This window comes from Dendropsophus ebraccatus, unplaced genomic scaffold (assembly GCF_027789765.1).
Source record: "Dendropsophus ebraccatus isolate aDenEbr1 unplaced genomic scaffold, aDenEbr1.pat pat_scaffold_551_ctg1, whole genome shotgun sequence".
NCBI lineage: Eukaryota > Metazoa > Chordata > Amphibia > Anura > Hylidae > Dendropsophus > Dendropsophus ebraccatus.
Window position 1 is genome coordinate 10,946 of NW_027210152.1, and position 72,089 is coordinate 83,034.

A 72,089-nucleotide genomic window follows, 5' to 3' on the forward strand; every position below is an offset into this window, starting at 1 on the left:
CAGCCTGCTGCTGCCATAGCACACACACAGCCTGCTGCAGCCATAGCACACACACACACAGCCTGCTGCAGCCATAGTACACACACACACACAGCCTGCTGCAGCCATATCACACACACAGCCTGCTGCAGCCATAGCACACACACCCAGCCTGCTGCAGCCATAACACACAAACACACAGCCTGCTGCAGCCATAGCACACACACAGCCTTATGCAGCCATAACATACACACACACAGCCTGCTGCAGCCATAGCACACACACAACCTGCTGCAGCCATAGCACACACACAGCCTGCTGCAGCCATTGCACACACACACAGCCTGCTGCAGCCATTGCACGCACACACAAACACACACACACACAGCCTGCTGCAGCCATAGCACACACACACACACACACAGCCTGCTGCAGCCATAGCAGACACACACACACACACCCTGCTGCAGCTATGGCAAACACACAGCCTGCTGCAGCCATAGCACACACACAGCCTGCTGCAGCCATAGCACACACACTGCCTGCTGCAGCCATAGCACACACACACACAGCCTGCTGCAGCCATAGCACACACACAGCCTGCTGCAGCCATAACATACACACACAGACACACACACACAGCCTGCTGCAGCCATAGCACACACACACACAGCCTGCTGCAGCCATAGCACACACAGCCTGCTGCAGCTATAGCACACACACAGCCTTCTGCAGCCATAGCGCACACACACACACACACACACACAGCTGCAGCCATAGCACACACACAGCCTGCTGCAGCCATAGCACACACACAGCCTGCTGCAGCCATAGCACACACACACACACACACAGCCTGCTGGAGCCATGGCACACACACAGCCTGCTGCAGCCATAGCACACACACAGCCTGCTGCAGCCATAGCACACACACAGCCTGCTGCAGCCATAACATACACACACAGCCTGCTGCAGCCAAAACATACACACACACAGCCTGCTGCAACCATAGCACACACACACACAGCCTGCTGCAGCCATTGCACACACACACACACAGCCTGCTGCAGCCATAGCACACACACACACACACACACACACAGCCTGCTGCAGCCATGGCAAACACACAGCCTGCTGCAGCCACAGTAACAAACTGCCAAATAGTGACCGCCAATTTTTCCCCGACCAACCTTATCTAATAGGGCTAGTGCTTTATTACTGATATATGGTGGAAATGCTTTACCGTTTCTAACTAAATGTATATGAGAAAGTGTTTTTAGGATTTTAATAAACAATGGCCTTAGAGTAATAGAACATAAAATATATTGATGACTCACATTTATATTTTGTCAGGTCAATAGGCCCCTATGGCTACATTCAGTACAGGGAGCTTTCCTGGCATATACTGTACACCGGGGATGGGGAATCTATGGCCCTCCAGCTGTTGCAAAACTACAATTCCCATCATGCCTTTACAGTCAAAGCTTTGGCTGTCCAGGCATAATGGGAATTATAGTTTTGCAACAGCTGGAGAGCCATAGATTCCCCATCCCTGGTGTACACAGACATGTTCTCTCCAAACTCAAGAGAATTGATCAATGCTTTCACAAGAAAACTAGCGCCAAAATGCAACGCTCTCAACTTTTTAGCAAAATACAGGAAATTTTGCTCACAAACCTGCAAAAAAATTTTTTTTTAACCAAAACCTTAAGACACCATTGATAACTTCCACCACCACCACCAGCATGGACAAAGCTTATGTTCCATCAATTTTCGAACAGATACTGATAAACCCTAATGGAAACCATTAGCTTTAATGGTGTCTGTTTAGGGTGTCCTGTATTTTTCGCTGCAAAACTGCATTTTAGGAAAACGTGAACTGACTTTCTTTATCTTAACAAATAGATGTATAAGATTCCAGAGTGTATCAGACATGGTAGCTCAAGATCTAGCATAGCCGATTCCCAGTGCACACTATATGTAGTATGAACACGTTCACACATCGCTGGAGAACACAGATAATAAAACCTCACAGTCTGTTATGGACTGCAGCCCCTTTACTGAGACTGTATCTGTATCTTGAAGGACCCTTCAGTTTGGTCACTGGAACCTGCCATAATAGAAGATAACCATGTGGCAGCACTAATCCATGATCCCTTCCATTTCATGACTTCTACACCATTCTGAAGAATTCGCGGTTCACATACGTATTATCTCCTCTATTATTTCCTTCTTATAATTCAATTTAGGCTGAAAGACACAATTCTTGCACAAGCAGAGCTGAAAATTATATTTCCTGGAAAAGAAGCTCAGTAATAACATTACTCCATGACCTCCATTCAGATGTGCACATGCGGTAACACGGCATAGAGATGCTGCAGATTGGGCCTATTCACATTGGGATTTCTGATTGTAAATGTCAAATGGGAATTAGACAACAGAAACTTAAAAAGATGAAATATTATGAAGATTATACTGGGGTGGGGCTTTATTTCATCCAACTTCTCCAGACACCGGTATTTAAATGCTGAATGATCGGTTAAAGGGAACCAATCACCCCGAAAATCAATGTAAAGACAAGGATATGTGCTGATAGATCACCCAGCACACTTCCCAAATATGCCCCTGTAACCTCTGTGCCCCCCTCAATGAGACAGTAATCTTACTTTCTTCTTGTCACGCGCTGTATGTAAATTTTTGCTAACTAGTCCGGGTGGGCGTATGTAGTCCTGGTGGGCGTATGTAGTCACGGTCCGTGGGCGTATCTACTCACGGTCCGGGGGCGTATGTAGTCGCGGTCTTCGGCTGTAATCACGCCCAGAGGGGCGTGATTCGGCGGCTTGCGGTCCAGTGACGTCATCCGGCGGCTTGCGTTCCGCGTCGCGGCCGCGCCGACGTGTTCGGGAACCCGCGCATGCGCAGTACGGCGGGAGACGACGCTGACGTACTGCGCATGCGCGGGTTCCCGAACACGTCGGCGCGGCCGCGACGCGGAACGCAAGCCGCCGGATGACGTCACTGGACCGCAAGCCGCCGAATCACGCCCCTCTGGGCGTGATTACAGCCGAAGACCGCGACTACATACGCCCCCGGACCGTGAGTAGATACGCCCACGGACCGTGACTACATACGCCCACCAGGACTACATACGCCCACCCGGACTAGTTAGCAAAAATTTACATACAGCGCGTGACAAGAAGAAAGTAAGATTACTGTCTCATTGAGGGGGGCACAGAGGTTACAGGGGCATATTTGGGAAGTGTGCTGGGTGATCTATCAGCACATATCCTTGTCTTTACATTGATTTTCGGGGTGATTGGTTCCCTTTAATGCTCGAGTTGCGGTCATCTCTACTAAGGACTGAAGGGGGACGAAAAACTATGAGAATGTAACTGGAGACCTGTGTGTGTGAGAGTTCATAGCGTGTAACTATGGTTGTAATTCATGTGGTTGGAATTGCTTTAATGTTCAATCATTATGGTATATGGTATTATTGTAATTCTTTCTGTCTGCTTCCTTTATCTCTTCATACACTTATATTATACGATTTTTCTGCACTCACTTTTATATTTCATTTATATGCCTAACCTCGACTCTAGACCCAGTAAGAGGGAAGTATATACATATATTATGTATATTCTAATATTCTAGGTATTTATATATATACACATGATACGTTCTACACTGATCGGTAACCAGCTACAAACTTCAAGATGTCTGACAACTTACGTAGCTTCCTGCTCTGAAGCTTCCACACAAACCTATCATGTATAAAGAGCAAAGCAACAAGAGGGAGGTTAAATAATGGCAATAAAAAGGCCAAATCTAACGAGTCCGTCTGCAAAAAAAAGTTCTGTTTGATACAGTAAACATCAAGCCCCTCCTCTCTGTAGGAAATGCCTGCTGAGCCAATCACTAGCCACATTTACTGCACAAACATCACCTGAAGAAGCAGGGAACAGTGAGGACCAGTCCAGGCAGGGGATCAGGGCAGGGGAGTATGGCTTCTTTATTATTTTTAGCCATTAAAAGAACAAAAAATTATGTCTGGGAAATCCTTTTAGTTGGTTAAAAAAATGCTTAAAGGGGTACTCCAGCGGTAAAAAAAAAAAAAAGAAAAAAGAAGACATTTTCAAATCAACTAGCATCAGAAAGTGCCAAAGATTTGTAATTTACTTCCATTAGAAAAATATCTCCTGTCTTACAGTACTTACCAGCTGCTGTATATCCTGCAGGAAGTGGTGTAATCTTTCCAGTCTGACACAGTGCTCTCTGCTGCCACCTCTGTCCATGACAGGAACTGTCCAGAGCAGCAGCAAACCCTCATAGAAAATCTCTCCTGCCCTCCAGACTAGACAGGATACACCACTTCCTGCAGGACATCCAGCAGCTGGTAAGTACTGGAAGACTGGAGATTTTTCAATAGAAGTAAATTACGAATCTCTGGCACCAGTTGATTTGAATTTTTTTTTTTTTTTGCTGGCGTACCCCTTTAAAACCATGCATCTTTTTTTTTTTTTTTTTACTTTTACTCTGACATGACAAGTTGCAATTTTCTTATTATAAGTCATATGCTTCTTTAATCACGTGATTCAAGCATTTGTACTGGTAAATGCGAGGAAAACAGTAGTAAAAAATGTATATTATTGTAGACAGGACTAAATCTGCAGCATATAAGCTACACGTGAACATACCCTAAGGCCTCCCACATCTCTGTGCTGCACCTTTAAGATCTGTTCAGTGTCAGCTCAGGCGTCACATTCGCTTGCAACCAAATGACTCTGTGTGCGTAGTGTACGCCTGAATGTAACAAATCTGTAATATATACCCAGAGCTCCCCTCCTCCTCTGGACAGCGGCCAACAACACCACAGTACCAGCAACACGCTGCCAGGATCCCTCCCCAGAGATGGCGGGATGAATGCATGTGACAAGCACCAGAGCGCAGCATGAAAGACGGCTTGTAAATACACAACAGTCCCCGTCTGTAACCGGACTCACATGCCACATACTGTACATATGTGACATACAGGCAGCTCTGTGTCATGGGAAGCGACATTGTATCCCTCCTGCACTGTACTCCCTCCTATGGAAGCTGATGGAAGGAGCTTAGCTAGCAGAATACAGAGCAGGATCACATCCACACTCATCCCCGAACTTTATATTACAGAGAACATTAGTAAGATTAAAAAAAATGTAAAAGATAAAGTCGCAACTAGAGATAGAGATTGCAAATGCCATAAAAACATTCCAGACAAAATAGCGCTGTTTTATCTGGTAAGATACTGGGCACCATGAGACATCCGACAGACCGCATTAAAATCAATAGATTCTGTTTCACATCATTGGTGTCTAACATGTAATGTAATGCAACCTGCGGCTCTCCAGCTGTTGCATAACTACAACTCCCAGCATGCTCAGAGGTTGGGGAACAGGCAATAACATTATCTTTGAAACTTGTGGCACCCTTTTTTGGCTTGGATGATCTCTACCAAGGAGTCCAAGCCAACACTATGGTGGTGCCCCGGAAGCAAAATGTTGAGAAGCCCTGTGCATTAGAGATTGATAGAACCACAGAGGTACCACAATATGTAATATCCAGCCCAAGCGGAAACCACAGGCTGGATCTATTCAACTGTTATATGACAATGTATGCATCCAAGATGGTGGCAACAATGAATGTAAAGTATTTTATGGATGAATACAGAAACAGCACCACTCTTGTCCTCAGTTTGGGTGCAGTATTGCAGCTCAGTTCCATTGGAGTATATGAAGCAAATTTGTAATACCTCACAGTTTAAGCATATACATACGTCGCTGTTTTTGGACAAAGCTATGTTCTTGTAATCCTGGATAGCTCCTTTAAGGTTATATTTACATGCAACAGATGGGTTACAGAAACTTCTTTGCCAGTCCTGTTTACCTGGGGTTAGGAGAAACGCATGCACATGCTGCAGGAACCAGCCTGTTCAGCCTATGGACCTGTAAGTTATAGAAACTTCTGCAACAAATCTGACGAGTGTATATATACCTTAAGGCTGGGTTCACACACAGTATATTTCAGGCAGTATTTGGTCCTCATGTCAGGTCCTCATAGCAACCAAAACCCAGGAGGCTGGGTTCACACTACGTATATTTCAGTCAGTATTGTGGTCCTCATATTGCAACCAAAACCAGGAGTGGATTAAAAACACAGAAAGGATCTGTTCACACAATGATGAAATTGAGTGGATGGCCGCCATATAACAGTAAATAACGGCCATTATTCCAATATAACAGCCGTTGTTCTAAAATAGCAGCAAATATTTGCCATTAAATGGCGGCCATCCACTCAATTTCTACATTGTGTGAACAGAGCCTTTCTGTGTTTTCAATTCCCTCCTGGTTTTGGTTGCTATGAGGACCACAATACTGACTGAAATATACAAAGTGTGAACATAGCCTAATGGTGCGTTCACACCTACAGGATCTGCAGCTGATTTTCTGCTGCAGATCTGCAGCAGATTTCATTTAAATAACTGAACGCAACATCAAATCTGCACCATCAAATGCTATGGATCTGCTGCAGATCTGATGCGGATCCTGTAGGTGTGAACGCACCCTTAGGGTACAAACACACACATCGTATACGCAGCAGATCTGCAGCAGATTTGATGCTGTGTTCAGTTATTTAGATCTAATCTGCTGCGTATCTACTGCGTATCACAGCAGAAAATACGCTGCGTATACCGTGTGTGTGAAGCTACAAACACACACACCGTATACGCAGCAGATACCAGCAGATTAGATCTAAATACCTGAACACAGCATCAAATCTGCACCATCAAATCTGCTGCAGATCTGTTGCGTATACGGTGTGTGTGTTTGTACCCTAAAGGAGAAGTCTAACCTGAGCTGTGCCATGTGACCAGCTCCTGGACCCCCACCGGAAAGGCATTTTCCGCTGAGTTCTGATGATGTCACGTCTCGGGGGAGAATGCCTGTCCAGACTGATGGACTTGCCGCTCAGCCAATCAGTGACTGGATAGGCATCCTGCCCCAGTCACTGACTGGCTGAGCAGCCAGTCCATCAGTCACTCTGTGACATCTGCTCTGGTAGAAATCAAGAAAACCGGGGAGCAAATTATACAAAAAGAATGCAATTCCTTAGATGTAACAGGTGCAGATCAGGAGCCTGTAAGGGTCCATTTACACAGAAAGATTATCTGCCAAAGATTTGAAGCCAAAGCCAGGAATGGATTTGAAAATAGGAGAAATCTCAGGTTTTCCTTTATGACCTGATCTTTGTTTAAAGTCTGTTTTTGGCTTTGGCTTCAAATCTTTGGCAGATAATCTTTCTGTGTAAATGGACCCTTATGGTGCGTTTACACAGAGAGATTTATTTGACAGATTTTTGAAGCCAAAGTCAGGAATGGACTTGAAAAGACAGGGAATCTCAGTCTTTCCTTTATGACCTGCACCCTGTTTATAGTCTGTTCCTGGCTTTGGCTTCAAAAATCTGTCAGATAAATCTCTCTGTGTAAACGCACCATTAGGTGACCTATAACATCAGACGTCATGAAGTCTAGGCCTAAAACCATACCATAATACGAACCAAAAATGCGTCTGTACTAGTGTTAAAGAGGCCTAAAGGGTCCTGTACATGTGCTGACTGTTGGCCGTATTCACACATTCAGGCTTTTAATTCCAATTATTAAATACCTGAATGTGTGAGCACACCCTAAGAACCCAGGAGCCATTTACTACACTACAAGAGCTAAGGTGAATTTTCTAGCCAATTATAGAAGCATGGGCTACTTCTCTCCTGGCATTTACCATGCCCAGTCATGTAAGTATATGCCCATCAAGAACCAACTGGACAAGGGCACTTATAGGCAGCGGCATTATCTGTGAAATAACTGTCATATAATACTCCATTCCTTCAATAATGACAGAAGCAGGATGGATATGTCATGTGGGCACCTTCCCAATTTCTATCAGACTGCAGGTGAGGGGCTGTTGATGCCTTACAACTGCTGGTGGATCGGTGGAGACATGTCAGTGATGCTTTATACTGACGGCATGTTGCTTTACCACCTGTGCCTACACACCGATGAGTGTCCAGTGCCCCCACCAACCAACCTGTTCTACACCGATGTGTGCCCAGTGCCACCACCAACCAACCTGCCCTACACACAAATGAGTGCCCAATGCCCCCACCAACCAACCTGTTCTACACCGATGTGTGCCCAGTGCCACCACCAACCAACCTGTCCTACACACCGATGAGTGTCCAGTGCCCCCACCAACCAACCTGTTCTACACCGATGTGTGCCCAGTGGCACCACCAACCAACCTGCCCTACACACAAATGAGTGCCCAATGCCACCAACAACCAATCTGTCCTATACAGATGAGTGCCTAGTGCCATCACCAACCAATCTGTCCTACACAGATGAGTGCCCAATGCCACCACCAATCAACCTGTCCTACACACAAATGAGTGCCCAATGCCACCACCAACCCATGTGTCCCACACAGAGGAGTGCCCAGTGCCACCAACAACCAATCTGTCCTACACAGATGAGTGCCCAGTGCCACCACCAACCAACCTGTCCAACACACAAATGAGTGCCCAATGCCACCACCAACCCATGTGTCCTACACAGATGAGTGCCCAGTGGCACCACCAACCAACCTGCCCTACACACAAATAAGTGCCCAATGCCACCACCAACCCACCTGTCCTACACAGATGAATACCCAGTGCCACCACCAACCCACCTACACAGATGAATACCCAGTGCCACCACCAACCCACCTGTCCTACACAGATGATTGCCCAGTGCCACCACCAAACCACCTGTCCTACACAGATAAGTGCCCAATGCCACCACCAACCCACCTGTCCTACACAGATGAGTGCCCAGTGCCATCACCAACAAATCTGTCCTACACAGATGAGTGCCCAGTGCCACCACCAACCCACCTGTCCTACACAGATGAGTGCCCAGTGCCATCACCAACAAATCTGTCCTACACAGATGAGTGCCCAGTGCCACCACCAACAAATCTGTCCTACACAGATGAGTGCCCAGTGCCACCACCAATCCACCTGTCCTACACAGATGAGTGTGCAGTGCCATCACCCACCTGTCCTACACAGATGAGTGCCCAGTGCCATCACCCACCCAACTGTCCTACACAGATGAGTGCCCAGTGCCATCACCCACCTGTCCTACACAGATGAGTGCCCAGTGCCACCACCAACCCACCTGTCCTACACAGATGAGTGCCCAGTGCCACCACCAACCCACCTGTCCTACACAGATGAGTGCCCAGTGCCACCACCCACCTGTCCTACACAGATGAGTGCCCAGTGCCATCACCCACCTGTCCTACACAGATGGATACCCAGTGCCACCACCAACCCACCTGTCCTACACAGATGAGTGCCCAGTGCCATCACCAACCCACCTGTGACTCTCACTCTAAGAATTGCCCATAAGTGAGAGAATTGCCCATAAGGGACTACAACTCCCATGATGCCTCCTGCCAGTCACAGTGTCAGAGTGGATGGCAGGGCATGTGCCCGGTCAGTGGGTGCACAGCTCAGGTGCCCATAAACTTCCACTTGATGAAAGTGACTGGTGGGAGCCTCTGCTGGCACTGACAGCTCCTGCCCCCCATGGCACTGGCACTGACAGCTCCTGCCCCCCATGGCACTGGCACTGACAGCTCCTGCCCCCCATGGCACTGGCAGCTCCTGCCCCCCATGGAACTGGCACTGACAGCTCCTGCCCCCCATGGCACTGGCACTGACAGCTCCTGCCCCCCATGGCACTGGCACTGACAGCTCCTGCCCCCATGGCACTGGCACTGACAGCTCCTGCCCCCCATGGCACTGGCACTGACAGCTCCTGCCCCCCATGGCACTGGCAGCTCCTGCCCCCCATGGCACTGGCACTGACAGCTCCTGCCCCCCATGGCACTGGCACTGACAGCTCTTGCCCCCCATGGCACTGCCTATCCCAGCATCCATACAGCACCTCCCGCCTGCAGCCCGCACCATCCTCAGCCTGAGGCTCCTCCGCTCCGCGGGTACTCACCTGTGCCAGCAGCAGCGGCTCCGGATGGCAGGCGGCCGGCGATGCCCAGCGGGCAGACGGATGGATGCCGGAGTCAGCCTCTGCTAGGTGCTGGGGGGGCGGGTCACTTAGAGGAGCTCTCCACTGGGCTCCCCGGAGTGTGGGTGGAGAGAGAGGGCGGCTGTGATCTCTCCTGCCCACAATCCACAGCGTTACTATCAAACTGGGAGACTCCGTGATGACAGCAAGAGCAGAGCCCAGCGCAGATATTCCTGCCTGGAAAAGTCTGGCGACACCTAGCGGCCAGAGGCTTCACCTGCAGCAGAGCGGCGACATCCTGCCGGCAAGTCTGACGCCACCTAGCGGCAATGTCCTGGAAGTACAGTTACAATGATGGGAGGAGAAGAGCAGAGAAGAGAGCGGCACATCTGATCCTAGAGAAGGCAGAGACGCTGCATGTGTGTACAGAGGCAGGAGGGAAGGCCTTCCTGTGCTCATCAGCCCTGCTGCATAATACATAACTGGCTCATAGACCTTGTATTCATAATGGATGCAGCCTTGTGATGGAATGACATTGCTCGAGTGCCTCCTGTAAATCATAAATGGCCTGTGCTATATGTAATACCCGCCTAGTCTTATAGTCATCTCACAGTACCAGTGTCATCAATCTCTTCCACATGCTGCTAAATGTCACTTTTATACAGTCTGATGGGAATATAGGAGAAATACAGTGGCTAAATAATTGTACTAAGTATCTATATCACAGTTCTTCAGCCTGCTGCCTTCCAGCTGTTGCAGAACTACAATTCCCATCATGCAGTAACTACCTGCAGTGGGTGCAGAAAATCTGCAGTGGATTCCCATGTAATTGTGCAGATTTGCTCTTGAATACTCAGATTTGGGCCACATTTATATGATGGGTGACATCGCTTCAGCGGGTCCCTTTGTGGAGCAAGTCATGTGGCATCATTACTAGGGGGTCTCAGCAGAGACGGGGGTGGGGAGGAAGACATAACGAGCATCTGCTGAGAACCTGTGATAGTAGACTACGGGCCCTTTTACACAGAAAGATTATCTGACAGATTATCTGCCAAAGATTTGAAGCCAAAGCCAGGAATGGATTTGAAAAGAGGAGAAATCTCAGGCTTTCATGTATGACCTGATCTCTGTTTATAGTCTGTTTCTGGTTTTGGCTTCAAATCTTTGGCAGATAATCTGTCAGATAATCTTTCTGTGTAAAAGGGCCCTACTGCATGCTACTCAGTTTCTTTATTTGTTTGTTTTTTTTACTTTACAGGATAGAATAAACTATTAGATGGCTTCCACTACTAAGCCAAAAATAAGTAAGAGAAAAAATACAACTTAAAAAAAAAAGATCTGTATTGAAATAAAACACCCCAGAAAACCTTTTATCGTATAAAAAAAGTAATAATCTTCTTTCCGAAGTAGTCCGGTCTTCTTTATTTTACCCTGTAAAGTAAAAAAAATAAAGAAATAAAAATAAAGACACTGTCACTGAGTAGCATGCGGCACTGGTAGTAGTCTCAGCAGAGGCAGACCCCCTAATAATGACAGTAGCCGCCCCTGATTCTACTTATTAGGGAAAAAGCTATAGAGAGGATACTACCTACAGGGGGTCTGCCTACTACATGGGTGCACTGGGGGCCATGTGGGGGAGAACAGGGGCCTCATACTATATGGGGGCACAGAAGGGGCCTTACTATTATATTGTGGCATAGAGAGTATGTAAATACTTTATGTGGGCTCAGAGGGGCCTTTCTACAGTATGGATGCACAGAGAAGGCCTTAGTACTATATGGGAGCACAGAAGGGACCTAACTACTATATTGATTAACAGAGACCTAACTACTATATGGAAGCACTGGGGGGGTGCTAACTACTATATGGGGGAAGAGTGTACAGAGAATAATCTTGGCCCAGGCTGGTTGGAAAAAAAAGAGAAGACATCGCCTGTGAGTCACTGGATATAAGTGCACTGTGATCATTTCCATGGCCTACAAAGCTTGTGCGCAGTGTCGGACTGGCCCACCAGAGGATCGGAGGATCCTCCGGTAGGCCCTCAGCTTTAGAACCTGCACTAACACTGACTGACATGTCTTTTCTCACTCGTTCTTCATTGGTGGGCCTCCAGAACCATTTCCTCTGGTGGGCCCCCAGATACCCCAGTCGGACACTGCCTGTACGGAGCTGCTATCTACCACTATATGGTCACTATATATGGGGATAGTGGTTTTAGCATAGTATAAGACCACAAAAGTGTTTTTCACAGTACAGAATAGATAATGTTGTATTTAGAATTACATCCAAAAATTATATACAGACATTTAGAGACGATTATATACAGAAATGACAGGCCAATTATATACAGACGTATATACAGACACATGGGGAGAATGATGGGATTGATCCCTGTACTTTCTATTATAGTGATGAAGTAGTAGTTAGTCCACTGGAAAAGTTTGTGTGGATATGGCTGATGATGATAGAAGCCCGGTAAGTATACAGAACATACAACTGAATTCACAGTGCAGGAGCCCAGGGGGTCACATGCTTTTTAATCTCTGCCTCACTGAGTTTACACATGACACAGAACAATCTCAATGTATAATACCCTATACACTGATTCCATGATCATCCTATCTTATCTATTTGTCACTTTTCTTTACACAAAGACAAGTGGGCGTGGTTACCAGAGGTTTGGAGGAGGTGTCTGGAGAGAAACATGTCAGTAATAGTTTACCTGATACCACTACCATTAGAGGGAGCTCACTGCACAGGGATTTATAAGCTTGCTGGTCACTGCTTATCTCCTACTATAATAACGCCTGACCTCCATTCTCCGGCTGGCCACAAGTAGAGGAGTTATCAGTGCGCAAGTAGTGAAACTACTCCTTGTCTTCTGCTCTTTAATCCTTTTTCTGTTGCAGCATGTAAGTGAAGTTTGTGTCACTTACACACTACAGTACATAGGGGGTTAAGCAGAAGGACACTACCAGGCCGCCCACCCTGCTTCTGCACCAAAGTATTTAGCCATGAGCTCCTAATGGGCCCTTATTGTTAAATACAGCAGACTGACAGAGCAAGCAGCCATTGGCTCTTTGTTCTGCCAGTCACTCTTGTGGCCGCTATCTTCTTCAGCTTCCAGGGGCCTTGGCAGTGCTTAAAGGAAGAGGAGAAGTTGAAGGACTGTCCAGAAGCACAGATTTTTCCTTCATATTGTTTTGCCATATCGTCCAGTCCAGTGCCCCCACCCCGGTTCTCAGTATTTTGTGTTGCATGAGGGGAAGGGGCTGGGGGGCGTAGTTTTTTGCTATGGGACCTCATGAATCCTAGCTACGATCCTGCTGGAAAACCAGTATTTGCAATAATGCCAGTATACAAAAATTATTTTATCTTGCACCCCCGGTCAACAGCCGATTGCCCACAGAGAGGCTGGTTTGCATATAAAAACCGTAGATCCCCTGTTATTGGAGTCACGGAATGTGGTGCGGGTCAGCTGTGTCTTCTACTTCTACTGTATATACAAATAATAATACTACTGCACCATGACCTCCGCCATTACCAACACACTGTTACTGAATAAAATCTTATAGTATACTAAGACAGCTATCCCCCTATACAATGAACATATATTAGTAGATAAGAGCTGTACACTGTACTAATAATGGCAGTGACTTATATCCAGTGGCTCACAAGTGAGGTCTTCTCTAATCGGAGTCGCTCACTTTTTCTTTTCCTTCTGGCCCGGTCCGTGACTCTTATGAAAATCTGCCAGAGAAACATGTCAGTTTCCTTGCTCAAGCACATATAGCATTAGGCCTCCTCTGTGCCCCCATAGAGTAGCTAGGTCCCCTCTGTGCACCCATATAGTAATTTGGCCCAATCTATGTATCTATATTTAAGGTAGGCCCCCTCTGTCCCTCCATATAGTAGTACCAGTCAGGACAAACTTCTAATCTGAAACTTTGTGTATCTTTGCTAACATACCACGGCTGAAAATGCATGTGACCTCCAATGAATCAAATGTGGTGAGTTTCCAGGGATACATGGACTTCCAGATAAGGAGTGGATGTTTCTGCTAGTCCGCCAGCGTCTGTGCTAAAAGGTACTCTTTAAATATTGTGCCCAATACCCACCAACAGGTTATGTTTTGAGGATTACACAGGTGATATAATGATAGTCAGTGCTCCAGTAACTGCCACAGCTGTTCGTTGTATGGGATATCCGCAAAACATGACCTGTTGGGGGGTCTTGAGGACTGGAGTTGAGAAACACTGCCCTATATGAAAGTCAGGTCCACTTGATGTCCCAATGGAGTAGTTAGGTCCCCTCTATGCCCCAAAAGACTAATAAGGCCTCCATCTGTACATCCACAATAGTAGTTAGGTCCATCTCTGCCCCCAAATAGTATTTAGGCCCCCTCTGTGCATCCACAGAGTGGCAAGGCCCCCAATGTTTCCCATATAGCAGCTAGCCCCCTCTGCGTCCATATAACATAAAAGGGCTCTCTGTCTCCCCATATTGTATAAGGCCCCTCTGTTTACCCATATGGTAGTTAGGCCCCCAGTAGGCAGTATCCCCACTGCAGCTAACCCCCCTCCCCCCTTTTCTCCAGTATTTAGAAACCTCCACATATCCCTCTGTAGGTAGTCCCCCAGTAAATGTTATGCCCCTGTAGGAAGTTCCCATGTAAGTCTTATGCCTCTGTACAGTCCCCCTGTAAATGTTATGCCTCTGTAGGTACTGTAGTTGCCACCAATTCTGCTGAGCCTGCTTCCAAGGTGCCTGAATGCAATACTGAATACGGCCTATTTAGACTGGAGGAATTTTTCACTGATGGTCTGACCCTAGACAAACGGGACATACATGATGGATTTCAAGTTTTGAGCTATAAACACCCTGTATAGATAGTGGTAGCTGGTGTTTGTTACCCAGCCTTCTGGGGGTCCTAAAAGGCCTGGTGCAAGAGAGATTTAGCTAGGTAGATTTAATGTAAGCTGTCTCTATTATACTAGTGTATAGTATACACACTGTAAACACTCCGGCCGGGATTCCATGCTGCCGCACAAAAAAACTGACATGTCAGTTTTGTCCGGCCGCTTTTCACTGAATAGCTGCCGCACAGAACGGACAGTGCAGACAATGTAAACTTTACATTATCGGCTATGGGTAATTGGGAGTGTGGGCACACCCGAATGCGCACGCATTTTATTTAAGAAGAAATAAAGTTCATACGGCTGGTACTGCAGTACCTGCTGGGATGTACTCCACAGGCAGCGGCCGTTGTGTGACATACAGCGTTCTGTCATACAGCATTTGAACCCAGCCTTAAAGCATACCTGTCATGACAGCCCGCCGGATCAGCAGCTTGTTCCTCTGTAAGGCCCCGTTCACACTGAGCAAGAACGGCGGAATTCCGCCGTGCTCAAGTGTCCTGCTTTAAGTGAATGAGAAGGTGCGCGCTCCTCCGCTGCTGCCGCTCTCCGCTCTAAAAAGTGACATGTCATTTCTTTGAGCGGAGAGGGGAGGAAGCGGACACGCACGTGCCCTCTCATTCACTCACAGCAGGACATTGAGCGTGGCAGGATTCCGACGTTCTTGCTCAGTGTGAACGAGGCCTTAGTCTGAAGTTCGGGTCTCCTTGGATACCAACACACAATAAGATGTTAATGTGCATAATACGGTCTAATTATGTGTTTGTATCCAAGTACACCCTGACTTTCGGTTAACAGAGGTACTCACCACTAATCTAGCAGTGGGCTGGCATGGCAGCGAGAAAAGGCTTGTCCACTGACACAAGGGTTTCCCAGGAATGTCTCCAGCAGATTGCACTACTTCGTTGGCCGCGCTGCTCGTCAGATTTATCCCCAATCAAGCGTTTAAGGACCACCTGGGACACCTGCTTTAGCAACCATAGAAATCTATTAAAGCTTATGAAAAAGGTTTTTTTTACCACTAGTTGCAGTGTAGCCCCAGCCTCATCATTGTTCTATGACCAAATTAAGTTCAGTTTTAGGAGTCAATGACGGAGATAACCGAGCAGTGCAGTGCATAGTCACCATTGTTATGTTAGTGTGTAAGTGAGAGGTTTCAATCACAATATATTACAAGGGACAACTGCCAAATAAACAACTCATTTTTTTTTAAGTAAGCCTGTCTTTTGTATACAGCCACACTTTACTCTGTAAAACTAAGCCAGAATGCATAACTTGGCCTCAACTCTTCCTATGTACCAGAATCAGCAGGTCTGGCCTCTATTTGCACCTAGATCAGACAGTACACAAGGGTAAGCCATTCTTATACTGGGGTAGGAGAGTTCATATAAGCCCCCACACCAATTATCTGGAACATTAAACTGCTCTTTCCATGTTTCACATTCATTTAACTGAGAAAAAAAAAATGTATAGAACGTTGGGGAAAAAATTTATACTGATGAAATAATAGAAGAATCTGGCTTTATTAAAAATAACTCTTTTTAAAAAAAAAAAATAACAGTCCATATCTTACAGACTTTCATCGACCCCAAAACAGTTAAATTGTGCAGCTCCAATCTTCTTACAAGATATTCTTCTTTTATGGCTTGCGTAGGGTCTCATCTCATTCATCCTTGTATGAAGACTATTCAGACTTATACATCCAAGGAGCTCTTATTGCACTCTGTGTTGTTGAATATAGCAAAAGCTTTTAAACCAAAGTCTGGTAAAGGAGTTGTATTAAGTACTCCAATAAAAGTTGGTTGGAAAAAGTGGCACAGGCATAATCATAGCATCTTTTTACATTTATCATCCCGCAATTCAGATGTCATGTGGGTAACTGGGTGGGTAACGCAGCCACACATAATTCTATACATATACATCTGCAATGCGACATTTGACATAGTCCACAGCGTAGATTTCTGTTAGCCATATATTCTTGCTCACAGACAGTCTGGATGCTGTTGTCCATTTTTACTCACTGACCTTTAGAAGGGAGTTTATTTTCTGAAACCATTTGTCTATGAACTCTGTATCAGAAGGCATTATAAAGGAGGTCAATGCCTGAGTAGTTTTTGTGTCAGTCTGTCCCTCCTCCTTTGTTCTTTCCGCTAAAAGATCTTCACCCATTACCTAAAAAGTAAAGAAAAATGTCATCATTAATGTTGAATGGTTACAAAAAAAATTCAATGAATAAAGAGCATGAATTAAAAGGGACTCAATCTGCACATTTGTGCTGATTAGGCTTTCAGAAAAGCTGCACAGACCTTGCAGCCGGGTCTAATATGGTGTCGGGGTTCTGGGCTCCGTAGACTTTGTCAGGTAAAAGGCTTTCTAATCCCGCACATGAGGCAGGGGGAGAGCTGTTAACTAGTCATCTGGGCTGGACTAGTCATGGCTCTCTGTTCTGTCAGTGTGATCTGTGTGGTGATTGACAGGCAAGGAGGCCAGTTAGCGATTATCATCATGGAAAACAGGACAGGGGACAGATTACCTATGCATGCTCCCCCACCAGATATATACACCTTTAGGCTATGTTCACACTACGTATGTTTGAGGCTGTATAGCAACCAAAACAAGGAGTGGATTGAAAACACAGAAAGGCTCTGTTCACATAATGTTGTAATTGAGTGGATGGCCGTCATTTAATGGCAAATATTTGCTGTTATTTTAAATCAACGGCTGTTATATTGAAATAATGGAAGTTATTTACCGTTATATGGCGGCCATCCACTCAATTTCAACATTGTGTGGACAGAGCCTTTCTGTGTTTTCAATCCACTCCTGGTTTTGGTTGCTATGAGGACCTGACATGAGGACCAAATACAGCCTCAAATATACATAGTGTGAACCCAGCCTTAGGCTGGGTTCACACTACGTATATTTCAGTCAGTATTGTGGTCCTCATATTGCAACCAAAACCAGGAGTGGATTAAAAACACAGAAAGGATCTGTTCACACAATGTTAAAATTGAGTGGATGGCCGCCATATAACAGTAAATAACTGCCATTATTTCAATATAACAGCCGTTGTTTTAAAATAACAGCAAATATTTGCCATTAAATGGTGGCCATCCACTCAATTTCAACATTGTGTGAACAGAGCCTTTCTGTGTTTTTAATCCACTCCTGGTTTTGGTTGCAATATGAGGACCACAATACTGACTGAAATATACGTAGTGTGAACCCAGCCTTAGGGTACAAACACACACGGCATATACGCTGCGTATTTACTGCTGTGTATACGCTGTGTGTGTTTGTACCCTTAGAGGCTGTATCTAGTGGCAGCAGACAATAACAAAGAGGCAGCACAGGAAATAGTTTAGGAGTGTTTTACAAACTCCATTTTCCTATCTTCAAGATAAAATATGATCTTTTTGATCAGAATACCTCTTTAAAAGAAGAAACTGTGCAGACAGGATAAACTTTTGAAAGCCGCAAACTCATTGGTGGTTATGAGCCCCTTTATATACTAACAGAGAGGATAAAGCTTGGACACCTTACCTCCACTAAGAGCATTTTATGTTCTTCTAGTAATCCAGATGTTTCCAATTGTTTTTCTATTTGCTCCTGTGTCTTCAGATTTTTTTCCAGTACAAATGACGCATGCTGGGGCTGGATGAATTGTAGGAGAAGCCTGTGAAAATATCAATCAATGATGAGATCTGTTTTGCAGTAACACTACCACGGCTCAGTTTCTGCATGATAACTTACATCTTAAGGGCTGGGTTCACACTACGTATATTTCAGGCAGTATTGTGGTCCTCATATTGCAACCAAAACCAGGAGTGGATTAAAAACACAGAAAGGATCTGTTCACACAATGGTGAAATTGAGTGGATGGCCGCCATATAACGGTAAATAACTGCCATTATTTCAATATAACAGCCGTTGTTTTAAAATATGCTGTTATATGTAATATGTGCCATTAAATGGCGGCCATCCACCCAATTTCACCATTGTGTGAACAGATCCTTTCTGTGTTTTCAATCCACTCCTGGTTTTGGTTGCAATATGAGGACCACAATACTAACTGAAATATACGTAGTGTGAACCCAGCCTAAGGCTGGGTTCACACACAGTATATTTCAGGCAGTATTTGGTCCTCATGTCAGGTCCTCATTGCAACCAAAACCAGGAGTGATTGAAAACACAGAAAGGCTCTGTTCACATAATTTTGTAATTGAGTGGATGGCCGTCTTTTAATGGCAAATATTTGCTATTATTTTAAACGGCGGTTATATTGAAATAATGGCAGTTATTAACCGTTATATGGCGGCCATCCACTCAATTTTAACATTGTGTGAACATAGCCTTTCTGTGTTTTCAATCCACTCCTGGTTTTGGTTGCAATGAGGACCTGAGATGAGGACCAAATACTGCCTGAAATATACTGTTTGTGAACCCAGCCTAACAGACATTTAATAACTAAAATCTAATAAGGTCCAATTAAAATGTCCTTGCCTTGGGTCTCTGAAGTCTGTGACAACTACCAAACTACACCCACCCACCAGCTATTGGTGGCCTACAGGGAGAAGCAATGTGGTGCTATACTTGCTGTCTTCACTAACAGGAGAAATACTGCATAAAACATTGTACATAATATATTACTGTAATCAGCTTCTCTGTCACTTGCTGGGCAGCATAAACCTAGCTATAGATTTCCATTAATACAATGTTCTTTAAAGGAGTACTGAATAACTGATGTACAATGTTATACTTAGTGCAAGGCCTTAAGGAACATTGCAAGGCTTCTATCTTTTGAAGTATGAAATAAGTCATGCTCTGAGGTGTGGGTTTACCCTGGAATGTTCCTTTAAGACATAGTTCAATTCAATGGACCATTAGGGTACAAACCCACTTGACGTATTTGCTGCGTGAATCAGTCTTAAAAATAAGCAGGCAAAACGCAGGTTGGCTTTATACAATTGTTCTGTGTTAAAATACGCAATTGCGTATTTTTGAAGCGTGAAGCTTGTTGTTAGCAAAGCATCAGTTGTTAACAACCTGTGCGAAAAACGCATGTAGCTTCACGCTTCAAAAATACGCAATTGCGTATTTTAACACAGAACAATTGTACAAAGCCAACCTGCGTTTTGCCTGCTTATTTTTAAGACTGATTCACGCAGCAAATACGTCAAGTGGGTTTGTACCCTTACAGACAAATAAAAGTAAAATACTAAAGGAGACGTATGCAAAAATATATTTCAAATTATTTTATTTTAGATGATCTGTAAATAGCAAACCCCATATCTGGCACTGTGTTGAAAATGGAAAAAAGGCTATATAGAGCTTCCATTTACTTGGCCTCAATCTTAACTAGTGTTGAGCCTGTCCTGTCAAACTGTTTGGGTTCGGCAACATTCTGCGAACCCAAATGCCCGAGATCAGATTATAAAGAAAAGCCTGAGAATTCTTATATTTTCAAATCCATTCCTGGCTTTGGCTTCAAATCCTTGGCAGATAATCTGTCAGATAATCTTTCTATGTAAATGAACCCTTAGGGTTGCCAAGCATCTGGGGTTCAGACTATATACTGTTCTCAGTTTATAATACCGCACTAAAACAACCTTTCCCTACGTGCTGGTCTGGGTGTTGCTAGTTGCAGAGAATGTGCTGCAGGGAAGCTTATGCAGTTTCTCAGTATAGATAAGATGTATGGAAAAAAGATGTATAAGAATAAAAAAAACTGCTTAAACAAGCATCTCTCATGTAATTTATTTTACACGCCCTACAAGTAACAGCCCAGTTGTTGGACAAAACTTACTTCAAAATAAGTGCACAATATGCTCTTACAGGTTTAGAACTAAAAGATTGTAATTTTGTTGCTTCTCTATATACCTGGCTCTAATAGAGGAGGCACACGACCACATCCACAGCGGCTCTCTGTTTTTGCAGGTAGTCAATGATGAAGTCTCTCTTTCATCATGTTGCCTGAATACTACGTTGTCATCTCTGGTCACAGAGGAGTCTATTGTTCTAGCAATATCATTTATACATTGCTGTGTTCCCAGTGATCCCTGAGAGTGTTGGCTGAATCTATTGGAGCTCTGTGATGGTTCCTTGCAACTAGTGGTAGCAAGAAAAAGTCTCTTGTAAGATTCAGCCAGAGAAATCCAGAACTGTGAATTGAAAGGATGCAAAGAAATCAGTTGCTGCAGACAAGACACTTCTTCTTGTAGATTCCCCAAATAGTTGTGAATAGTTGCTTGAAGATGTAAGGCCCCAGTCAGGTGATCTGTGTTACTAACCCCCTTTGCCTAAAAAAAAAAAAAAAAAAAAAATATTTGTACTTACACCGACAATTTCATAACATTGTACAATACAGCCTTTAATGCTACAGGTTTCAGTTACTGGAAATACATCCACAGTATATAATATATCAGACAAGACCTGATATTATCTAGATCCCACAAGGGATAAGTTGTGAAAGGGTCTGCCTTACAGAAACCTTACCCAATACTAGCTACAGGCTGTGTTTGTTATTGCAGTAAAGCAACAGTGACTTGAATAAAGCAAAGCTATACATAAAAAAGGCTTTTACAACCCCATTAATAATATACTGCCTGCTTTTTTGAAGCTTTTTATTGTGGCTTACATTAAATAGCTTTGACTTTAAAGGGTATTCTACTCAGGTAAAATACATGCTAAATCATTGGCCTCTCTGAGACTAACAATTAATTCCATACATGTCATTTTCTGCCTCCTTCCCCCAGTTCTGAGTCTGTTACTTTGTCCTGAAAACACAGACAACTGCTGTTCACTGTCTCTCTTCTCAGAAGGGAGGAGGAGACAAAACATCTTCAGATGTCTTCAGCAGAAAGCAGCAGGCTCAGAATTGGGGGAAGAAGGCAGAAAAAGGTAATGACAACTATGGAATGAATTGTTAGCCTTCAGGAGAAGGGGGGGGGGATTATTCAACATGTATTTACCTGAATGGAATAACCCTTTAATGTGTTTCTATTTTTTTTTTTATATAAATTACCAGCATTTCTGTAATCTCCAAAGCTTCTTTATGTCTTCCCAAACGTATCAAACAGCGTGCCTGACTTTCCAGGACATCTCTTCTCATAGCATTGTTAGCCGGGGGTATAAGGGCATAGCAGCCAGTGTATTCATTAAATGCTTTCTAAAAGGAAAGGAGAAATGACCTTTTTTGGATTAATGGTTATAACTTCACATACAATCAATATGCAATCGTGCAAAACATGTAGTGCCATAGTACAATATAGGCCAATAATTACAGCAACTTAATTACGGCAACTGTAATGCCTGGGGCCTTATCAAAATCATGGCCTATTCTCAGGATAACGTATCAATATTAGACAGGCAGAACAGCCTCTTAAATGTTTATCAGCGGTCTTAAAGGGGTTATCCAGTGCTGCAAAAAAATGGCCACTTTCTTTCAGAGACAACATGACTCTTGTTTCCAGTTCAGGTGCGGTTTGCAATTAAGCTCCATTCACACAAACTGGAGACAAGAGTGGGGCTGTCTCTGGAAGAAAGTGGGCATGTTTTTGTAGCACTGAATAACCCCTTTAACTAAATCACCATTTACTTTTAGTGGCAATAGTGCAAGGTACAGCAGCTTCGTCGAGTCTACTTGAATGGGACAATACTGCTGTGCTTTACACCACCTCTACTAAGAGCAATACAGGTACAAGTGCTGGTAAACACTGGAGAGACTGCGACACTCACAGAAGCACTGCGGCCCCTTTACACAGATAACTGTGCAAGAGGTTGGACGCCTGCCAATCTAATATTCATAGCTTTATTGCCTCTGACACCGAAATAGCCAGTGAGGATGAATGGGGGGGATCCTTTTTTTCTCCATTCATCCTCATCCTCATCATCCAGTGACGTGTCTGGGGGTAGCGTAGCGTACGCTGCCCCCCCAGACACGTCTTTTCCGCCAGTACCGTCCCAATTAGAGATGACGGTATGGCGTGAAATTCTACAAACTCTGTGAGCGTACCTCAGGGTACACTTACAGATTTAGGGTGCGGAGATGACATGTGCGGAGACGCGCGCCTGCATCAGTCCGCCGACAGGTGCCAGCTGCGGAATGCACAAAGGGTTATCCTTCGCGATTCCGCAGTGTGCACGTACCCTTAGAGTGTATGAAGGAAGGGACACCCGAATCCAGCCCCCAGATGCCCCCCCCCATCCTCGGAGTTAGTGGTGAGATCGTTCGGGAACTGATCTTCCCACTGCTGGATAAAGGTTACCACCTGTACGGGGATAACTTTTATACCAGCACCCCCTTTTCCGGTCCCTCGCTGCCCGAGCTACTGTAGCTTGTGGCACGATCCGAAAATATCAGAAGCAGTAATAGAGCCCTAATATTTAGCAGCCATGGAGCGGACCCAGCGCTTCTGGATATGAAGGACCCCGTATCGCACCAGGACAACATTTTCCAGGTGACGTCCCGCACACAGGAGAACGGGTGATCCCAGAAGAAGTGGGGGCAACACACAGCGGTTTATTGTTTTGGAATGCGTGTCGAGGGGGGGGGGGGCAGACATAACTTTGCATGGGGCAAAGACCGCCCCTGAGCTTATCCTGCGGATAGGTCACCAGATTTATAAGGCTGGATAACCCTTTAAAACTTGTAAGGAACACATCTGATACATTTAATAAGTGCATTTAAAAAAAAAGGCAAAAACAAGACGGTCTGCCTTTTGCCTTTAACAGGCTCCCGACCACTCTTAGATCCCCCTATACTTACGTGATCCCGCCGGGTCCTGCTTTTTGAGGCGGTCGGGTCACAGAGATTTCAGCGCCCGAAGCGCGCACTGAGAGATGAGTCCAATGCTCATAGAGAATGGCGGAGCATTGGACTCCCCATTCATTCTCTATGGGCATATGACTCTGCTGTCAGCGCGCGCCGGGCTTCGGGCGCTGAAATCTCTGTGACCCGAACACCTCAGGAAGCGGGACCCGGCGGGATCACGTAAGTATAGGGGGATCTAACAGGGGGTCGGGAGCCTGTCACCCCGACACGGGGGGTGACAGGTGTCCTTTAAGAGTTTTATCCAAGTTCTGCAGCCCCAGCTAATCAAATACCGAACGTTCGGGATCGAATCGACTCGAACCTGAGCCCGGTTTGCCTATCTCTAAATATTACCTGAATCACAGTTACCCATCCACCACCTATTATGCCAAGTGTCAATAAAGTTCTGATGATGATAGAAGGGGTGCTCTAAAACCACCATGACAGCTCATCCCTCTCCAGGCCAGAGCTGAATATCATGGCTGTGGATTCATTCCTCCTCCAATGATAGATACTTGTTTCCATACCTCAAACTCCTCCTGTCTGTATGAGAAGTCGGCTCTGAACTTCCATATGGTGTGAACTTCAGCCAAGTCATCACTGCTCACATCTTCCATAAACCACTGAGGAGAAAAGAAAAAAACAAAAGAGACATAAGAAGTAAATAAATAATAATAATAATAATAATAATAGTAATAAACAGTCTTAGTGGCCCATGTCTCCAGGATGGACATATCCCTGCTCACAGCCAATACCTGCGGCTCGCACTTCTTAGCGGTATATGTCAGCCCTCTCTGACCCGTACGCTCCCGGGTTTCCGAAAACACAGAATCCTCAAAGCAAAAATCACACTCCATGTTCCCTCCGACCCTAATTCACCCTTGCACCATAGTGTCCATCAGTAAACACCGTTCGTACGGAAACAGAGCAAAGCGAAAAGGTTCCCACAAGTCTTGACTGTGCGCATGTACACTGAAGGACGAGCGCAAGCGTAAGCGCTCGGAATCAAACCGCGCATGCTCTGTATGTGAAGCCGAAGTTGCGCTGCATGTGCGCATGAGCGCGTGCTTTCCATAGAAAGTTGCAGAGCTGTCATAGAAGCTGTAGAATCCGGCCGGTGAGTGGCTTGTGTGCTCTCTGTATGAGACTGCGAGTTGTTGTTGTTATTGAGTAGGTTGTAAGTATTTAGTAGGGAGCTGTGGGTTATTATTACATTCTTATTGTTGCTTCATTTGTAGCTGGTCAGAGTTGTATGATTCCCAGCATGCTCCAGCTATGTCATTCCTGTGGCTTTTATCTTCATACATATTTACATTTCCTTCTCAATGATAAGTATTATAGATGGTATTCTCTATATAGTTTTATATATATATAAATAAAATTGTTTTTAGGTAACTATCCTACAATTATCTCCCAACTATAAAACAATGAAAAGTGGGGTGATTCCTGTGGCGTACACTGCGCCCCTCAGATTATAGCTCTAACCCCCCTTAGTGTCGCTGTGCAGGCGCTGCTGCTCTATTACAGCGGCTCCTTCATATTTAGGACTGGAGGCATAGAGCAGTGTTCCCCAACCTGTGGCTCTCCTGCAGTTGGAAAACTACAACTCAAAGCATGCTGGGAGTTGTAGTTTTGCAACAGCTGGAGAGCCGCAGGTTGGGGAACGTGGTATAGAGAGTGACTTTCTTTCACTTTATGCACAAATTTGCCAAAAAATAAAAAATAAAATGTGGCATGTTCTATCAGACTTCATATGTATAAGGATTGTCAGGATTTTTTTTTCCAGCTGTGTATGGATCTATACTAACTCCATGGCAATGTTTACACCCAAGGACCCTAACAATGTAAATAATAATAATAATCCCTTTGTTTTTCTGTTGCTAACCTATTCTGCAGTGCTGTACAGCGCTTGTCATCATTTGACCCCAGCACTCCAGCATTGCAGGGTAACATTGTTAACCACTATAGGTCCGCATTGTTGCCCTGCAGTGCTGGAGTGCTGGGTTCACATCCTATGAGGACATCTGCATGGACTTGTGTGGATGTGCTGGGAGCTAACCTACTTTGTATGTCATGCAGCCTGACTGGTTTTACAGCGTGACTTCACTGTTGAGGGATACTGGAGCAGCAGTTCCCCTGCATGTTATTAGTCAGGGGGTACTTAGCGGTTTGGTGCTCAAACGTCCCGCCTACCCTCAGCGTGGCTGCTCTGGATATTGTCACTTGTTCCACATTAGGTAGAGGCGGTCATACTCATTAGTGAAAAGTTGCTGAACTTGTTATAGGTGGGACTGTTTAATTATCTGCTGTTTATTTAGAGTGCCACTCACTGCCCTACAAATGCATTATATAACTGAGATGGAGGAATGGTGCTGGGGGAACTGCTGTCACATCCAGCTCTGCTGCTTCAGCCTCCACACTCACCAACTCAGGACACATTCCCTCAGCCGAGGGGCCTATTTTGGGGGGCTCAGTGGAATCTGTCTAAGACTAGGAAGCCAACTATTCAGCCTGAGGGAAGAGGTGGCTCAATGTGGCATCTCTGTACAAGTAAATAAAAGCAGGGGCTTTACCAACTGTGCACATACCTAGGGGGCTCCAAGGGCCAAGTTGGGGATGAATACGATAGGGTCATAGAAAAGAAAAATAACAGATGAACAGTAGAGATGAGCGAACCTCGAGCATGCTTGAGTCGATCCGAACCCGATCGTTCGGCATTTGATTAGCGGTGGCTGCTGAAGTTGGATAAAGCCCTAAGGCTATGTGGAAAACATGGATATAGTCATTGGCTGTATCCATGTTTTCCAGACAACCTTAGAGCTTTATCCAAGTTCAGCAGCCCCAGCTAATCAAATACCGAACGTTCGGGTTCGGATCGACTCGAACCCGAACCCGGTTCACTCATCTCTAGTGAACAGCTAAATCTGCTTCCTGGACAGAAATGGACATCAAGCAGCTTGAATATCTCCATGCCATCCGTCACCCTTTACAGAGTGGAAGAAGTCAAGACTCATTTACTTAAAGGGGTATTCTTATTATAGGCAGTTATTTCCCTCGCCACAGAATAGGGGGGAACTAGCAGATTGGTGGGGATCTGAGCTTCCATAATGGGCCATTCCTGATAAAAGGACAGATGTCCTTTCTACTGATCTAGAGAATGCAGGGCAGAGGTAGTTGTCTCCTATTGTGTTAAAAAGCTGATCTTACCTGGTGCATTAATGTTGATATTTAATCGATGTCCTCTTTTTTATCATTTGTAGAAGTATCCATAAATGGGTCGAGCTCCTGTTCTGTGGCTGTGAAGGCATAACAAACCTTTTCCCTCTCCAGTAGCATCCTTTTCCCACCATGATATCTGTACTCTACACATATAGAAAATGTGCCCCCAAAGCCACCCAGATCCTCCTAATCTCAATGACATGCTTCTGCAGTGCTGGAGGGCTGGAGGCCGTCATCAATGAGTCACCAAAATTAGCCTCTTACTTTGGAACCAAGACCAGATATGAAGAAGTCAATCCTTTTCTCCTGGCAAACCCCCTGTTGGTTACAAGGAAACAGGATCTTCTGCCAAATACTTGCACTCCTCTCCAAATAGTCTCTGTCATTAGGCATGGGACACGGTACCCTACCAAAAAACAAATAAAGAAGCTAAAGAAAATGTATAACCTAATTGAAGAAAGTACAAGCAACTCTGAGCTGGTGAAGGAGCTGCAGAGCTGGAACATGTGGTATGAAGACTGGATGGATGGGCAACTGGTGAAGAAGGGAGAGGTGGACATGAAGAACCTGGCATATAGACTGGCCTCTCTCTTCCCTTCCCTGTTCACTTCTGACAAACTCCTTAAATGTAAAATGTCTTTTACCACCAGTTCTAAGCATCGATGTGTTGACAGCACAAAAGCTTTTATCAATGGACTGGCACACACTTACCTCAGACTCCCTCTACCGACTGAAGAAGAATTGGAAAGTAAGTCAAACTGCTGCTTATTAGCTATAAAATACCCCCTATCTTTTCATATAGCTATGTTGGTTTCTTCTCTCATCTGTACTGACCCTGAGTACGCTAAAGAAGAAGTGCTGCTTCTCTAGAGTATTTCCATAGTGTGTATACTCAATGGTACTGCTAAGCGGCATCCCCTTCTCAGGTTATTCCCAGCCAGCCACTTTGCAGGAATGCAGCTATGTTCTCATCAATGAGGTCATATCCCCACACAGCCGGGTGGCAGCGACCATGGCTTTGGGGGGAACTCATAGAAGAGGATGCAGCAGTAAACTAGAACAGTAAACTATGATCGTACAGATCATAAAGTGATGTCATATCCTTGTAATATGGTAAGACTGCTCCTTTAAATGATAAAAATAAATAAAAGTTAATGTGAAATATGACCCTGCTTTTATGAGGGTTACTAGAGAACAATACTGTTCCTATACAGCTACTTATTGGTGAATTCTTCATAAATGGCTTTGTACTTGATTACTTAACATTACTAGTGATTACTTCGTAAAGCAGTGGGATGCCTCCATTTATGTCTCTGAGCAGATGACTCGTGCAGAGCCCCTGTGGTCAATGACACTTTAATGCGTTTCTTTGATCACTGTGAGAAGTTTGTGGCCCAAGTAGAAGAGAATGACACAGCAACACGTGAAGTGGACAAGTTTAAGGAAGGTCCAGAAATGAAGAGAGTTCTGCAGAAAATTTCTAACCTCCTAAGCATCCCAGAGGATAAGCTAAATGCAGGTAAGTAAGAATACAGGGGGAAATGCAAAGTAACTGGCCATTCCATTTACTGTTGTGTATAACTGTAGACCAAAACGTCAGAATAAATCCAGATATAGCCCATTTTCAAATACTCTAACAGGAAGTTCTGAGTTAGCAGAGGGGTGGAGGGTAGGGGTGTTGGGCTCAGAAAGCAGTTATAAAGTGTGTGTGCCTCTCTATCTCTAGAGGGGATTGCCCATTGATTCAGTAGTACCTGTCTGAATCACCTGCAGGGGCGCTGTAGGGAAATTAAGCACCTGATGAAGAGTTCTCTGCCATGCCTCTTAAAGGGGTTATGCAGCATTAGAAAAACATGGCCTTTTTCTTCCAGGGACAACACAACTCTTGTCTCCAGTTCAGGTGTGGTTTGCAAATAAGCTTCATTCACTTCAATGGAGTTGCAAAACCCCACCCAAACTGGAGACAAGAGTGCTGCTGTCTCTGGAGGAAAGTGGCCATGTTTTTCTATTGCTGTTAAGGATTTACCGGACAGAACGTTATGGCTTCAGGGCTGTTTCGGTTCTTGTAAAATGACAGATAAAACTGCATCTTGGTGTGCTTTTAGCTGACCTGTAATCATCACAACATTGATTGTATTTCTCTTTCCATTGCAGATTTAATACAAGTGGCATTCTTTACCTGTTCATTTGAACTGGCCATCAACAATATTGTTAACTCACCTTGGTGCAGGCTGTTTGATGAGGAAGATGCTAAAGTAAGTTTCAGCGCATGCGCTCAGCTTAAGACTGAGTGAATTGTGTGAACTGACATGTTCTGTGGGGCCACTATTCAATGAATGGCGGCCGCAGAAAACTGACATGTCAGTTTTTCATGCGCCGAATGGAATCCCACCCGAAGCTTATACTATGTGTATACGCTCCGTCCAAGATTACATTCATTCCAATACAACATATATTTTGTATAAATCACGGTCGTTGTTGCAAATTGCAACAACGGCCGTGATTTATGCAAAACATACGTTGTGTGAACATGGCCTAAAGGGGTATTCCCATCTGGGCGTTTTATCCCCTATCCTTTGGATAGGAAATAACAAGCCAATCAGTGGTGTTCTGACTGCCCAGATCCCCAGGGATCCTAAAAACAGGGATGCAATTGCCCACAGTTTGGCACTCAGAGAGAATGCATTCCTGTTTTCATTGTGGGTATAGGCATTTAAACCCCAAGCTGAGATAATGGAGTAAGGTGGGAGAAAACCCACCGAAATGCGTTGCCGCAATAATATTCTTGATTGATGAATAAGCATGCTTTGGAAAAAGTTTGGATTCAGATTCATGGCTTAAGGGGTTTCGAGTGACCGGGAGGGGGAAAGGTTTGTTCATACAGCCTCTCCACTACAGTGGAGTAAGTTACGTGGTGTAAAAATATGGTTACATTTGCAGTTATGTATAAGTGGCGCAGTCTATGAGCACTAGTATATTTTTTTTCTATAAATTGCTTTCAGCCCAGATGGGAATACCCCTTTAACCCCTCGAAGACTGCCAAACATTTTAAAACATAAGACTGGTCCACATATTATTCAAAACAAACGGATCAGTACTCTATATCTCTGTACAAAATGTGCAAAAAGTGAAAAATTGTAAAAAAAAAAAAAAAAAAAAAAAAGTTCTAATGCGCATTAACCCCTAGACGACCCTGGACGTAGGGTTACGTCATGGAAGTCTGTCCCCAGACGACCCATGACGTAACCTTACGTCCTGGGTGTTTTTCCCGCTATGAAGCGCGCTCCGGAGCGGAGTGCGCTTCATAGCAGGTGGGGGCCGGCTGCAATCAGCAGCCGGGACCTCACCGGTAATGACACGCTGCAGCGACCGCGGCGTTTAAGTGTAAGTGACAGGGGGAGTCCCCTGTCACTTACCGATCGGGACCCCGTAGTGTGACTGCGGGGGTCCCGATCGTTGAAACGGACTGTCGGAGGTCTCTTACCTGCCTCCGTGCGGTCCGATCGGCGATCTGCTACACTGAGCCTGCACAGGCAGGCTCAATGAGCAGATCGCCGAGAACACTGATCAATGCTATGCCTATGGCATAGCAATGATCAGTGAAGAAATCAAACAAATGTATGTAGAAGTCCCCCAAAGGGACTTCAAAAGTGTAAAAAAAAAAAAAAAGTTCAAAACACTAACACACTACCCCAAAACCCCTCCCCCAATAAAAGTCTAAATCACCCCCCTTTCCCATTATATAAATAAAACATATAAAAATGAATAAATAGATAAACATATAATATACCGTAGCGTGCGTAATTGTCCGATCTATTAAAATATAACAAGGGTCATTGCGACCGGTAAACAGCGTACACGAAAAAAGGGGAAAAAGTGCGCAGATTACCGATTTTATGTTACATTATATATTAAAAAAAAATCAATAAAAGTGATCAAAACGTCCGATCTTCACAAATATGGTATTAATAAAAACTAGAGATCATGGCGGAAAAAATGACACCCCATACAGCCCCGTAGGTGAAAAAATAAAACCGTTATAAGCGTCACAATAGGCCCATTTTATTAATATTTAATTGCCAAAAAAAAGGATTTCATAAAAAAAAAATATATAACATTAGAGAATCTGTGTAACCTGCATATGGTTGTGTTCGGGCTGACCTATAGAATAATAGTATCATGTCACTGTTACCATATAGTGCATTACGTAGACACAGGAACCCCCCAAACGTTACCATATTGCATTCTTTCTTACGATTTCACCTATTTATATCTTCATAAATAATATATTTGGAATTCCATCATACATGTTATGGTAAAATGAATGACGCCATTACAAAGTACAACTATTCCTGTAAAAATCAAGCACTTACATGGCTTGTAGATAGAAAACTGAGAGTGCTAGAGCTCTTAGAAGGGGAGGAGGGAAAAACGAAAGCACTAAGATCAAAATTTGCGCGGTCCATTGGGTCATTTTGGGCCTGGTCCTCAAAGGGTTAAATTCCCCCAAAAAGTATCATCTTGTGTGCAGTTGCAGGAATTACCGGCTCCTAGTGGAGTCATATTAGCTCTGCAGAGAGTGTTGCAGTGACAAGCAACAGGGCTATTATATCTTTCCCTGTTACAGGTGAAATTGGCAGTAAGAAGAATGACCATGACCCTATGGAGACTCAGGCTATGTTCACACTGCGTATGATTCCGTCCGTAGTTTGTACGCCGCCGTACATGTGCAGCTGAAACTACGGGCTTGGGAAAAATAGACATGCGGCCGGATGCGTACGAACCGCGAACATACGCCCGTAGTACAGTTATGCTTCCCTAGCTTGATTCGAAGCGATCTGAGGCAGGTCATTTACTTGGAAATCTTCCCCCAGCCCCGTAAACCACACAGAACCTTTTGGATCGAAAAATCAAGTTCAATTTGGCTGAAATAAGTACTTCGTACGGGACCGCATGGAAATCCACAGCCGTGAGTTTCAACATTTCCGTCCTCAAACAATGGTCTTGTTCATTTTTCACGGCGTTGTATACGATCCGGCCGTAAGCTCATACGTAGTGTGCACTGTGCGGGCGTATATCGTATACTTTCAAGCGAACGCATCAACCTCAAAACTACGTGCGTATATTCGCGGTTCGCACTACGGACGGATTTATACACAGTGTGAACATAGCCTAAATGTGTAAAATTGAGCCTCCACTGAAACATGTCCTATATAAAAAGTGACTGTAAAGGAAAAGAGGCACAGTTTTAGCTAAATATAAAAGACTGACTGGGACAGGTTACCAATGTCAGTTTATTCTTGAAGAATAATCTCCATTAGGACATTTAGACTTTGTTAGGTTTCCCATTCTTTGAAGCCCCTGACTATGAACTAGAGTAGAAAAACACTCAGTATGATTAGTTCCCCAGCCAGGTAATTCATTTGAATAGCTGTATTTCCCCTTTCACCAGCAACAATAGCTGATTGACAGGAGTTAGAAAAGCCAACAAGTCCTTTAATATGCATAAGGCCTCATTCACACAGATTGCAGATTTCATCAGTATTTTCCATCAACATTTGCATGCTAAGTGAATCCTAACCATAGGAAATATAAAGTTACTTTCGTCTTTGTGTGTTTTAATGGAAATTTGCAAATGGAACACATGGAAAAAGTTCTTAAATTCTGAAATACATACCTCTTTTATAAATAAAAATTGCTGTGATTAAGTGATTCCTGTATAGTAAGTTAAATTGCTTAATAAGGAATGGTCCTATGAATAGTATATTTATTCACATCTACTCTAGGTCTTGGAATACCTCAATGACCTGAAACAATATTGGAAGCGGGGCTATGGATTTGATATCAACAGTCGATCCAGCTGTAACCTGTTCCAGCATATCTTCCAGCATTTAGACAATGCAGTCTCTGAAAGTAAAAGGTAGGTCCCGAGCAATTGTATCCGCTTTTCTTAACCACAGGATATTATGTCTCTTATAAGATGATTTGGATTTTTCCAAAGTTTTACATTTCTGATTATTTGTTTATCTCATTTAGTTACAGATTATTTTTTTCTTCAATCATATGGCAAACATACATTGTGCTTGTACTTGATATATTGTTTGTCTTGTCTTTTCTATGTATTTCTGTTTAGTTGAGACACCAATCATAACTAGAATCTGTTCATTGGCAAGTGTAAAGAAAAGAATATATATGCCAGTACCTCTATGGAAGTTCTAAGGCAGTGTTGGCATTTAATATCTGTTTTTTATATATCAGTAGGCCTCCAGTCACCTAACAAAGGCCAGAAATATGTCCTGTCCTGTGACTATAGTGATGTCACTACAGAGCATTGCCTAAATATTTATGAACAGGGCGGGCGGATCGGTGCACCGAGGGCATTATGTTACATTTGTGGAAGCACTCAGATTTTTGAGGACTTGGAGGGACATTTACTTAGGAGTCTAATATGTGGGACTATTCTAATGGGGATTGGTGTATATTTTGGTCCAATATTTTGTGACTGATTTATAAAATGTAGCACTGCCATAATTAATGTATCTAAGTAAAAAGGCACAGAAAAAGGTGCAAAAATGCTAAAATTGCGCAAGCATATTCATCTGATACTGACCAGACGTAGGCCTGCACCTGTTTGTGCGACTTTTTTAAAAGTCGCAAATGATAAATTGGGCACTAATCCCGGATTATCCAAACTTTTGGGTGAATACTCAAAACTGGCAGATTAAAAAAAAAGTTGCATGTAAAAAATATCCGCCCGTCGAATGCTGGTTCATAAATAGAACCTGAGTGAAAAATCCAATTATTTACGTAAAAATAGGCGCAAAGTCCTTGATAAATTCCCCCCTTGGACTTGTATTAATGATAGAAGGGATGGGACGGGACTGTGACAACCTCCTGTCACTATTTATTGTATAAATAGTATAGAATACTGTTATCGCCCCAGATTAGATTGCATCTGTTACATTATTTGTTACATGTTTAGCATTTTACTGTTTCTTACAATTTTTTTCACGTCCCTAATATGAGCTTTCAGACACTTTACCTGTTAACCTCAAGGTGGCAGCATGCTCTTTGAGATATTTTATATTATTTGACAGGTCTGAAGCTCCTTGTAAGAATTTGTATAACTTTGTTTTAGAGTTTTTTCTTATGTTTCCATTGCAGGTCACCTTTTTATCAATAAAGGGGTATGGACATGATACCATAGAATTATGCATTCAGGTCTATGTACAGAGTCAGTCTGTACATGGCTACCTGTACAGGTGTCGTCTATGTAGCAAACATCAAATTTATACTCTGCTAGCGTTTTATTTAAGGTTTTGTAAATTTAGAAGCCTATAATATATACATCACTAGCAAAATAGCGAGCCTGATTGCACCGGACCTCCCTTAACTAATAGTGAGAACTGTTTTGGTGTCACTTTTCACTGGCAGACTCGTCATCCTATACTGATACGTTAGCTGTTTGTCACAAGCCGTTATACATTCTATCTCTAACAGACAGAAACTATTGCTAAGCCTGCATAATGCAGATAAGCAAAAACCGCACAGGAAGGTTGCGATACAATCAGATAGGTCTTTTTAAAGAAACAGAAAACATAAAGGGGGAGATTTATCAAACATGATGTAAAGTGAAACTGGCTCAGTTACCCCTAGCAACCAATCAGATTCCACCTTTCATTCCTCACAGACTCTTTGGAAAATGAAAGGTGGAATCTGATTGGTTGCTAGGGGCAACTGAGCCAGTTTCACTTTACACCATGTTTGATAAATCTCCCCCAAAGTCTACAGCTAGTAAAAGTCCTCAGGACTGGAAGTATGGGAGCCAGCTTCAGGGTCCATTAGAAGTACTACTGTCAGATATAGGGTCTACTGTGCAGTGTGAATGCTGGACATTGTATGTAGGGGGTAGTTAGCATGCGTGTGGTTTATGGGGCATCTTTGATTGGCATTTTAAAGAAAAGTCGATGCATGTACTTATGAAAGGCATTCATGGCTCCTTGATTGTAATTGGTGTTGGCTCCGTCGCCTGCAGTACCATGTTAGCTGCACATCAGGCACAGAGAGCATGTACGTGGGTCTTATGGGGACATCCCTTCCATATGCTTATGCAAATATGCACCATGTAATAAAAACATTTTGGTTTTAAACGGATTAAATGAGTATGATCCAGTGAAGGTTTATGCCCTTGACTTGCAAAGTATAGCACCACCTAGTGTACATAGTGTGTAGTAATGTGCTCATTAACCTAATGAACTAAGTCCAGGTGGACACACGTTTAGTCTTTCCCCCATAACCAGATCATTTTAAACAAGATGCATTGTTTACTGCAAAAGTGCTAGGAGAAATATCTTAATGCTTTACAGTTTTAAGACATAATCCAAGTCTCTGGGAACAGTTTGTGGTTTGCCCTTTCCTGCCTGTGCCCCAGTGCTCCAACTACGAGTGTGATAACATCTAGCCAAAACTTTCCAACACGGCTGGTCAATTCTATCAAGCAATGTGTGGTTTGTTTTTCAATTTAAAACTGGGATTAGATCCAAAAGTTCACAACGTCAAAAAAGTTAAACAATGAAAGACACTCAGAAGCTATGTGCAGAATCAGATTTGCGTGTGTAGTATATTGAAAGTATTGAATTTATCACTAGTCCATCTGTGATGTTCCTGGGCCTTACACGGATCGGTAGGAATCATATCCTCTTGAGCCCCATTAATCAGCAAAGCAAACAGGTTTTGGCCTCCTCGCTGCAGCATAATGGTGTCCATATGAGTGGCTGGGACTGCAGTTCTCCCTATTCTAGGGAACCTGGCTGAGCAAAGCCAAGCTGTAGCACAAGGTTCTGTTCTGGTTGTCACTATGCCAGTTACTGCAGACTAGGTGCTTCATTGGAGGTTTCATATATCAGGCCTGGTCCATTGTGTAATTCTATATATTTTTTATTGGACTATCTATGCTCTCACTGCATGTACAGTAGTTTGATATTTTTCCTTTCTTTACTGCTTTGCTAGCTTTATGAGAGGCCATGGATGGGATTTTCATGTTTGAACAGGAAATCCAGATAAACAACCATTCAATTGTTTTCTGCAGCGAGCTGATATGGGAAAACAAATCCTCAGTACAACATACTAAGAACTAATCTGTAGTGGGTGAAAGGTAGCATACCCTCTGAGTAATGTAAACCTCTAACTGCTTGCTGCAGGTCTCTAATATGTGGGGATGTCCCAATGGCAGATGTTGGGAGAGAGCAGGATGTCAGCATGACCGATCCTCTCCCCAGTGAGAACACGTGCCAAGCTGAGAGTGCATGGTTATGTAGGGAGGAATAGATGTCAGCCCAACAAGTGTCTGTCACACAGATATAAAAGGTGTGCTCATCTTTATATAAAGAGGTCTATCTGGTGTTAGATCTTTTTTTTTTTTTTAAGTGTCACTGTCATTAAAAAATTTTTTGAAAGAAATCAACAGTGCAGGCGATTTTAACAAACTGTAATTGGGTTTATTAGCCAATTTTAATTTACAGCTACATCACCGGGCTATCTCCTCTGACAGTCAGCACTAACCTCTCTGACCTCTGAATACCGCTTTCATGCAGCTCCCACTGTGTAATCCTTTGTTCTCTGTTCTCTGCTAGCGACTAATCTCCCTCCTTCCTCCTCCCCTCTCCATAGAACAGACAGGGGCAAGTCAGATGTAAAAGAGTCGAGATTTCCTGATAATGAGCACTGAATGAGAGAGAGGAGGGGGGGGGGGCTGGGAAAAGGCTTTTTGAATGCAGATATGCCTAATAAACCAAATTGCAACGTTTCTTAAAATCGCCTGGACTATTGATTTCTGCAAAAAAGATGAAATGACAGTGACACTTTAAGAAGATATTGTCCTGGGTTCTGTAGCATTAACTTTGACCAGGGCTGATTCAAGGGTTTCTGCCGCCTGAGGCAAACCTCAGGCGGCCGCCCCGAGTGATAGCCGGCATCCCCCCGGACCCCCCGCCGCCGCCGCAGCAGCAGCCATCTACTCACCTGTCCCACACCGCAGCCGGCCCGCGATCTCTGCTGTCTCCACATCCCGTCAGGTCCCGCGATGTCACCCTGCAGCTGTCACGGACCTCCAGGCTGTGGTGAGTGAGTGGGGTGATCGGGTCGCACGGGGCGGTCCCCTCACCACAGCCTGGAGGTCCGTGACAGCTGCAGGGTGACATCGCGAGACCTGACGGGATGTGGAGAGCGCGGGCGACGGGACAGGTGAGCGGCCACTGTCATTTTTGTTAAGTGATACTTAACAAAAATGACAGCAGGGGGGACATAATGCTGCCCCCTGCCGGACCGCAAATTCTGCCGCCTGAGGCGGAAGGCTCATTCCGCCTCATGGCAGAAGCAGGCCTGACTTTGACAGTATTGTTATTTTGATGACTTAGGCCATGTTCACATGGCGCAAGAGACCGGCCGTTCTGTGACCCGGCCGGATCAGGGAGCCGTCGGTCTCTGAAAAGATCATCCAGTACCAGCCTTATGATCTTTTGGCCCGCAGAGTTCTGATGCGGGCGCATCCGTGCGCGCCCGCATCAGAACTCCCCACTGCACTCTATGAAGCTTGCAGCCGCTCGCTTCATAGTGTGCACTGATATGGTTTTCTATGGCTGTTATTCACTAAATAGCGTCCGCAGAAAACTAGCATGTCAGTTGTTTGCGGCGCCGCTAGGGGTCCCGGCCGGAGCGTATACTATGTGTATACGCTCCTGTCGGGAACCCATAGACACCCGGCCAACATATTTTCTTGTATTAACTATGCCCGTTGTTGCAGTGGGCAACAACGGCTGTAGAAATACGAAAAAATACGTTGTGTGAACATAGCCTAAGGGTGAGTGCACACTACAGTACAGTATGACCTTCGGCGGATTCCGTCGCTCGTACCCACACGCGACGGTGTGCGCATCTCCGCCCGTGCCATAGACACTATTCTATGCACGGGCAGATTGTGCATTCTGCCGAAAGAATTAACATGCCAGTACTTTCTGCGGAATGCGGAATCCGCCCGTGCATAGAATAGTGTCTATGGCACGGGCGAAGATGCGTGCCGCCGCGTGGGGGTGCGAGCAACGGAATCTGCCGCCGGTCATATGCATGGATTCCATAGTGTGCATGCACCCTAAGAGAAGGTATAGACCAATGAATACCTATATCTTTTGGGGTTCGGACAGCCACCAATCAGCAGAATCAGCTTTTGCTTGCATGGTGGTTCATCCATACGGGTGACTTGCCTGGGACAGTTGACGAGACAACTCCTACTACTGAGACTCCCTGTTCCCTACCAGCGTAATCTCTTATTTTCTTTCTTGTATAATTCTTTTAAAAACAAATTGTTATAGAGCATTCTGCTGACTGATTGAAGATCTTATGTATTGCAGATACCGCAGCTCACCCCCTGCTCGCGGCCGTGCTCATTTTTGCCCGTGCCATACACTCCATTCTGTGGTTGAGCAGATTCCGCCGTCCATCCAAAGAACGAACAGGCTCATTCTCCTTTTTGTATGGTCACATTGTACAACTACTTTTTTGTACAATGTGGCCACACAGAAAGAAGAATAGGGCCTTCTATTATTGCACAGTACTGCAACATACCCAAATCCAGGGGAGCAGTGGGCACTTGCACTGGAAGATGACTTGTTTCTATTCAGTCTAAGGCTAGGTTCACACTACGTTTCTGCAATTAGATTTTTTTCATCCATTTTTACAAAAAAAATGATGGAAAAACAAATACATTTGTGTGCATTCGTTGTAATTCATTTTCTATTGACTACCATTCTAAAGAAAGGATCAAAACACATCTATTTTTTTAGACATACACAAAAACATAGGCGACCAAATTTCTGTGTACATTTTGATACTTTTTTTTAATAAAACAGATGCGGACAAATGTATCCATTTTTTCATCTGTTTTTTTGTAAAAACAGATGAAAAAAAGAATTGCAAAAACGTAGCGTGAAACCAGCCTAATACGCTGCTGCAGCTTTTATGAATGCAATCCCTTTCCATATGCCAATATTCTAAATACGAATAACTAAACTATGTACATGACCTCACTGTAGTCACATAAGACTTTAACAGTAAATTTACATATTTTTTTGTCCTAAGAAATATGTCAGTAACAGTCCCAGCTTTCTCAGCTAAGCGGTTATGCAATGGTATCTTGTAACTGGCCTGAAGAAATAAGAGGTTGGGAGAACCTCTTATCAAAGATTCTGATAAACGTTGTTTGAGTTGCTAACAACAATGGCACTATTTATTATTGGCTCATATATTTAAAAACGTGAGCTTTAGGCATGTTTCATTTGCTTTGGTTACAATTTTTTTAAACATTAATAAGGTGCATGTACTGAATGGCTGCCTTGTAGCTACACCTCTCTGTGTGACAATACTGGTCTTTAAAGATTCCCACCTCAGCATGTCATCTACGGGATAGGGAGAAACAAACTGATGGCTGGTGGCCTGACCACTGGGACCCCCACTGATCCCAAGAATGGGGAGAAAATTGTTGCCGGAATGAATGAAGCGCACCCTGCATGCACAGCCAGTCCTCCAGTCATTCTTAATGGGGCCTCTGAGCCTTGACAAGCTCAGTGCTTATAAGTGTTCAGAATGCAGTGAATGCGACGCTAACCATGCATTTACAGTGCACTTATTCTGGGGGTCACTCCACCTCTGTTCAGATTGGTGATGGTGCCAGGGGTCAACTGATGTTGTAGGCGATGTCCGTGTTGCCCTTGTCTTTAGTGTAAAATAATGAAGTATTTACTTAAGTTACCGCGTTCCCCAGTGTCCTCTGGTCATCCCCAGTCTCTGCAGCTGCAGCTCTGCATTCTGTTTCGGTGTCAGCACTGACAGGCCGCTCAGCCAATCACTGGCTGTGGTCCTGTCTCGACCAGTGATTGGCTGAGCTGCCTGTCAGTGCAGAGACCAGGGAAGGCAGGAGGACCCCAGGAAACGTAGTAAGGTAAATAAATAATTATTTTATACTACAATCATCAGCCACGCATTGCTTTCTATTACACGGAGCGATAATTGGCCGAAACAGCCTAATATATCCGATTATCACTCCATGTAATTTGGCCTTTAGTATGCTGCCGCACCTGTGAAGAAGGATAACATTATAAGATGGAAATTCCAGGATGAGTTGTGCCTTTGGATGCCAGATGAAGGAGGCGCTACAATGTGTGAACCATACATGATACATGATGAGGATTACACTGCTAACTGCATAGGAACGGTGCCAAAGAGGAACGTAAGACACATACCTTCCTTTTCTGTGCCCTGTGCGTAATAGGTGGCTATCAGCAGGTTAAATTTGTCTAACCTGCTGATAGTTCCCCTTTAACCTTCACTTACTATTATTTTGGGGGAGCCCAGTAATATTATATTTTGTGGGTCCACTATATAAAATAGTAAAATATCCACGGACTTTGGTGACTCAGTAACAGCCTTCAAACACAGTCTCAACTATGACTTCTGCCAAATAGTACCAGAGAGACTGGCTACCCCTAATTGCTTCAAGTTGTTTTGCCTGGAGGAATAATGTGTTGCTCAAGGAGCACCAAATGGGGTTAAATTGCACTGCATGTATTAAAGGGATTGGACAGATTTTAAAAAGCATGACAGCTTTCTTTTAAAAACAGAACCACTGTTGTTCACAGTTTGTGGGTGGTATTGCTACTATGTCCCATTCATTTGATTGCCCAGATTGCCTGTAACCACCCCAGATTGCCTGTAACCACCCTAGATTGCCTGTAATCTCCCCAGATTGTTCCTAATCTCCCCAGATTGCCCGTATCCACCCCAGATTGCCCTTATCCACCCCAGACAGCCCATAACCATCCCAGACAGCCCATAACCATCCCAGACAGCCCATAACCATCCCAGACAGCCCATAACCATCCCAGACAGCCCATAACCACCCCAGATTGCCCGTAACCACCCCAGATTGCCTGTAACCACCCCAGATTGCCCGTAATCTCCCCAGATTGCCCGTATCCCTCCCAGATAGCCCATAACCATTCCAGACAGCCCATAACCACCCCAGATTGCCCGTAACTACCCCAAATTGCCTGTCACCACCCCAGATTGCCCGTCACCACCCCAGATTGCCCGTCGCAACCCCAGATTGCCCGTCGCAACCCCAGATTGCCCGTCGCAACCCCAGATAGTCAGTGAACACCCCCAGATTGCCCATCACCACCCCATACAGCCAGTAAACACCCCCAGATCTCCCCAGATTGTTCCTAATCTCCCCAGATTGCCCGTATCCACCCCAGATTGCCCTTATCCACCCCAGATAGCCCATAACCATCCCAGACAGCCCATAACCACCCCAGATTGCCCGTCACCACCCCAGATTGCCTGTCACCACCCCAGATTGCCTGTCACCACCCCAGATTGCCCGTCACCACCCCAGATTGCCTGTCACCACCCCAGATTGCCTGTCACTACCCCAGATTGCCTGTCACTACCCCAGATTGCCCGTAATCTCCCCAGATTGCCCGTAATCTCCCCAGATTGCCCGTATCCCCCCACATAGCCCATAACCATTCCAGACAGCCCATAACCACCACAGATTGGCTGTAACTACCCCAAATTGCCTGTAACCACCCCAGAATGCTCGCAACCACCCCAGATTTCCCGTCACCACCCCAGATTGCCCGTTGCAACCCCAGATAGCCAGTGAACAGCCCCAAATTGCCCGTCACCACCCCAGATAGCCAGTGAACACCCCCAGATTGCCCATCACCACCCCATATAGCCAGTAAACACCCCCAGATTGCCCGTGACCACCCCAGATTGACCGTAACCACCCCAGATTGGCACAGACTGCTCGTAACCACCCCAGATTGCCCATAACCCCACCAGATTGCCTGTTTCCACCTCAGATAGCCAGTAAACACCCCGAGATTGTCCATTACCACCCCAGATAACCAGTAAACACCCACATATTGCCTGTAACTAAAATGACACTCCTTCTCTTCTGAGCCCTGCTGTGTGCCCATACAGTGGTTTATGCCCACATATGGGGTACCATTGTACTCAGGAGAACCTGCGTTACAAATTTTGGGGTGCTTTTTCTCCCCTGTTCCTAGTGAAATTGAGAGATTTTAAACTAAACAAGATGTTATTGGAAAAATTGTTTTGAATACTTTCCTCCAATACCTGTGGGGTCAAAATGCTCACCACACCCCAAGATGAATTCCTTGAGGGGTGTACCTTCCAAAATGGGGTGACTTTGGGGGGGGGGTTCTATTCTGTAGACATTACAGGGGCACTGCAAATGCACCTGGCTCTCAGAAACTTCTTCAGAAAAATCATGCACTGAAAATGCTAATTGGCGCTCTGTTCCTTCTGAGGCCCGCTTTGTGCCCACACAGTGGTTTATGCCCACATATGGGGTACCGTTCTACTCAGGAGTACCTGCGTTACATATATTGGGGTGAGTTTTCTCCCCTGTTCCTCGTAAAATTGAGAAATTTCAAACTAAACAAACATGTTATTGGAAAAATTATATTTTTTCATTTTTACTGTCTTTTTTTTTAAATACTTTCCTCTAATACCTGTGGGGTCAAAATGGTCACCAAACCCCAAGATGAATTCTTTGAGGGGTGCACTTTCCTAAATGGGGTGACTTTTGGGGGGGGTTCTATTCTACTGACACTACAGGGGCTCTGCAAATGCACCTGGCGCTCAGAAACTTCTTCAGAAAAATCATGCACTGAAAATGCTAATTGGCGCTCCCTTCCTTCTGAGCCCTGCTGTGTGCCCATACAGTGGTTTATGCCCACGTATGGGGTACCGTTCTACTCAGGAGAACCTGCGTTACATATATTGGGGTGAGTTTTCTCCCCTGTTCCTCGTGAAATTGAGAAATTTCAAACTAAACAAACATGTTATTGGAAAAATTCTATTTTTTCATTTTTACTGTCTTCTTTTGAATACTTTCGTATAATACCTGTGGGGTCAAAATGGTCACCACACCCCAAGATGTATTCTTTGAGGGGTGCACTTTCCAAAATGGGGTGACTTTTGGGGGGTTCTATTCTGCTGACACTACAGGGGCTCTGCAAAGCACCTGGCGCTCAGAAACTTCTTCAGCAAAATCTGAACTAGAAATGCTAATAGGCGCTCCTTCCCTTCTGAGCCCCGCTGTGTGCCCATACAGTGGTTTACGCCCACATATGGGGTACCATTGTACTCAGGAGAACCTCGGTTACAAAATTTGGGGTGCATTTTCTCTCATGTTTATTATGAAAATGAGATACTTTTATCTTAACAAATATATTATTGGAAAATTTTTATTTTCCATTTTTTTCCAGCCTAATTGTGAATACTTTCCTCCAGCCCCTGTAGGGTTAAAATGCTCTTTATGCCCCTAGATTAATTCTTTAAGGTGTCTAGTTTCCAAAATGGGGTCACTTATGGGGGTTTCCAGTATACAATCTCCTAAATCAACTTAAAAAAAGAACTGGTCCCTAAAAAAATCAGTTTTGGAAATTTCATGAAAATTTGATAATTTGCTGATACATTTCTAAGCCCCGTAACACCCTAAAAAATTGAAATATGTTTACGAAATGAAGCCAGAATAAAGAGGACATATTGATAATGTGACTTACTAACTAATTTTTGTCATGTGACTTTCTTTTTTTAGAAGCAAAGAATTTCAAAGTTCTTAAAGTGCAAAATTTTCAAATTTTTCATTATATTTTTTTTTTTTTCACAAAAAACACACAAGACAGTGACCAAATTTTGCCACTAACATAAAGTACTATATGTTACGAAAAAACAATCTCAGAATCGCTAGCATGCATTAAAGCATCACTGAGCTATAAGCGCATAAAGTGAGACAGGTTCGATTTTGAAAATTGAGCCTGGTCATTAAGGCCCAAACAGGCTTGGTCCCTAAGGGGTTAATGTTTTCAAAAAAATGACCCTGAAATGACAGTTACGCTTTAAGGCAGAGCTACAATACCTGACACAACCCATGGACAGATGACATTAGATTGATAATTATATCTAAAAATTCATACAAGGCGTTTCTACGAAAATGCTGGAGTAAATGCAGAGTCTACAGTAAATGTTAGCTGAGAGTCAACGGTTAAAGGACAACTCCCGCGGGACCCCAAAAAAAAAAAAAAAAACACAGACACACACAGACACCATACTCACCATCTCTCCGGTGACGATCGCCACTCGATTCGCCCGCCGTCCGCCTCTCCGTCGCCGCCTTCCGCCATCCAGCGATGTCTCCAACTTCTGGGTCCAGGGGATGGAAAAGGCTGCCAGTGCGCTTGCGCACCGGCAGCCTTTTCATTGGCTGGAGCGCATCACATGGCTTCCAGCAAGCTCAGCCAATCAGGGCTGAGCAAGCTGGAAGCCATGTGATGCGCTCCAGCCAATGAAAAGGCTGCTGGTGCGCATGTGCACCAGCAGCCTTTTCATCCCCATTCACTTTGCATGAAGACGCCGAGGAGGAAGAAGACCCGGACCGCCCCTCGGCTCTGACGTCGTCGTCACCAGATGCCGCCCCGGAGAAGAGGACCGTGACGATCGTAATAGGTAATGTATACATTCCTTAACTTCCGGGGTGGGGGGTCGGGGGTCCGAAAGTGGGGGAAGGGGGCCAGGCCGGGTATTTAACCACATTACAAAGTTATATAACTTTGTAATGTGTGTTAAATGAGCAAAAAAAATTTTTTGTGGGAGTTGTCCTTTAAATAAAACCCTATGCCTACAGTGCTTATTGTTTATGGTGTCTTTTGGCTATGTGTTTTGGAGAAACCATGTGGGCAGGCTGTACCTCTTTTAGGGCACTAAAGTTCAATGCACTTCAGACTAATCTCATTTCAGTGGGTCCACCCTTTTTTGTATGGATAAAGTTTATGGAAGGGCACCATAGAAACTAGTGAAAACAGATATTTTTGATTTTATTTAACAGTCCGCCCACTACCCTGTGTGCTGCATTAAAGATGAGGATTTAACTAAGTCGTCCTATATGTAAACACGCACTTACATGTACATAAATGTAAATGTCAGTAGTCTATATAGATGTCTTTGTGTTGAAGAATTGCCAGCATTCGGCATAAACAGCCGAGTCATACCTTCATTGCGTTCTACTGGAGCTGGTGAACTTTGAAACAAATCAAAGAAATGAAGGAAAGTGATGAAAGACATCTTTATGGGGAGCAATGGCAATACTTCACAACAGACTGTTTATTGCCTTGTGAAAAGTCAAGTTTCGGCTTGTATGATGAGATTGTAAATCCTCAATGTATGACTTCTCACGATTATTGTAATGAGTAGAACAAAAGACATACAGCTATGGTGCTTGTATTACCTGGAAATCCACGGGACATCTTAAACCTCACCAATCAATGTGAATTCTTAGAAACACTTGATAAGCCCAGTGACACATCCATCAACACCGATATTGTATACACTGTAACGTGGGTGAAAAATAACAATAGTATATATGGCCTCAGGCATATAGCACTGCACAAACCTATGCAAGAAAAAGTCCAAAAATTATAATATTCCAAATAATGACACAATGAAAAAGATACAAATGATGAATCAACAAGTGATATGGAGATGATTGTACATAATGGAGACTGAAATGTATCAAGTCTCAAGATGGTAAGTAAAAAAAATTCTTGATCAGTCCAAAAGTGTACACATACCATAAAGGCAATAATATAATGGGGAATATGAAGATAGGAGTCACAACTTTACATTGTATTCCTTCATATTCCCCATTGTAGTGCATAGAGTTGTGATTTCCATCTTCATATACCCTGATGCCATCTTGTGACTTGATATATTTCATTCTGCATTACATTTTATTATCTCCTTATCATTATTCCCCGCTTGTTCAGTGCTGATTCATCATTTTTTATCTTTTTAATTATTTATTATTATTATTATCTTATTAATATTTAGAATATTCAGTATTTCTTCGGACTTTTTCTTGTATAGGTTTGTGCAATAAAATATAAAGTACAGGAGCTTGGTTTTTATGTCCTTTCTGCTGATTATGTTTTAGAGGTTACTATTGGGTTTTAAATAGACTAAGGGGGGGGGGGGATTTATCAAACTGGTGTAAATTGTCTTAGTTGCTCCTAGCAACCAATCAGATTCCACCTTTCATTCCTCACAGATTCTTTGAAATGAAAGGTTGAATCTGACTGGTTGCTAGGGGTAACTAAGACAATTCTACTTTACAATAGTTTCATAAATCTCCCCCTAAGGCTAGATTCACACTGGACGCATCTGCATCGGATTCCATCGGATTGTCATCCAGCTGCGAGTATGTAAGTGCTGCCCCCATTAACCCCCAACTGCCAGGAAGATACATTACCTGCTCCATGCTCTGCACGCATCTGAGGCCCTGCCCTAGTCACTGATTGGCTCCGGTGCGGCCGGAGCATGGAGCAGGTAATGTATCTTCCTGGCAGCGGGAAGTTAATGAGGCAGCACTTACATACTCCGCTGCGAGTATGTAATCACATTGACACTGACAGGAGAGGTATCCGCAGTGGATTTTGCAGCGTAAATCTAGGCTAAAAGTACAAAAAATACATTTTGTATCCAAAAGCTGAAAATAGAAAACCTAGTGACTAGCAGACTGTGTTCAATTCATTGAATAAGGTAGGCATGAAGTGGGTGCCGCATGATATACTGTACATCCCTGTACCCTCCTGCTGATATCCCTAGAAGCAGTCCCCTTAACAAGTGTGAACATTCCCTTACTTGTAGTGCAGTGTGGTGCCTTGTGCTCACCCATTCTGTTACTTATCACTTTGTAGTGCAATGATCACCTTTTCCGTTACTTATGACTGTGAAACAGGAGGTCAGCAGGTTTGTGTTATTGATAACAATGTTCATTGTGCATTTTATTGCTAGTAGATATATATATTATCAATGAAATAATCAATCAATTGAATAATTTACAGATGCTTAGGTTATGTATACCCATAGTGTGTTGAGTCATTTTACGACCTGTAATACGACTGGAAAAATACTGCCAGCTTACACTGAAAGACTGCCCCACCATTGCTGTATTTTTTATTATTGAGTTCTATTGAACTAATAGTAAAATGGCTCTTTGTAAGAATGTCTATTAATTTTACAGCTGTACTTTTTATGGCCATAAAATTAAGAGCATTGTGGGAGATTTATCAAACAAGGTGTAATGTGAAACTGGCTCAGTTGCCCCTAGTAACCAATCAGATTCCACCTTTCATTTTCCAAAGAGTCTGTGAGGAATGAAATGTGGAATCTCATTGGTTGCTAGGGGCAACTGGGCCAGTTTAACTTTACACCATGTTCGATAAATCTCCCCCATGGTCTTTATTATAAGCTAAAATTTTGCCCTTTTGGTTCTCAAAATTCGTACGTTTTGAATTAATCATGGCCGTTGTTGCTGATTCCCAACAACGGTCGTGATTAATTCTGAAACTATGTGCACTGCATTCTGAGGGAATCCCGACCAGAGTGTATTCACATACACCCTAGCGGCCGCACAAAAAACTGACGTTCAGTTTTGTGCGGTCGCTATTCGATGAAGTGTGAAGTCACACAATGGAGAGTGCAGCACTGGCCGGGATGATCTTCACAAACGCTGGCCTTTCTGTGACCCGGCCGGGTCACAGAACGGCTGATGTTTTACAATGTGTGAACATGGCCTAAAGGTACACTTTTGTCAGCTGTCAGTGTGTACTGTATGGGGCTTTCCCGATGTCAGTGGGAATAGGGGTCGGGCATGATGGAAAATCACTGCCCAACCACTTTGTTCTTGGAGAAAAAAATCTGCAGTCTGGCTAATTGCCATACCAGGTGTTCCTGTTATGGGGAGGACGGGAGCAATAACAGTTTAGCCAACATTTCTTGAAGGTGTATGGCCACCTTTAGCTATCGTTACATAAATTAGGTTCTCATTGCAAGATTTGGGCCGAAAAAAAGCATAGTGGCTGTCAATCAAATAGGTGTGTGCAGTGAGATAGTGAATCGGGCGGACAGTGATTATGAGGACGTTGACTGGACTTACCTGGGCTCTTGCTGTGTCAGGGAACACCCTCTGGGCACATGAGCCTAATTTGCATACATATAAAAATCCTTATATCTCTGTGTTGGAGAGGGCAATTAAGAAAATAAAGGTATGCTAGGGATCTGGATGAGAAGCTCCTATATACCTATAGGATTTCCTATACCTCGGCTGAAAATAATACATGGCTTTCTTGAAAGAAAAAAAAATCTCCTTATTTGATGTGTTTGTTGCCCTTTTGTGAATGCACAATAGAAAAGCAGCACAGTTCACTAAGCAGTAGTGATGGATCACATTGCCTCGCTTTCACACGCAAGCATGGAAATAGAACCTCTTTAGCATATACTTTTATGTGTGGTGATCAGTGGGATTTATGCATTCACCTCCAGAATGTACAATAAGTTCTGGTAGGTTGCCTCTCTGTTCTGTTAGGGTTGACTGATCTATATAGGGGCCTCGTCCTACTTGCTGGTTCCTCTATCCTCGATTACACTACATAGAGCTTAGCTTATTTACACCATACTTATTGAATGCGACCTTTGACCTGTGTGACATATGTTCATTCATTCATTCATTGGACTTTTCGTATGGCTGCTTGACAGCATTCTTCCAATACTGTTTATCAGCAGAAAGCAGTGATTTCAGCAAGTGACTACCATGGCAGAGAGGCTTGCATCTTCTTGCATAGCCTGGGAGGTTGTACTAGTAGGTCAGTGCAATGCAATAACATTACATTGAATGGTATAAGTAATCTAAAGATTGCTTATAAAAGTCTCCTAGAGGAGTATAAAAATGTAGAATTGGTACTGCAAAAAGTCATCATATGGCTCTGCCGATAAAAAATTAAACCAGTTATGGCCCTTCAGAATCTAAGGAGTTAAAAATGAAAATCATCCAAGTCTTGAAAGGAATATATCCAGGTTCTATCACTTTAACCCCTTAAAGACACAGCCCAATTTGGTACTAGTTAATTACTAGTTTCTCAATTGGCATAGCCATATGAGAGATTGTATTTTGTTGAATAAGTTGTGTTTTCAATGGCACCATGTGAACAGAGCCAGAAGCAGTTGGCTCTGAACTTTGCGTTGAGGGAGTGCTGTGTTACTGCAACCTCTGCTTCCATTGACGTGACTAGGAGCAGAGGCTGCAGTAACCTTGTGCGTCCACTACATTGAGTACAGAGCAAACTGCTTTTGACTGCATTTCCGATGTAAGGGTGCGTTCACACGTACAGGATCTGCAGCAGATTTGATGGTGCAGATTTGAATCTGCAGTAGATCCGCAGCATATTTGATGGCCCAGAGTTATGCTAAGTTTACACAAGGCGATTATTGGCCCGATCGCACGATTAACGATTTCAAAGTAACAATTTTTTTTATAACGATCAGCGTTTAGACGGTACGATATATCGTACGGAAAAATCGTTTTGCGATCGCGCACCCGCAGCCTGGCCCGCCCCCCCGCTCAACTGCAGCCCCCTGCGCCGCTCCAATCGCCACCCCCGCCAGCTAATCAGTGCACTGAAGAGGGGAGTCAGGGATGTGGAAGACCTGCTACGTGGAGCAGATAAAGTATGGTCACGGCGGGGGCAATCGGAGCAGCGGGGGTGGCGATCGGAGCGGGGGTGGCGATCGAGCCGGCGCAGGGGGCTGCGGATGAGCGGGGGGCCGGGCAGCGGGCGGCCGGACTATCGCACGACGACTGTTTACACAGAACTATCGGCTAATTTTTTGCGAACTACGAACAACGATTTATGAACATGTTAAAAGATCAAAGTGAAGGTTTTCTCGCTCGTCGTGCGATCGTTCGCTGCGTTTACACGTACGATTATCATTCGAATTCGATCGTTATCGTGCAAATTCGCACGATAATCGTTCCGTGTAAACCCAGCAATAGGGTCAATTTACACAGAAAGATTATCTGACAGATTATCTGCCAAAGATTTGAAGCCAAAGCCAGAAGCAGACTATAAACAGAGATCAGGTCATAAAGGAAAGCCTGAGATTTCTCCTCTTTTCACATCCATTCCTGGCTTCGGCTTCAAATCTTTGGCAGATAATCTGTCAGATAATCTTTCTGTGTAAAGGCACCCTTAGGGTACAAACCCACACACCGTATATGCAGTGTACTTACTACTGCGATACGCAGCAAATACGCAGCAGATTAGATCTAAATAACTGAACACAGCATCAAATCTTCACCATCACATCTGCTGCGTATTTGCTGCGTATACGGTGTGTGGGTTTATACCCTTACTTTGCATTCAATCTGCAACATCAAATCTCCTGCAGATCTGCTGCAGATCCTGTACGTGTGAACACACCCTAAGGGTGCGTTCACACCTACCGCATCCGCAGCTTATTTTTCCGCGGAAATCCGCAGGTCTGGTAGTGCAGATTTCAACCTGCGAGAAATCCGCGTATGTGTGCGTTTTGCGTTTTTTCCGCAGCAAGTTTATCGCAACTAAAATGTCAGTTTAGAATGAGAGACATTTTAAACTGACATTTCAGTTGCGATAAACTTGCTGCGGAAAAAACGCAAAACGCACACATACGCGGATTTCTCGCAGGTTGAAATCTGCACTACCAGACCTGCGGATTTCCGCGGAAAAATAAGCTGCGGATGCGGTAGGTGTGAACGCACCCTAAAACAGTTACTGAACAAGTGATCCGTGGGGGTGCCAGGTCTTAACACTAATGCCGATTAACTATTGATAACGCACTCTTTGGCTCCAGTAGTCCAAGCAGTGACACAATAATGTACCCACAATATGGGGCGCAAGAAGTCTAGCAGAATACAGTGTCAATTGGACAAATTACAAGATAGCCTATTAAACCCTCAATGTACCATGAAGACTTAAAAGTGTACCTAAAAAAAACTAAGGTGGCCTCCAGAATCTTTTTCTCTAGACCCAAGGAACTTCAGTCTGACATTCTTTAGCTGTAATTTACACTATTTGGAGTGTGAAACATTAGACTCTCCTGGATCATGTAAGACTCTGCTAACAGCTAACTCCTCCCTACCTGTCTAAATAGACTGGATGTGTGAAAGCCATTGTATTACCTGCAGTTGCTGTCACGTTATACCTGCTGTAAATAGGGTTACATGTTATATGGTAGACTAAGGAAACATAATGCAAATGTTTCCTGAAATGCTTAGTCACTTGCTCCTCTTCCATTAAACTGTATTTGAAGGACCCTCCTGGTGCATCTAGTGTGAATCACACATCCATCAGCTTGTACAACTCTACAGGTCTTATGACGAAAACTTTCACAAAAGGGGAATTTATTCTTGTCAAATGACAGTTTTTCTGCATACAAAAGTTGCATATTTTTGTGTAAACTATGTTTTCATCCCTGTACGCTGCCAATGACAGTCTCACTTTACGCTCTTAATACCTGCCAAAATGCTCAGTAAAATAAAATCCCAGCAGTAAGTGTTCAACGGTGCCACCAAAGGGGATATTTGATAATTACACAGTGCCCTTTCAACTCATTGAGCCCTATGTTTAAAGTGACTCTGTACCCACAATCTGACCCCCCCCACCAAACCGCTTGTACCTTTAGATAGCTGCTTTTAATCCAAGATCTGTCCTGGGGCCCGTTCGGCGGGTGATGCAGTTATTGTCCTAAAAAAACAACTTTTAAACTTGCAGCCCCGTGCCCAACGGGTGTGGCTTAGAATATCTGTGCCCTAACTTTGCACCACCCCTCTTCATCATTAGGAATGCCACTGGACATTTTCTACATGCTGAACATTGCACAGGCGCCTTAACGATCCTGCCCATGTGCCGGGCTGACACAGGTGGGGAATAGGAGGCAATCTGCCTGAAGCATTCCTAATGATGAGGAGGGTGGGGAGGAGGGACAGAGAGGTTGTGCCAGCCTAATGCATACACAATCTAGGCCACGGCCGTTTGGCACAGGGCTGCAAGTTTAAAAGTTGTTTTTTAGGACAATAACTGCATCACCTGCTGAATGGACCCCAGGACAGATCTTGGTTTAAAAGCAGCTATCCGAAGGTACAAGCGGTTTGGGGTGGGGTGGGGGGGCAGATTGTGGGTACAGAGTCGCTTTAATGCCAGAACGAAAAATATTTATGGAACTGCTCTTCACTGTGGATGAGAATCTTAAACAGGGAATTTCTCTTTATTACCTAAATATATAGAAAACTGGAAAACCACTTAAGAATGACATTTATGTACTGAATAACTGCTTGAGTGAAATTTAAATGATACATTTTAGTATTTATAATTTTGTGTTTTCTAGTTCTCAGCAGATCTCCAACCCAGTGGTTATGCAGTTCGGACATGCAGAGACACTTTTACCATTACTGGCTCTAATGGGACTGTTTAAGGATGAGAAACCTTTGACGGCTGACAACTTCTCCACACACTTGAATCAGAAGTTCCGCAGTGGCAGGATTGTTCCTTATGCTTCCAACCTGGTGTTTGTCTTATACCATTGTGAATTGGCAGAGAGTCCTAAGGAGGAGTACCAGGTTCAGATGCTGCTTAATGAAAATCTTCTTCCTTTTCCCCATTCTCAAGAGTCTGTCTGCCTTTTTGAGGACTTGAAGAAGCAGTACAACCACCTCATTGAGAGCTGCCATGTAAGAGAAGAATGCCAATTGACAAAAGTAGCTAATTGCACGAAGGGTGAGCTCTAAGATGGTCAAGATTGGGGGGTTGTCGGCTGTTGGGGAATCAACAATTCCTATCCTGAGATTTATAGTCCACCATCTGCTGGCAAGCGACATGGGTGGTTTTTCAATGTTAAGATGGATTCTTTTATAACACCAATGATATTATTTTCCTTTACCTCTAGTGACAGGGTAAACTGTTCTGTTTTTTTGGCTTACCTACCTGAGTGAGCCAGTATGCAGTCAGTATTTGTATGAGAATAACTGCTTTATGATCATGGTGCTCTGGTCGAGTTTTTGTGCAATATTTAGGGGTAGCAGTTCTTGTTTGCTTTTTTTACCATATGGATTTTTCCGATGTTATCTGGCTGGATGTGTATTGTGCTTACCCATTATTCTGGGGTATAACTGACTTAAAATATATACCTGACGACAATAAATCTAAAAATGACACGTTTATTGAATAAAAGACCACTACAATTGGTTGATGGAGGACCAGCCATCCTACCTTGTTAGGAGTCAGGGATCTGTTGAGTTTTCTTCTTGGCTGCTCTTACTGTTAGTTATCAGATTTGCTCATGCATTAAGAATTTGTGTCTACATAGTTGGAGCCGGATAAGACGGGTAGTAACAGCCAAGATAAGATTTGAGTTTACACTGCCAGAACTTTCAGGCAATGATTTGGTTCTTGAATTACTTGTAAGTTTGCTCAATTCACGTTGACACAATTAAACTGACATGTTAGCAGCAGAATATGCTAAGAATGGACAATGGAGAGTACAAATCTGTTCTTAACCGTTTGTGTAGCCGGAGTATGCGGTAGGTGCTGTTGCAGTTGGGCCACGGTGGTTAGTGTGCAGTGCCAAGGTGCTATGAACATACTAATTCTAGAATAATGTCACAAGGCTACAGGATACCAATTCTATTTTATAAAATTTGTATGTATAGTGTATAAACATCACATGCTTAGAGTCTTTTTTTATCAGGTCACATAGCTTTAAATAGCATATTAGGGTAGAGATCTTACTGCCATCTCCAATAAATCTAGAAGGCCAGATAACTATCTGCTGAGACCTCTTTAAGGGTCTTGGATCTTGAATGTGGTTCTAATACAGAGTTCTAGTTGGCCATACACTAAAGAGTAGGATATTCAACAATGTGACCAATCATGCATTTATAACCACGCCAAAACCTACTGACAGGATTAGACCCTAGCTTAAAAAGTGCATGGGTAAAATAATGAACAGTCCACTGTAATTGGCCACTTACTCCCTCAATCGCTAATTTCAGTATAAGAAAAAAAGGCCTACATGATGACCATTTATTTAGTGCACAGCATATGGTCATTGACAGTAGCGAACTTCGAAATGGTGATCAGCTCAGACGGTCGTTATTAACTATTTTGATACCTTACGATTTTATTTGGGAGAGAACGGCCATGAACACCATCTGTGTCTTTTCTATGGGAAGAGATCAGCATAGAGGTGTGTTGCAGTATGAGATGTATGTGATCATCAGGTGCCTTTTTTTACTTACCCTATGATAGGGAAAGTAAAAATTGGGTCAGGGACCAGGTATGGCCATTATGAATTAGTCCTGGTCCAGTTTTGCCACCTATTTTATTTTATACAGTGGGTAAAGCTAGAAATAGAATTGTTCACAACTTAAAGCGTAACTGTCATGTTTTTTTTTTATTGCAGAAATCAGTAGTATGAGCGATTTTAAGAAACTGTAATAGGTTTTATCAGCCAAAACAGCCTCCTTCTGTACTCAAGAAGCAATCTCCCAGCCTCCCCCCCTGACTTCTTATCTGTGCATTATCAGGCAAACACGTCTTCATTACAGAGAAGCCAATGAACACGGGCTCTGCTCTCTCCATTGTAAGCCTATGAAGGGGGGAGGGGCCGAGGGAGATGAGGGAGCAGGAAGAGGTGACATGAAGGTCAGCTGTTTGTAGACTCTCTGGGCACCTAAAACACTAAATTCAGGTGTCAGAAAGGTCAGTGCTTATCTATGAACTTACTGAGAGAAGATTGCAGGGTGTTGTGCTGTGCAGGACTGCTCCGTGCTCAGTCACTCCTAACAGCCCCTCCCCTCTCCATAGACACATAATGGAGACAGAAGTCCTGCTTCATCTGATGTGAGGGGGGAGGCTGGGAGATTGCTTTTTCACTACAGAAGGAAACTCTTTTAGTACATAAAACCTATTACAGAGTTTCTTAAAATCGCTTGAACTGTTGATATTTAATGTTTTCAGAAAAATGACCCTGAAATGACAGTTACGCTTTAACCCTTTAAGGACATGGCCCATTTTCGTTTTTTACGTTTTCGGTTTTTCCTCCTTGTGTTTAAAAGGTCATAGCACTTGCATTTTTCCACCTAGAAACCCCCATGACCCCTTATTTTTTGCGTCACTAATTGTACTTTGCAATTACAGGCTGAATTTTTGCATAAAGTACACTGCGAAACCAGAAAAAAATTCGAAGTGTGGTGAAATTGAAAAAAAAAACGCATTTCTTTTATTTGGGGGAAATGTGTTTTTACGCCATTCACCCTGCGGTAAAACTGACTTGTTATGCATGTTCCTCAAGTCGTTACGATTAAAACGATATATAACATGTATAACTTATATTGTATCTGATGGCCTGTAAAAAATTCAAACCGTTGTTAACCAATATACGTTCCTTAAAATCGCTCCATTCCCAGGCTTATAGCGCTTTTATCCTTTGGTCTATGGGGCTGTGCGAGGTGTCATTTTTTGCGCCATGATGTGTTCTTTCTATCGGTACCTTGATTGCGCATATACGTCTTTTTGATCGCTTTTTATTACATTTTTTCTGGATTTGATGCGACCAAAAATGCGCAATTTTGCACTTTGGGATTTTTTTGCGCTGACGCCGTTTACCGTACGAGATCAGGAATGTGATTAATTAATAGTTCGGGCGATTACGCACGCGGCGATAGCAAACATGTTTATTTATTTATTTATTTGTTTACTTTTATTTAAAACCTGGGAAAAGGGGGGTGATTCAGACTTTTATTCGGGGAGGGGGCTTTTTACTATTAACAACACCTTTTTTTTTTTTTTACACATATACTAGAAGCCCCCATGGGGGACTTCTAGTATATACACTGTGATCTCTCATTGAGATCTCTGCAGCATAGATATGCTGCAGAGATCCATGAGATCGGCACTTGTTTGCTTTCGGCTGCTGCAGCCGGAAGTAAACGAGTGCCGAGCCGAGGACGGCGCCATCTTGGACGCGTCCCCGGCCGGCATCAGTAACGGAGATCGCTCCTCCGGGACAAGGTCCCGGAGGAGCGATCTCCCCCACTAGACACCAGGGAAACGTTGCCTCCGGTAATCGGAGGCAGCTGTCAACTTTGACAGCTGCCTCCGATTAGCTAATTAGCGGGCACGGCGATCAGACCGTGCCCGCTAATAGCGGCGGTCCCGGGCTACACGCGGCACCCGGGATCGCCGCGCGGCCCCGCTTTGAAGTGCAAGTGAGGACATAGGACGTACCGGTACGTCCTATGTCCTTAAGAGGTTAAAGTTATTTCAGTTCACTTAAAGCAAGCAGAGATCTTCAAATGATTTAAAAAGGGTGACTATATGATAATAAAGTAATAAAACTGTATTATAATGTGAGCATCTATGGAAAAGCATTGCCAAGTTTGCAGTTGCATCACATTTATTTTTTCTATTTCAAAGATGGAAGATCATTTAGATGAATTTAATTAACCTGCCATTCCAGGTAATTTCGAATCTGCAGTAAGCAGAATTGTCAGATCGATATAAGCTGTACCCCCAATGGCAGAGGAGCGACAAAGAAAACTGTTTTACAACGCACTGCCAGTATGCACTTCTGCCTCACTGCATTCCAGTCCCTGTGTCTGCCTGTGTCCTAATGGAATTACAGAGAGACATTGAACCTCAGAGATTTTGATGGGGGGGGGGGTCACTAGCTACAGAATCTGCAGTATTGCTGGTGATAAATCTATTAAGACACACTGCCATAGTGAGCATGAGGATTCCGTGAAGGAGAGAGTGACCATAATTTAGTCAAGAGAGGAGGCTACACTTAGCACTTAGCATACTGTCCACACATCAAGGCCTGGGCTCTAGGTGAGGAGAGGTATGCCCTCAGGTCACCTCTCCCCTCACAGTTTACATTGCAGGCCCAGTTAATATGTGGCTCTATATATATATGCCGCCCCCTAATAGTTCTGGTATTTTTGTGGATGGTCCATTATGGGGAAAAGAAGCCTCAGCTGTAGAGATGAGTGAAACTCGAGCATGCTTAGGTCTGTCCGAACCCGAGTGTGCAGCATTTGATTACAGGTTGCAATATTTAGTATAGTGTTCTTTTTCAGGGATTTTTATTGGTATTACTTTGGGAAGAGAGGATATTTTTTTCTTCTTTTTGCATTTGCTCATGATTCGATAAGTGTGGTACGCAGATTAACCCCTTAGCGTCCCATGATGTACCTCATACGTTATGGCAGCGCGAGAAGAGTTCAGAGAGGGGTCCCACCGGGACCCCGCTCTGAACGGCGCCACTCCCAGCTGCTATCTGCAGCCAGGGAGGCGCCTCTATTAGCCGACACGGGTCCCGTTGTCTTGCCGGCCAATAAAGCATTTAAGTGCAGCTGTCAAACCTGAGACCTGCATTTAAGTGCTCTGCTCACTGTGTTCCTGGTGTCTAGTGGGACTGATCTCCCCCCCCGGGATGCAATCATGGAGGAGAAATCCGTTCTTCTGGCCGGGCCTCGCCTCAGCGTCACACTGATGATGATCCTGGCTCGGCAATACATTGCTGTGGTCTGCAGCAGGCCAGAGCAATGTATCGCTGATCTCACCGATGAGAGATCAATGTTGTGTATATAGAAGTCCCCCGGGGGAACTTCTAGTTAAAGTAAAAAAAAAGTAAAAATGTTTTTTTTATTAATAAAAAATCCCCTCCCCTAAGAAAAGTCCAAATCACCCCCCTTTTCCCATTTTATAAATATAAATAAATAAATCATGGCGCAAAAAATGACACTGCACACAGCCCCATAGACCAAAGGATAAAAGCGGTATAAGGGTACAGACACACAGGACGTATACGCAGCTACTTTCTCGCTGCGTAAACGCAGTGAAACTCGCTGCATATCCTGTCCTGGTTTAGTCAATGGCAGACAATCGCAGCAGGGATGAAGATCCCTGCTGCAATTTTGTCTGCAGTCCGCCCCGTTAACCCCCCGGCCGCCGGAGCATATACTTTACCTGATCCCGGAGGCCCCGGTGTCTTCAGCAAGCCCGAGCGGGGACCAGGTAAAGTATAAGCTCCAGCCAGCCGTCCCCCGATCAGCCCCCCCTCCCCCCCCCCCCCCCGCAGCCCTGATCAGCTGCCCGCCCACCCGCAGCCCCGATTAGCCAGCCGCACCGATCGTCCCCCTCCCCCCCCGCAGCCCCGATCAACCCCCACCCGCAGCCCCGATTAGCCGGCCGCACCGATCGCCCCTGATCAGGCTGATCGGGGCTACGGGGGGCCATCTGGGCGGCCTGGGGCTGCGGGCGATGTGCGGCTGGGGCCGATCGGGGCTGTAGGGGGCCCGGCATACATTACCTGATCCCGGCTCCTGCTTGCTTCAGCGGCTCCCGACACGTCCCGAGTGGCCGGGCGGGCCGTGAAGACACCGGGAGCCCCAAAGCAAGCAGGAACGGGAACCCGGTAATGTATAATGTACGGCGGCCGGGGGGTTAATGGGGCGGGCTGCAGACAAACTTGCAGCAGGGATGTACATCCCTGCTGCGATTTTGTCTGCCATTGAATACACAGGCACAGGATTCGCAGCGAGTTTCACTGCGTATACGCAGCGAGAAACTCGCTGTGAATACGCCGTGTGTGTTTGTACCCTAAGGATGGGAATAGAGCAATGTTAAACAAATTTAGTTTTTTTTTAGAAGGTTTTAACATTTTAAAAGCCATCAAATAAAATAAAAGTTATACATATCGTTGTAATCGTACTGATGTGAGAAACCTAGATAACATGTCAGTTTTACCATAGGGTGAACTGCGTAAACACAAAACTACCTGAAATTAAAACAAATTCCTTTTTTTTTTCAATTTGACAGCAGAAACTATTTTTTTTTTCGGTTTCGCAGCATATTTTATGGGAAAATAAAGTCTGTCATTGCAAAGTACAATTGGTGTCGCAAAAACTAAGGGCTCATATGGGTCTCTAGGTGAAAAAATACAATGGCCTTTTAAACATAAAGTGGAAATAGCAAAAGCGGAAAAACGAAAATTGGTTTTGACCTTAAGGGGTTGAAGGGGAAGTTCAGCAAAAATTTTTTATTAAAGTATTGTATTTCCCCCCAAAAGTTATACAAATTACCAATATACACTTATTACGGGAAATGCTTATAAAGTGCTTTTTCCTTGCACTTACTACTGCGTCAAGGCTTCACTTCCTGGATAAAATGGTGATGTCTCGACCCGACTCCCAGAGCTGTGCAGGCTTTGGCTGCTGGAGAGGATGATGGCAGAGGGATGCTCAGTGTTCCTCCAGTGCCCTGTGTCTCTCAGTGTCCCCCTGTCATCATCCTCTCCAGCAGTCACAGCCTGCACAGCTCTGGGAGTCGGGTCGTGACTTCACCATTTTATCCAGGAAGTGAAGCCTTGATGCAGTAGTAAGTGCTGGAAAAAAAGAACTTTATGTGCATTTCCCGTAATAAGTGTATATTGGGGATTTGTATAACTTTTGGGGGGCAATACAATACTTTAATAAAAATTTTCGCCGGACTTCTCCTTTAAAGGGTGAGTACTAGAGATGAGCGAACCGGGTTCGGGTTCGAGTCCATCCGAACCCGAACTTTCGGCATTTGATTAGCGGGGGCTGCTGAACTTGGATAAAGCTCTAAGGTTGTCTGGAAAACATGGATACAGCCAATGACTATATCCATGATTTCCACATAGCCTTAGGGCTTTATCCAAGCTCAGCAGCCACCGCTAATCAAATGCCGAACGTTCGGGTTCGGATAGACTCGAGCATGCTCCAGGTTCGCTCATCTCTAGTGAGGACACAATGTTGCAGTGATGCATTCTAGCCACAGTATTGATATTGTGCCAGCAGTCTGGATACTTTTCAGTAAGGGTAGAATATAAGGATATGTTCATATATGGTAGACATTGCAAATATTTCTGCAAGTTTATTCTTCATATCTGACTGGTGTTATGATTGCAGCATATGCATATATTTCTGCAACCCACATAAAGATAAATAATAAGGCTGCAATAATTCACCTACACAGTAAACAAGTATCTGACTGGTTGATCTGGTCAATACCATGCGTTTTTTTCACAACACTAACATATATATATATGTATATATATATATATATATATATATATATATATATATAATGTGTGTGTGTGTGTGCCACTTAATATGGTTTGCTGCCACTACACTTTTTATTATTGTTATTATTTTGTACAAAACTGAAAACTATATATTTTGAAGTGCTTGTATGCAGATTTCAGTTTTTCTGTGTGCATCTCTATTTCTCCACATGTGCATATGAAATAAATACATAAATACATATATCCAATGTGTTTCCTCCTGTTTTTAGTTTCCAAGAAAGGAAATGGTCCTTAAATTACAAAAACAATGGGGCAACGATCTGCTGCTGTCACTCTGCGGAATAGGAGCTGCGGCAGCAGACCGCTGCTTTCTGCTATGAGCTGCCTGGACGATCTAGCGATCACCCGGGCAGCCTCCCTGCGCCCCCTTTCCCCCTGGCTCTCACGAACGAGGAGCAAACGAACGCTGACAGCGATCGTTTGCTCCTTAATATCGCCCGGTGTAATAAGGGCTTTACATTTGTCTATGAGTCAGACATCCAGCTACAGATGTTCTATCGACCTTGTGTTACCACTCTGAAAGTCTATAGTGGTGCAGAGCAAGACGGCAATGGAGGCTGGAATGGAGATTTATCCTCTGCTGCAATAAGTCCAGCTTTTGACTCAATGCTAGCTGAAGTATGATCTGGAGACCACAAGGGAAATGTCTTGAAGACAACTTCAGAAGGGACTGTTACTACTGCCAGGATTATGGGGTGGGTTGCATAATGTATGGTAGCCGGACCCCTCTAGCCTTCATACCAACAGCTTAACATAAAATCGACCAGTTGTACACCCATTTTTCTGAAGTGTTCCAGAAGCTGTCAACACAACAAAGCCAGACCACATGTTGTTTGCACTATTTTAAGCAACCTGTATGGCCAAACATACTACCATGGTCTGCAGAATCTTCCGACGTCCCCCATTTAACAAATTCTGGGGCATTATTGACGATTGCAAAGGGAACTACAAGCTGCAGATCTTGGTGACGTGCATGCCCATCTAGATGTTCTGATGTTTTTTTCCCCTCAGTTTCATATTAGTAACAAGTCTATTGCTCACATGATTTACATAGTTCCAGATACCCCATTCTGGTAGGGCATTGGAATCCTTTTGGCCTTCAGAACTGAAGGGTATTATACAGCGCTACAAAAACATGGCCACTTTTCCCCCTACTGTTGTCTCCAGGTCAGGTGTGGTTTGCAATTAAGCTCCATTTACTTCAATGGAACTGAGTTTCAAAACCCTGTCCAAACTGGAGACAACAGTAGGGGGAAAGTGGCCATGTTTTTGTAACGCTGGATAACCCTTTGAAGCAGTTTATTGTTTTGTAGATTCAACTAGGTATTGAAGTCATTCATCAGGAATATTGGTTTGGACAGGATAGTTTCTCAAAGTTTCCACAAATTAGATAGAGGTAGTGACCTGCTCTGAACTGCCAGTTCTACCACATTCAAGATAAGATTCTATAAGATTACAATAAGGGGAATGTGATGGTTGGCGAAGGAAAAAAAAAAAAAATTCTTGGAACCAATCCTATAAGTCCTTTGTGGCATTCCTGCTAAAAGTGCTATTCCACCATAAAAAAAAAAAGCTGCCAAGATGGAATAACCTTGGTCGACCACAATGTTTTTACTATTATTGGCCAAACAGATGGGTTATTTCCCCATTTGAAACCACAATGATCAACTGTAACACAAGCAAATGTTTATTTGTCGTCTATAAATCTTTCCTTGTAAATGGGTTGTACTGCTGTCAATGATGTAAGTGAACAGCCACACGAATGATGAAAGTAAGCAGCCAATGATGTAACTGAACAGCCATTTACTCCCCATTAATAACCTGTCCTAAGTGACCTTTTAATCATTGCTTATTGATCTGTACATAGTCCACAGATATCGGAAGAAATAGGGGTGTGCCAAGAAAACATTCCCCACACTGTTACATAACCTCTACCTTCCCAAACTATTGACACCTGCCAGAAAAGGTGGACCATTTCATGCTATCTTGCCTGTTGATTGCACAATAAAACCCTGCTACATTGTATTTTTGTATATATTAGCCCCAGATAGTGTAGCACTCATGACCATTCCTTGTTTTAGTTCAATCAGATCACTAAATTCTCCCATTTTAATGTGAATTAACACTTGAAATTATATGAAACATGTTTCCATAGTTTTATGCTACACTCCAGGCTCACGTGTATCATTTTTATACAACTAAGCTCCAATCATGAAAAGCCCCCATACGCTTTGTATAGAAGCCAGCCGAACTTGCCATCAGTATAAGGAAATGATGATTTGATCATTTTTGTTGGCCTCAACTTCATAACTGTCCTGCACACATTCCCTGTTTGCCAAGTTTACCAATTAGTGGTTGCGACAGTATACCAGGTTCTCAGAAGGCGAGGAAGAGAAAAACTTTAGCAAAAGAAATTTTTTTAAATTGATCTTGATTGATTTTTAATATATTACACAATTATTATATTGTACAGTATAGCAATCAGCATGTGGAGTATAATGTATAGTAAGTGCATAAACCTGAAGAAACAGCAGCAGTTTGTAGATACAGGATAAAGCCGCAGATCTCCATAATACAGTAGTGTAGTACAACAGGCTAGAATAGAGAAGCAGGGCTGCTGTCAGAGGTCTGTGTGGTCACATGACAGCAATGGGGAAGAGGGTGTGTGTTCAGCATGGACAAATCAGGAAGTGAGAATCACAGAGCTCTGCAGGAGGGCAGTGACAGAAACTTCTCTATACAGCAGTGTGAGTGCAGGCACATTATAGCAGCAGTGTGTATAGCTGAGTGTATAGCAGCAATGTGTATAGCTGAGTGTTAGTGCAGGCACATTATAGTGGGAATGGAAAGTTTGAGAAACACAAGGGCTGATAGAGACTGCAGGGATCAGGAAGGAATGAGCAGGAGATATGTGAGCACTGTATAGCAGCACTCTCTGTCCGGGGAGAGAGGGGTTACAGTTATGAAGACATTACCTTTACAATCCTGTCCCCTGATGCAAGCCTGAAGTGGATCTGCTATGATTGGAAGGTGAGGGAGACTTCCTGGGTCAGAGTACAGTGCTGTAGACCCCGCTATGCAGACCATGCCCCTCTCCCATTTCCCATCCCCCATCCCACCTAGTACAGGGAGCTCTCAAACCAAAGCAATGCTCTTTAAAACGCTCTCAATCCAAGTTATTCTCAAACCAATGTACCACTGTACTTTTTTTTTTGTTTTGGTCACTTTGCCTACTAGTGTTCTGAGCTGTAGAAGTAGTCTAACATACCCAAACATGTAAAGCATAGCCAGCACTCAGAAGTCCGAGTAAAACAATGGACATTATTTGAGTCTTCAAGCAAATCATGAAAACGGCAATTCATGGCTGTCAGATAGGGCAATGGAAACATCTGACGCATTTCAAGTATTAGACAAACTTTGTCATAGTCAAAAGAACCACCTGTGGATGTCACTATAAAGATATTTGTAGGGGACGTCACCTGAGGCTTGGGGACCTCAGACATCCCACCTCAGACGCATATCAAGCTATGCTGTGGCGCACCCATACACCACTGAGCAGATTGATCGATTTATTAGTGGGGACCCCTCACTGTAAAACACCAGGCTTCAGGCTCTGTTCACACCACATTTGTAAATAACAGCTGACATTTATGATTGTATGGGTAACACCTGGAGAATAAGACATTGGGGTATACATAACATTTACTACTTGGATTCAGGCTGGAGTGATGCCAGCCCGGCATTGGAGGATGCTAGGTTGAGGGCCTGGGCAGCAACATGATGGCAAAGTGCGGCATTGGCGATGGTGTGGCTTCCATGGTGGTTAGACTCTCCTGATCCCCAGTTCCTCCCTGCTGATGGTAGAAAAGAATGAATACTCCCTGATGTTTCTGGCCTCATCCAGGTGCTTCTTGGGATCATTGTACAGCAGCTTCCAGATGAGATCAGTTTCTAGATGTTTCTCTTCAGCATTAGCCCAAGTTGGAAATGTGGGCTTGTTGGTGGTCTTTTGCTGGAAATTGCTGAAGTCATACAGGGATCATGGTCCTGGCATCCTTGATATCACAAACCCCAGGAACCACCAGTCATCCACTGTGTTGGATCCCTCTCTGGCCATCCCCAGTTCGATGATATGGATGTGCATTATTTACAGTGTGTATGAGAGAGAAGGGGGAAAGTTCTACTTACTCGTGGACAATGTTGTCTTCATGGAGGAACTGGTGGCTGCATACCATCTCTGCTGTGTAGAATCTTACAGAGAAAACCGAGAGTTGTGTAAGTGCCATGAAATCCTTCTCTAACACTGGGATTCTGGGTGGTCACCCGCAGAGGATAGACACTTTTTATGGCAGCCTATAATTCTTCCTTTGACCTCCCATCTTAGCAGAGTTGTAGCTTCACTTTCCTTTAGGGTACAAACCCACTTGACGTATTTGCTGCGTGAATCAGTCTTAAAAATAAGCAGGCAAAACGCAGGTTGGCTTTATACGATTGTTCTGCGTTAAAATACGCAATTGCGTATTTCTGAAGCGTGAAGCTTGTTGTTAGCAAAGCATCAGTTGTTAACAACCTGTGCGAAAAACGCATGTAGCTTCATGCTTCAAAAATACGCAATTGCGCATTTTAACGCAGAACAATTGTATAAAGCCAACCTGCGTTTTGCCTGCTTATTTTTAAGATTGATTCACGCAGCAAATACGTCAAGTGGGTTTGTACCCTTAAGGAAAAAATTGACTTCGCTGTCCTAGAAATGCACGTACATACCCCCGCCAGAGCAGAATAATACCCATCCTTGTACTCATACACCACCAACCCTCTGATAACTAAATCCCTACCAACCTTGTATTTTCCATCTACCACCTCTCCATTCCTGATGAATTCCTTTTATCCTAACCTTACATTGCCGATATTCAGGCAGCCGCACATCTCAAACCAAAGCCTCCAGACTGCCACCGGGCAAATACTCCATGATGAGATAAGCACGCTCCTCTGACAGCTGTGCGGCATAGAGTTGGCAAATGAATGGGCAATTTTTGGCCACAAGGAGTATCTGCCTCTCTCATGATGGTTTCTATCCCGGTTCTATTTTTGTTGATGATCTTTATGGCAATTTTGATGTTTCGGCCAGGAACCGATGCCAGGAACACCTGAGGAAAGAAATACAGAGTTTTCAGGAGAAGACGGGGGGGGGGGGGGGGTAAGTCTTGCTATTCAGAGGTGGACTGTGGTTGGTAAGTTAAGTAGTTGCCAGGAACCTACAGATCACCAGAACTGAGATACCAGCTTTATGCAGGGTCAGTCGATGAATGCTCAATGGAGGTGTCTTATCCTCTTACAAACCCCTGGAGTTTTTATTGGTCATAGAGAATGGGGGGCATCAGGGGCCAACGTTATGCTGGATATTTAACCATTTAGATCCCACTGTCACTTAAAGGAGAAGTCCAGCGATTTTGAAAATCCGGTATCCGGCAGGGGCAAGTCTGATAACAAATAGTCGAGTAGGCACTTACTTCCCCCCATGTGCCCGCAGCATTTGAAGGATCTGACAATTGACTTTCAGCTGATTGGCTGAAAGGAACAGTCTATGGGGTGTGATGCCAGGCAACAGAGTGGAGCCCAGGAGGTACATTTTAACCCTTCACTTGCTGTGCAGTAGTTACTGCACAGCATGTGAAGGTTCTGACAGGAAGAAAGCACCTCCAGTGGCAGCTGGGAGCCTAAAAAATGCTCCCAGGACTTCCCGCTTGCTTTTGCCAAGATGCCAAGGACTTTGGTTTCTTTATGGACATTATGTGACTTACTCCTTAAATTTAGTTTGGTTTCTTTTACACTTGTCACTTACAATATGTTGTGTACCAAGATGTTATTTCTTCTTGATATAGCAATTCAATAAAATAAGAATTAAAATATTTTTAGATTTTTTTTTTAATTAATTTAAAATCAAAAACGGCAAAACTTGTATAACGTTTCATAACAAAGCTGTATCATAATGTGGGAAAATACAGATCTTTAGGCACAATCTGCAATTACATTACATTGTAACTACCTTCTTAGAACATAATTTATATTTTCAAAGTAATAAATAAGTTTGTGTCATTGTAACTTACTAGAACAATTGAAACTATTGGACCAAATCATATCCTCTGCAAGCACAAGCTATTACCCATTGTCCAGCTGAAAGGAACAAAACTATCCTTGCATTGCCACCTGCAAACAAAGGCCACATAAAAATGAACTGCTGTTTGATGTACTAACCCCTAGGCGACCTAGGGCATACAGGTAAACCCTGGCCAACTGTCACCAGACAACCCAGGACGTACCCCTATGCCCTGGGTGTCTAATGTGCTATGAAGCCCACTTCAAAGCAGATGGGGTCGGTTGCAGCCAGGCCCTCACCATAGATTACAGGCTGCACCAATCCCACTGCAGCCTGTCATTAACCCCTGAAAATGCTGCAGTCATGGCACGATCAGCTTTTAAGTGTAAGTGACAGATCAGCTCCTGTCACTCACCAATCGGGACCCCCGCATTGTGACTGCAGAAGACCGGATCGCCTTCAGGGACCGCCGGAGGCCTCTTACCTTCCTCTGTGTGGTCCGATCCGCGTTCTATTTGTCTGCCACAGGCTTATGCTTATGGCATATCACTGAACAGTGTATGCAATCTTATGATTGCATGTAAAAGTCCCCCAAGCGGACTTAAAAAGTGGTAAAAAAAAAAAAAATCTGCAATAATAAAATCACCCCCCTATCCCGTTATACAAATAAAACGTACAAAAATAAACAAATAAAAAATATTATATACTGTGGCATGCGTAATTGTCTGATCTATTAAATTATAACAATAGCAATCCTGCACATTGAAAACAAAATAGGGGGAAAAAAGCACCAGAATTGCTGTTTTTTTTGTTACGTTGTATATATATAAAAAAAAAACCGGTTAGAAAGTGATCATAACATCCGATCTACACAAATATGGTACTAATAAAAACTAGAGATCATAGCGCAAAAAAATGACACCCCATACAGCCCTGTAGGTGGAAAAATAAAACTGTTATAAGACTCACAATAGAGCAATTTTACTAATAATTATTTGCAAAAAAAAAAACATTAGAAAATCTGTGTAAACCTGCATATTGTTGTGTTCGGACTGACCTTTAGAATAATGATGTCATGTCACTTTTACCGTAAAGGGCATTATGTAGGTACGGTTACATAGTTACGGTTACAATATTGCATCTCACAAATTTATATTTTCATAAATAATATTTTAGGGGTTCCATCATACATGTTATGGTAGAATGAAAGGCGCCAAAGTACACCTGTTTCTGAAAAAAACAAGCCCTTACATGCCCCTGTAGATAGAAAGATGAAAGTGCTAGAGCTCTTAGAAGAGAATCAAAACACAAAATTAAAAAATTATTGTGGTCATTTTGGCCCAGGTCATGAAGGGGTTACTATTATACACAATATTACTTTCACTAAGTGACACTGAAATAGTGTAAATATAAGGATTTGTGTATTAGGATAAGAGATGAGCGAACCTGGAGCATGCTCGAGTCGATCCGAACCCGAACTTTCGGCATTTGATTAGCGGTGGCTGCTGAAGTTGGATAAAGCTCTAAGATTGTCTGGAAAACATGGATATAGTCATTGGCTATATCCATGTTTTCCAGACAACCTTAGAGCTTTATCCAAGTTCAGCAGCCCCAGCTAATCAAATGCCGAACGCTCGCGTTCGGATGGACTCGAGCATGCTCAAAGTTCGCTCATCTCTAATTAGGAAGTATTCATTCAATGTAATTTTTTTTTGTTTTTGAACTGGTGGGATCCACATCTATTTTTTGCAAGAAATAAGCAGACATAACACAATATCTGGCTTTGTGCAATTACTTGTACGGCTATGGCACAGTTTACGCAGTTGATGATTTTTGGATAGTAATCATGTTTTGTGTCTTCCACATCTAGGACCTGTTAACATTTCTGACCTGTATCATTTAGCCATGACTAAGGGTACTATTACACCAAGCAATTTTCCGACGACTAACGATTAACGATAAACGATCTTAAACGACCGCTAAGGCAAAGGACCCGAAATCGTTCGCCCAAGTACACGAAACGATGATCGTTATTTATGATCGTTCTTGCGGTCGTTTAGTCGTCGCTATTGTGTACGTTTCAGCTGTGAATTCTTATTCCACCGAACGATGTGCGAACGATCAAACGATAAAAATAGGTCCGGATCCTATTAAACGATCAACGATTTCTCGTTGGTCGTTTAATCGTTGCCTGCTATTACACGAAATGATTATCGTTCAAATCCGAACGATTTTTCGAACGATAATCGTTCCGTGTAATACCACCCTAAGTGTGAGTCATGAGAAACTAGTTGGCCTGATGAGAGGCTAGAGAGGCTAGAACTTTTTTTTTTTGCACAGTATGTATTCATGAACATACTGGATTATCTTTCTTGAAAATCTTAACACTGTGGTCAAGTTAATCTGTGCTACTGTGGAAAAGGTCCTATGAGGGGCGGTAAGCTGGATTTTTTTCATTCTTATGTATTCATTTGTTTTAGCAAATGTTTGTCTTTGACATAAAATCACGATGCTGTAGCACGATTTCTGCAAAGATTGTTTTATGCAGTTTTTCTGTTACTCTTACTAGAAATATTGACTAATGAGTGTCCATACAAAGTTTTTAGTTTGCAGTAATGGGGTTGACAGACTGCTGGTGGGAGCTGATGTGGTGGTGGTGGTCATCATGCTGCGCCTTTTAGGTTAAAAGGGTACTCTGGCCCTTTAAAATCCCTAGGCATTGGAAAACCTCAACATGCCCCTCCGTGACGGAATGGCTGGCGGAGCTTAACGCAATTAGCAGATACGAAGAACTTATTGCGGATGATCACAACCGTAATGCAGCGTACTCCAAGGTGTGGAGGGGATGGCTGTTGTTTAAAGATTCTCCCAAGTTCCCACAGCTGATTCGTTGAGCTCCCTGGCGATCTATTATGAGTGTGACTGAATGAGGAAACGGCCTTTAATTCTTTGCGACTTCTGGTTTCCTGGCCTCAGACAGAGAGGAGTCATAGGTGTTTTCATTTCGTGTATTGTCATGTCCTTTAGTGGCGAGCTCACACCCAATGGTGTGTGGCCACAGTATTTTGTCTTCTTGAATGTTGCCCCATCGTCTTTTCCCCCTTCCTTCTTTTTCTTTTCTCTTTTCCTTTCTTTTTCTAAAATTGTTCCATCCTCCTGCTGGTTTCCTGAGTATCGTCTCCAGCTTTTGTCCATCTGTAGTAAAGTCTGATAAATGTGTGTACCAGTTGCAAACATTACAGAGATCATAGGATGGATGTTCTTTTGTGTTCGGTTGTATTTTTGGATTGTGCATTATGTTTCTGTGTACTACGATTGGACAGGACTCTGTACCTCCTGTTTTATTTTTCTGAAAATCTTTAATAAAATCAGATTCAACATAAAATCTTGAATATATTGCTGCCTAACATAATAAGTATGCTATTCTTACCTTACCATGCTCCCCTGGGGTCCTTCTGTGGCGTCTCTGGGTACCCTGCTGAACTGTATAAGCCCACTTTCCATTTCATGGCTATCTTATTCAAGAGGGTCCTTAAAAGGCCCTTTAATTTTTTATGTTGAGATAAACAACATAATAAACATGTTAGTCTTTCTTCACCACGCTTTCGGGGGGTCCTCTTGTGATGTCTCCAGGTCCCCGCTGGACATATTCACTGACACTTTCAGGTCAAACTTATGATAGCAGTGACAGCTCGCTTAGTCAATCACTGGATATGGCGCTGTGCTATCTCAATCAGTGATTGGATGAGGAAGCGGTCACTGCTGAGATAAGTTTGTCCTGGAAGTGGCGGTGGGTATCTCAATAGCAGCTCCCTGTGGAACGACGTCTTCAAAGGTCACAGAGCATGCTCAGTAATGTTTCACATTCATCCCAATGTGACAGACTCTATTGTCATCTATGTCCATGAGGCTTACTGTGAAGCATGATGGTAAACAGCTTAGGCAATATGGCAGCCACCATAACAATGTACAGACTGTGAAACAGAGGAAATTATAGTAAAAAAACAGAAACAGATTAGGATTTAAAAAAAAAACAAAAAAACTTTTAGTATCTGACTCAAAGAAAATTTAGGTGACACATTCCTTTTAAGAAGCAGTAGAGGAGCGTACAATATGTGGATGTGTGGCAATATCTTGTTTTTTCTCCTTATATAGCTACTTTTTATAGACATTTACAGGTTATGTTCACACATTTTTTGAGGTGAAAATACAGCCATAGGCTATGTTCACACAACGTTTTTTCAGCTCCGTTTAAAATGAGGTCTGTCATTTTGAGTCTAAAATAACGGATGTCATTTAGCAGCCTGGCCTCCCCTTTGGGTGCGGCTTAATTGAATTTAATAGTAAAAACTGAGAAAGAACAGTGACAAAAGAAAAACTGTGTGAACAACTAATAAAAAACGTCCACTATTTGCAAAAGACATCCGAAAATAATTGTCATAATTATTTTTTTGACGTCCCCGGTAAAAAACGTCCGTTATGCAATGCATTGTGCGCATTGGACGTCCATCTTCCCATTGACTTCAATGCATTGCCAATGCAGTCAGTTAGTTTAAATATGAAAATCAGACGCCTTTTCTCCATTTTTGACGTGTGAACATAGCCATATTTTGATAATTGCAGCCAGAAATAATGAACATGATCATAATTTATGGCCATAATTATTAAAATATGGCTGTATTTTTGCCTCAAAAACATTGTGTGAACAGAACCTAATACAGGAATGCTGACAGGACTATAGCTACACAGCGACTTGCATTGTTAAATGAACCTGTCAAAATGTTCAGGTTTAACCTTATCTGAACCCGAAAGCTCAGCATTTGATTCTCCACAGCTGCAGAAGATGGATGCCGCCGTAGGGTTGCAAGGAAAACATGGTTCGCTCAACACTACACCACAACATATTTTTTGTTGCAGTAAGATTCAACCAGGATCCAAAGAACATAAAGACCCAATGGACATAAAGAACTCAGTATGGAAATGTACCAAGGTACAATAAAAGCTTGGGTGGCTATATTACACAAGCTGGAGTTGCACAGAGATTAGGAGATATTTCTGAAGGCAAGCAGCACAGGAGTTATTAAAAGTCATCTAATACGAGGAAATACAGGTTAAGAAACAATGTTGATATGTTTCTCCCACATATACAGTATTTCAACATGTTCTAACGTAATCAAAAAGATTTTACATTTTTTCTCACAGTGTAACAAAACACTAGATGCAGTTTTTATGGATTTTGTCACTATGCCTTTCTTCTATTAACCTCTTAAGGACGGAGCCAATTTTCGTTTTTGCGTTTTTGTTTTTTCCTCCTTGTGTTTAAAAGGCCATAGCACTTGCATTTTTCCACCTAGAGACCCACATGAGCCCTTATTTTTTGTGTCACTAATTGTACTTTGCAATGACAGGCTGAATTTTTGCATAAAGTACACTGCGAAACCAGAAAAAAATTCAATGTGTGGTGAAACACATTTCTTTTATTTAGTTTTTTTTTGTTTTTACGCCATTCGTCCTGGGGTAAAACTGACTTGTTATGCATGTTCCTCAAGTTGTTACGATTACAACGATATATAACATGTATAACTTTTATATTATCTGATGGCCTGTAAAAAATTCAAACCATTGTTAACATATATATGTTCCTTAAAATCGCTCTATTCCCAGGCTTATAGCGCTTTTATCCTTTGGTCTATGGGGCTGTGTGAGGTGTCATTTTTTGTGCCATGATGTTTACTTTCTATCGGTACCTTCATTACACCATTTTGGAGCAGACACCCAACCGGTAAAGATGTGTGAATCGCTCCTCCACAGCGTCCCGGAGGAGCGATCCACCCC

General features: G+C 43.6%; 2 protein-coding genes across 2 annotated transcripts; one reads left to right on the forward strand and one right to left on the reverse strand.

Annotated features, from left to right (window-relative positions):
* Nucleotides 1–16,504: 16,504 nt before the first annotated feature.
* Nucleotides 16,505–24,765, reverse strand: LOC138777289 (uncharacterized protein C8orf76-like). Its single transcript, XM_069956279.1, has 6 exons — nucleotides 24,568–24,765; nucleotides 24,340–24,435; nucleotides 22,025–22,168; nucleotides 20,881–21,299; nucleotides 18,544–18,676; nucleotides 16,505–17,172 (listed from the first exon to the last, which is right to left on the reverse strand). The coding sequence occupies exons 1-6, from the start codon at nucleotides 24,667–24,669 to the stop codon at nucleotides 17,014–17,016; spliced, it is 1,053 nt and encodes a 350-aa protein (XP_069812380.1). The 5' UTR covers nucleotides 24,670–24,765; the 3' UTR covers nucleotides 16,505–17,013.
* Nucleotides 24,766–24,860: 95 nt separating this feature from the next.
* Nucleotides 24,861–55,103, forward strand: LOC138777288 (multiple inositol polyphosphate phosphatase 1-like). Its single transcript, XM_069956278.1, has 6 exons — nucleotides 24,861–24,929; nucleotides 27,073–27,779; nucleotides 28,353–28,550; nucleotides 29,186–29,286; nucleotides 32,818–32,951; nucleotides 52,376–55,103. The coding sequence occupies exons 2-6, from the start codon at nucleotides 27,161–27,163 to the stop codon at nucleotides 52,773–52,775; spliced, it is 1,452 nt and encodes a 483-aa protein (XP_069812379.1). The 5' UTR covers nucleotides 24,861–24,929; nucleotides 27,073–27,160; the 3' UTR covers nucleotides 52,776–55,103.
* The last annotated feature ends 16,986 nt before the right edge of the window (nucleotides 55,104–72,089 follow it).

Excerpts from the sequence above, each read along its gene's own strand:
- LOC138777289 (XM_069956279.1), bottom strand. The coding sequence starts at position 24,669 with ATGGAGTGTGATTTTTGCTTTGAGGATTCTGTGTTTTCGGAAACCCGG. Across the intron at positions 21,300-22,024 it reads TGGAGATTACAGAAATGCTG|GCAAAGGGGGTTAGTAACAC; the intron begins GTAATTTATATA and ends TTTTTTTTTTAG. Across the intron at positions 18,677-20,880 it reads GCCTCCTCTATTAGAGCCAG|GCTTCTCCTACAATTCATCC; the intron begins GTATATAGAGAA and ends ATATTTTCACAG.
- LOC138777288 (XM_069956278.1), top strand. The coding sequence starts at position 27,161 with ATGATATCTGTACTCTACACATATAGAAAATGTGCCCCCAAAGCCACC. Across the intron at positions 28,551-29,185 it reads AGAGGATAAGCTAAATGCAG|ATTTAATACAAGTGGCATTC; the intron begins GTAAGTAAGAAT and ends TTTCCATTGCAG. Across the intron at positions 32,952-52,375 it reads GCAGTCTCTGAAAGTAAAAG|TTCTCAGCAGATCTCCAACC; the intron begins GTAGGTCCCGAG and ends TGTGTTTTCTAG.